This window comes from Cupressus sempervirens, chromosome 6 (assembly GCF_028749045.1).
Source record: "Cupressus sempervirens isolate cs-2001-9-10 chromosome 6, ASM2874904v1, whole genome shotgun sequence".
NCBI classification, from domain to species: domain Eukaryota; kingdom Viridiplantae; phylum Streptophyta; class Pinopsida; order Cupressales; family Cupressaceae; genus Cupressus; species Cupressus sempervirens.
The window spans coordinates 289988084-290060172 of NC_143123.1; the positions used below are offsets into that span (position 1 = coordinate 289988084).

The 72089-nt window shown below is 34.9% G+C and overlaps 1 protein-coding gene and 1 long non-coding RNA gene across 4 annotated transcripts; both read right to left on the reverse strand.

The window, feature by feature from the left end:
• Positions 1-4250: 4250 nt before the first annotated feature.
• On the reverse strand, positions 4251-4989 carry LOC149552353 (uncharacterized). The gene is made up of 2 exons (XR_016352906.1): positions 4832-4989; positions 4251-4619 (listed from the first exon to the last, which is right to left on the reverse strand). It is a non-coding gene; the product is annotated as an uncharacterized LOC149552353 (long non-coding RNA).
• Positions 4990-5161: 172 nt separating this feature from the next.
• Positions 5162-34155, reverse strand: LOC149552354 (putative histidine kinase 6). 3 transcript variants are annotated; one of them, XM_089787899.1, is made up of 13 exons: positions 33742-34155; positions 33493-33629; positions 31695-32423; positions 30772-31008; positions 30443-30612; positions 9244-9456; positions 8897-9083; positions 8604-8655; positions 8261-8490; positions 8026-8124; positions 7139-7854; positions 6342-6848; positions 5162-6233 (listed from the first exon to the last, which is right to left on the reverse strand). In XM_089787899.1, the coding sequence occupies exons 3-13, from the start codon at positions 32118-32120 to the stop codon at positions 5969-5971; spliced, it is 3102 nt and encodes a 1033-aa protein (XP_089644025.1). In that variant the 5' UTR covers positions 32121-32423; positions 33493-33629; positions 33742-34155; the 3' UTR covers positions 5162-5968. The 3 variants fall into 3 exon arrangements, with proteins under 3 accessions (XP_089644025.1, XP_089644024.1, XP_089644023.1); XM_089787898.1 differs by having other exon boundaries at positions 31695-32426; positions 33742-33935; XM_089787897.1 differs by lacking the exons at positions 33493-33629; positions 33742-34155 and having other exon boundaries at positions 5568-5741; positions 5853-6233; positions 31695-32352.
• Between the last annotated feature and the right edge of the window lie 37934 nt (positions 34156-72089).

Here is a 72089-nt window from a genome sequence, read left to right on the forward strand (position 1 = left end):
TGCAAAATACTGAAGCATGTTAAACACTCATCCTAAGCCTAACCCTTATCATAAATGTTAAATCCTCACATTAGTCCTAAAAGTTAAAAATCTAATCTAAAATGTTAAACCTTAAACCCTAAATCTTAATCTACATATTAATGCTAAACCCTTATTTCAAATGCTAGACAATAATTCTAAATGTTAAATCTTTATCCTAACCATAATCATAAATGCCAAGCCCTTATCTTATCCTAAATAAAATTCTTAAGCTTAAATGTTAAATGTTAATCCTACACTAACCCTAAATATTAACCCTAATTATGATTTACATATAGGGTTATATTTAACATTTAAGATTAGGATTTAGGACTTTTAAGACTTACAATTTCTATTCAATTTTAGATTATAATTTAGGTTAGGATTAGAATTTATAATTTATAATTAAGGTTTAGCTTTAGCACATATAATTAGGTTTTAGATTTAGTATTTCTATTTAAAATCAGGGGTTATGATCATTATTAGGGTTAGGGTATGGGTTTTCTGATTATGGTATGGCTATGGTTTAGAATACTGTACATCAAGATTATTATTATAGTTGGGGCTAGGATTCAAGTATAAGGCTTAGGATTTATACTTATAATTTGGACTAGGGTATAACATTTAGGAGTAACTATAATAATAAATATAAATGAAACAATAATTCTATCTCTAAAAACCATAATTCAAACTCTAACCCTAACCCTTAAAATAATTCTAAACCTAATGCTAATTATTTATGTAACCTAAACATAGTGTTGAACTGAACTAATATCAGTAACCAAAACCCAACAATAGTACCTCAACACTAAAGTCTTACCTTGATCCTAACCCTCTCCTTAGTTTTACAACAAACCCTATCCTGAAGTGAATCCTAATTTTAACTATTTCTCTAACCTAATTATAAACCTAAATCTAATTATACCACAAACCCAAAATCTAATGCTGACCCTAACTAGGAAATAGATCATAAGCTCAATACTCAACCCTAATGATAATATTTATCCTAACTAGACCCTAATATGAACCCTCATCCAAATATCAATCATAAACATAACCCTAAATATAATATAAACCCTAACACTAACCATAAGTCTAAGCATTAAATCATAACACTAACTATAATGCTAAGTCAAATCCTAACCTTGACTATAATCCTAATCATAAACTTAACCCTAACCCTAATGCAAAGCACAATTATTTCTCTAACCTAGAATTGATGTTAAATCTAACTACATCACTAATCTAAAACCTAACACAAACCTTAATCATGATGTAAACCCCAATATTAACCTTAAACCTTAATCTTAATCTTAACCCTTACCCTAGCCATACCCAAACCCTAAACCTAAAGTTATATTGCTAACCCAAGACCTAATGCTAACCTCAATCATGACATAAAGAATAATCACACCATAGCTTGAACCTTAAATCCTAATTTTAAACTTTAACCATAATAAACCCTAACTAAAACCTAATGTAAACACATGGTGTGACTACTAATCATGATGCTAATCCTAATTATAAACTTTAACCATAATAAACCCCAACTAAAACCTAATGTAAACACATGGTGTGACTACTACTCATGATGCTAATCCTAACTGTAAACCCTCACTCTAATCATGATCCTAACCTTAACCCTAACCCTAAAGCCAAATTTAGAACACTAATTCCATAAATAATCCTAACCCTAACCCTAACCATATTCATGATGTAAATCCTAACATTAAACATGATCTAAACTTTAACCCAAACCCTAACCCTAACCACATCTATTATACAACCATTAAATAATTGAACTACAATAATTATTCTAAACCTAAACATAATTCTAGCCATAACCATAACCCTAGGTAATCCCTAATCATAATCATGATCCTAACATTAAGCATAATAATTATAATAACCTTGAGCTAAAACATAATAAAAATCCTAAACCTAACAAAATATGCAAAATTTTAGACCCAATTATTATATAAACCCTAACAATAGCCAAATTCTCAATCCTAACAAGAAACATTAACAATAATCCTAATTATAATTATTATTCTCATCCTAACACTAACTTGCACCCTATTTGAAGCCATCAATCCTAAACTTTAACACTATTCTTAATCCTACTAAGGATAATTCATACTTTAAATCATAATCCAAACAAATACTCTAAACCCGATCATGATGTAAACTCCAACAAATAATATCTAAGCTACATTCCTACATTATAACCATGCCCATAATATTTACCATTACCTTAACCCTAATCATAAACCTCTTCATAGTTGTATGCCAAACCATACATGGACCCAACTATTATGTAATAAACCCTAACTATAAACATAATCCTAATCCTAATTTTAAAGGTCTTAACTATATATATATATATATATATATATATATATATATATATATATATATATATATATATATATATATATATATATATATATATATATATATATATATATAACCCTATGTAAGCCTAAAACTAACCATTATATTAACTCCGCTCCAAACCCTAGCCCTAATCTAAGCTATAGCTCTAGCCCTAACATAAACTATAACCTTAAACTTAGCCCTAGACCTATCTATTTCTCTAGATTAAGAATGGCCCTAAACTTAATTCATCATTGACCTATAACCTAAACCATACCCTAAACCCTAATTATATTTGTTACCCTTACCCTAACACTAATAAACTTAACCATAACCAAATCCCAATCATTTATGAACCCAAACTAAACTCTAATTTGAGCAATAACCCTAAATGTTAATTCTCTAATCCCAACCCTAACCATACCCTAAATCCTAATAATAATCCACATCTAACTATAGCACTTTATCATATACTTGATCAAAACCCTCAACATAACCATAAAACTAATTCTCATGTAATAAAATATCCCAACCATGATCCTAACTATAATATTTTAACTCTACCCTAATCCTAACCCCAACCCTAAATTAATGCTATCCCTAACCATGATATATATTCAACCCTAAATCTCTCTATATTAATTTATTCAACATATAACACTACACAACTGCTACTAGCTAGTATATGCTCTATATGTAAAATAAGTCTCAAGCATAGAGACATTGAATCTTTTCATTATTCACCTATGCATTAAAAAAATTCAAAGCCTCAACGTTGAATTTTTTTCATTATTCACCTATGCATCTCGACATATTTTACATATAGAGCATATATTAGCTAGTTATACACCTCAATCACAACTCAAAGAATTTCATTGACAATATCAAAAAAAATATCAAAACACTACGCCGGGAGCCTCATAAAGGATGAGCAACAAGAAGATAGTTGTCCGGAGAAGGGAAGCATGCAGCCACTCAAATTTGAAAAGTAACCAACATTGGACCAAGTCGTGAGAATCTCCAAATCTGAACAAGCATCTACAGAGTATTATATCTAATGAAGCACGGTGTACATACCATTCAAAAAGATCAACTTACAGTGTTATTAATGGATCCAAGTATATTGAACACTTGTTAACATAAACGAATGCATTTACTAAAGTCACCTACAGGAAAGATGCCTCCAATAACCAATAATTTTGATGATGCAACTTCCTAAAAGGGAAATTGCCAATGAATCTTCAATGGCATAAGGTAATTGCATTCGAGAAAAAAAAGACTCCGAAGAATGGTTTCTTGAAAAAGGATTTCCCTTCCCAAAAATACCCAAAAGAATCTAGCTTAAGCATTTAGGCCCTCAACTTGAATCAAGGGAAACGTGTGTCTTTGTAAAACCATCCAATCCTCCAAAAGGCTCCTGAACCAAGGCAAGGGTCTTGCTCTGCGAATTGACATCCAAGAATGACCTGAGAAAATAGGCAGTGGTTCTCACATCAATCTCAAGTGTTTCAAACACAAAGTGAAGAACCTCTTGGAAAGAAGTAAGCCACCACAATTCCATATTATGACCACGTAAATGCTCAAAATTTCATAGCTTGGCATTAAGAGGGGTATGACAAAATTGGACATGACAGACCATGAATTGCCGCTCTTCCTCTTTCTTTATTCCTCATTATCATCTTAAATCACAGCACTCACAATATGTGGTGGTTAGGGATTGCAGTTGTTTTTATCATGGGGCCATGTAGTACCAATGAATTTACTTTTCGAGATCAGCACTTCTAATAATTTTCTATGCTAGCTGAGATGTCTGCTTTAAGAGTTTCAATTTTTCCAACACATTTTGTAGATTGAAATTTGCCAAGAAATGGCTATAGAGTTGCACTTTTACTTTATTCGGGATTCCAATTTCCATGTTGCTCCAAAATTGTTTTTATTGATATCTGACATGTTCTACTTGTGCATCATTTGTCGTCAGTTATCCCCTAACTGCTTGAAGTAAAGGTTTGAAAGGCATCCTTCGGCAGACCAGCTTGTTTGATTGCTCCTCCAGTGCTTTTGATTGGTGACAATTTCTTTCATGCAATGGAATTGTATATCAGGTTCCACCAACTCAATCTTATTTAGTTGCAATCCTCTGTGCTGTGCATCACATATGGTGGAGCTATAGGATTCCCTTGCAGAGGTTTTGTGGATGCTCTGCTCTTTTAGGTCGTTTGCCAAACCTATCAAAAGAAAGCTTTTAAAACGAAAATTCTGAAAAAAACACTACGAATTTTGAAAAAGATGTTGCATAACTTGCATGCAATCCGTCCCATGGATTGTGAAATCTTCCAGGCCTCTGCTTACTATTTGCAAAGATCTGTCTTTTTCCACCTATCAATAACATGAGGAACTTAACAAATCATGTAAGAAGGCAAGAGGTTGTATTTCTTACCATGCTCTGCCAACATCCCATGCCGCCTGTTGTACCTGTATATGCTGCATTTTCTCTGTTCTTGCCCATTAAATTCTGGGCTAAGCTAGCTGCTTTATTCTCGAACAATACGCTTATCAGCAAAAAAAGGTCCTCATTTTAGAAAATAGTTACGGGTCAGAAAGAGCTCCATTGGATTGATGTTTTTGACATTGATGGTTAAATTAAAATAGAATAAAGTTATAAAAAAGTTTTCAATAAGAGGATCAAGATGGGCTATTAATATATTTAATGACATATGTCTTCGAGGTAGTGCGACAGGCCATCTGGAAAACTGCTTAACTACAATCCTTAAAAATATATACTACAGAAACAATTGTATTAAAAAATATATACTGCTATAGAGAGAGAGGATTATGGCGGTCTCTTATTACACATAATGCCTTTAAAGGCTCTTGGATACACTAAGAAGCCTGCTCAAAGACCCTTCAATTTGATATGAGTGATCATCACGCAGCCATGCTGATTAACCACTGTGTTTTTTTTACATCTGCGTGCATAAATAGACTTCTCCACATTGTAATGCATATATGCAAAGTTCGATGATTAAAGGATTTCCATTTGAACATTCAATTCGTCTTTTTTCTGCTATGTATAATGAGCAATTCCACTGCCAAAGGAGAATGTAGTTTACCCTCTTTTTTGCCTCCCTTTTTGACAATAAATTAATAATAAGGTTGGTACACAATGCTCTCCATAAAAGAACTAGTATCATCACTTACTTTTATACAAGAGAAAAATCAACAGATTAGCATTAAAGTAGAATCCCCCACACCTGAACATACCAACGACAGTGGCAGCTGAAAGACATCTTTCATGAACTTTCAGTCAGTGGTGGCTTGAGAAAATTCCTAAAAATACAATGATAAGCCTGCAAGTACATCAATCATGGTGTGTCATTGACAACTTCTCTTGCCAATTACACAGGCAACAGAACAATTCAATAACACCACTGCAAAAGGATGTTTCCAAAGAACTGTACCCTGCAGCTCGTAAGGATTATTGATATATGAATTTCCGGCTATTTTCATCGTCATTCATACACTTTTGGTTTGTGGCGATCCCGGTTTTTGCATCCATCCATGATTATTAAATAAACTAGGAAGTAAGTGTGGAGTCGGGCTTCAAATAACAGGCCACTGCTGTATACATTTGATCCTCTTCAAATGGTTTTGAAACATAACCATCCATCCCACATCTTAAGCACTCCTCATGAGTTGCCTGGATTACATCAGCTGTCATTGCCAGTATGGGAACATGCCATTTATCAATATTCTGATATTCTTCTCCAGAGGTGGCTCTACATTCTATCTGCTCGTTGACTAGGCGTTCCAGATTTCGCACTTGTCGTGTAGCCTCAAACCTAGGAGTGAAAATAAAAGGAAAGTCAAATTTCATAACAAACTCTTATGTGCAATCCTGTCAAGAAACAGCATAATAGTACCAAAATAGCAAGGCAACAAATCAATACCCATCCATTTCTGGCATTTGAACATCCATGAAACATGCATCAAACTTGTGAGGGGGCTTGAGCTTTGCTATTGCAACCTTCCCACTTTCAGCACTCTCCACATTAGCCCCATACTTTTTCAGGGCACCAGCTGCAACTCTCCTATTCACTCTATTGTCATCAACTACCAATATGTTCTTCCCCACCAGAAGACTTTGCAAAGATGGAGTTCCATCTCCCTTCCCTTGCCTGTCATTTGCTATTCCCAAAGCTTGTTGCAGACATGCTGCCACCATGCTTGCTCTAAGAGGCTTCATGATTACCGTTTCCATAAAACCAGCAATCTTAGCACTCTCAGAATCTGTACCATTAATAGAAGTTGCAAGAAGAAGAATTTTTGGTAATGCAGGAGACCTTTGAGCATTAAATCCCAGTCTTGAATCCATCAAATACTTTGGGAAGGTAAGCCCTGTTCCTGGGCCCCAGGCGTCTTTGTCAACAATTATCATATCTGTATTTAGTGTTGCACTGAAATGCACAGTTTACCAGAAAAAAAAAAATGTAAGTACATTCATCAATAAAAATTAGACTGTTTGTGCACAAATTACAATTATATTCTAAATAGTACTAATGAAGAATCCATGACAAAATATAACACCTAATTATGTACAGAAACTCTTGATCATATCTGGTATACACAATCAAACACGAAATGTAGATTATATTGTTTTCAAACATAAGAAAGCACAATTAGTATTCATCTATTACATTGATAAAGTACAATAACATACTTCATAATGGGGCTCGCAACTATTTACCTGCCTTTGACATCACCATTTTGTCTTGCTGGCAATATTGCTGACGCTGATGTTTTATCATTAACTATTTCAACTTGTACACCAAGTCTCTGTAAATGATATTTTGTAACCTCAGCTCGTACGGATCTTCCATCCACCACCACAGCTCTCATACCCTTGAAAGTAGTAGGTAAAGGTTCAGGGTGATATCTTTTTATGTCTTGAGAAATTGCATCTGCTCTTTTAAGTAGAGCAGTGAAAGTGAATGTGCTTCCAACACCTGGCTTACTAACAAAACTCATCTCACCATTCATGAGCTCCACCAAACATCTGCTGATACTTAAACCTATCCCTGTTCCTCCATATGTGCGTGATGTAGAACTATCTGCTTGCATAAACGGTGTAAAGACACGTCCCTGAGCATGTAATGGAATTCCAACCCCTGTGTCCTCCACGCTTACAATTAAATTTATAATATCTGATGCTTCAGAAGAGTTTGAATTGACTGGTACAGCAGGCTGATGATGTGTGTCATCTGACAAGAGTAGCCTAAATGTCTCCCAGCTATTCCTCCTATCCGCTGCCTCAAAACCACTCAAACTGCCACATGCTGTAGTTGAACAATGCTTATTATCTTCAGTTAAATGCTTTGAGCATGCCTCAGCATTGGCTTCCATTACAGCCTTTACTTTTTCTGCTAGGTGCACACATACATAAATGTGACCCCTTTCTGTGAACTGTAAATTTAAAGACAGTAAATTAGGTCAGCTTAACAAGCCCTAGAATTAATGATTTGGAGGCTCAACATTTATTCACCTTTCTTTTAATATGTACAAATTTCAAATTGCTTCCATGTAAAACATGCATTACTGGTCTATGAAAAAGAAAAGGAAGGATGAGAGACTAACTTTAACAGAATTTCCCACAAGGTTTGTAATTATTTGTCGAAATCGCCCAGGATCACCAATAAGAAAATCAGGCACCAGGTTTGAGACGAATACTGCAAGCTTCTCTCCATCAAAGGTAGGCAGACATGTGAATGCATTCATTGTTGAACTGGTTAGATAATATTAAATATGAAAGGACGCAACAATTAACTATAATTTATTAATTGGACAATGAATCCAAGGAAGCAGGATATACCTCAATCCCCTTGTCTCTAGACTTCCCCGAAAATAAAGATAGGACATCATCCAAAATGGATCGCAAATCAAAGGGAACTGCCTCGAGCTCTAGTCTGCCTGACTCAATCTTTGCCTGATCAAGAACTTCATTAATCAATGTTATCAGAGCCTTTCCACTTGCTTGAGCAGTTCGAGCAAAGTCTTGTTGAGTTGCATCAAGGTCTGTATCCATAAGCATCTGCAGCATTCCTGGAATATGATCCAGGGAACATGTTATACATGATGTCAAGGAAAGGATTTGATGGTGATAACCAGTCCAATTTAAAGATATAAATGAAGCTTAATATACTCTTGAGGCTTACCTAGAACACCATTCATGGGAGTCCTTATTTCATGGGAAACAGTAGCAAGAAACTACAACCACAAACCAAAAAAGTAAAGAAAGTAAGAACATACTCAAGGTCAAATCCAATCATCTGCATATAATTTGACACACCAGAAAAAACCATTCAAAAGGGCAAAGACTGTATAATTCAATCCTTTGAACTCTTCAAAATGTTCAAATGACAATGTTGAAACTGTCCAGTTTCACTCGTCTATTTCACATATAAGCATGAAATTTACTAATCTTATGCATAATGTCTAGATAAACAACCTGAGACTTGGCAATATCTGCAGCTTCGGCTTGCTTTTTCAACTCTTCCATTTTACGGAAGTCCTCCTCAACTTTAGCAATACGATTCTTTGCTGCATGGATTATATGACCAACCAACACAGCAATCACAAAGATTCCAACCGAAGTGGTTATTGCTGACCATGGGGTAGCAGGGTTCTCATTAAATCTGCATCCAAGATACTTCAGCCCTTATAAATAGCTTAACATATACGTAATAACATTTGTCGATAAAATTCTACTGGCCAATCAAAAACATCATACAAAGACAAAGACTTCTGAATGATTTATTTGGCAGATAAATTCAGTTTGTGAAAAACACCACATACCTACAATGCATTACATGCCTCCGTAATGGATCTCCAAAATCAAGACTACTGACATGAGGCATGCTGTTGTCTGTAACTTGCGGACCATACATTATCAATGGATTTGAACTGTTGGTAATATCATATACATTTACCACAATTGCCTGATTACCGGCAAGTTGGCGTAGTAAGTTCTCAACTAATGACTCTACATCAAATGCTCCTCCCAAGTACCTGGTCAAGATTTGTCACCCCAACATTCCATGTTTAGTAAAACATCCTGGGCTCACAACTTCAGCTCAAAATTTGAGCCTTGATATCCAAAAACAAAATGATTGAAATCTTGGACACTAAAACAATACATTAGTCCTTACGATTATACATCCAATTTGCACACTACCACATCTCACAGTTCCAAAAAGCAATATTAACTAGATTAACATGTGCTTTAAAATCATGTTGTACTGAAAAGTATTTACACTGCTGACTTAAAAGAGCCAATCTGTTTGAACACATTTTTCTCAACCATGAGAAGTAACTTTTCTTAAAAATCGTGAGAGAAAATTACATGAAAACATATCTTGAAAAATCATTCGTTTTTAACCTCCCTGCAAGAAGATCAGAATATTTGTTTCAATCTTTCAATTATATCTGAGTCATCTTTAATTCATAATTAATACTCTTAACCCATGTTTATCCATCTATCTATCTATCTGTATATGGGGCAATTAATCTCTGATTACACCTAGACATTTTGATGAATAATGCAAGCAAAATCTGGATAAAGTTGCTTTGTAGCTTATTATATCCAATGAGCTACATGTAGGTGAAAAAACTATTAATTTTCATTTGCAACATCATAAACTTCTTGAAAAATACATTCTAGTTATGCTGATAGGCGTTCCCTTGGTGAGGAGTATTACATGAAATGCACAAATCAATGGAAAAGAGTAAAAGGACTACCATTAAAGAAATCCCACAAACAATGTATATATATGAAGAGACAGGCAGATATCATATAACCATATAGCCTACTCATTCAATTTATGATAGAGAAATTACAAGCATGTTGCATATGGGTTTTCTTGCATAGATTACTTCATTTTTAAGGGTAGTGTGTGCTCAAAATGGTTCTTAAGAATATTTTTCTTTTTTTGAGAAAAGCTTGGTAGAAGCCAGTAATGAGTCTTTATGCTTTTTACAGAAACCTAGTTTTATTATTCTATAAAATAAATTGTAAGATATTCTATTTGATTTTCATATCAAAACATCTATGATTTGATTGGATTCTGAGAACTTTCTATTTTCCTTTTATCAAATTCTACAAATTTTGGAGAAAGCTTCACCATCTTTGATACCAATGGAGATCTCATCTTTTGAGCAAACCTCACCTTCACTTGGAACTACCTTAAGGCTTATTCCCATGGATACATACCTAAGGCAAACTAATTCTCACACTACACCACAAGGAATGAACATCATTTCTACATTTGCTCTACATAAATATAAGTCTTTAATTTTTCCAACAAGAGTATCTCATTGGTTTTTTCTATCTTTGCCATTGTAATGTCCCCATTTTAGCAGTTGACCAAGTGTGTGTGCGTTAGCCTTGTTCTACATGGTCCCGAAGGCTAACGAAGGGTTTAATGGGATCCTGGTGTGTTTTGGCCTAGTCATTTCCAGTTTGGGCCAAAACGAAGTTGATTTACTCAGTTTCAGGCATACTTACTATTTTTAGTAAGTCGGCAGGACACAGTGCAGGTCAATTTTGGTGATTGGATTCGATACTCCTCGGTGAGAGCTTTCCGATGAGCTATCACTCGCATTATTCGGAGTCCGATTGCTAATACATTTTAATACCTGAAGTTTTATTAAAATAACGTCTAATTTAATTGTAAAATATTAAAGTGTTACTTTAATATTTATTTTATGGTGATGTGTACCCAAGGGAGACATAAGGGGTATTTTAATATATGTTTTATATATTACACATCTTTTATCCCACATTGCCCATATGAGTTGAGCGGACCCTTGGAAATAGAATAAAAGGAAGCATTTGTGGCTTCATTAGGCAGGTTGAATATTAGAAGAAATTGGTGTGTGAGTTGCAGCTTCGTTCTTGGCATTTGAGGACGTCTATCCTCTCTTGTAACATTCTAGACGTCATTCCCTTGGGGTTTGGCCTTTGGAATTCTTTGTTATTGACTTCATTATCAGGCAGTTTAGTTGCATTTCTGGCTACAGGCAGATTTGGTATTTTGCTCATATCTTCTTCACTACTTGTCCGACGCTTATGCTGCTTTGAGCGAATGGTATTATGAAGGTAGTGGACTGATTGAAGGACAAAGTATTGTAGCAGCAAGTTCGAAAGCATGGGCTGGAGTATTATGTCAATGCTGCTGAAGTAATTAGTGAGTTGATAAATCTGCCATGTATTTGGTTTTATGAATTCTGAAAATAACATTTTATTAGCAGCAGTTCATTTCCACTTTGCATATCATTGTAGTTTCTCTCTTGTTTATGTTGTATGATACCAATTCCATGCACGAAACACAACAAACAAATAAACGTTTGATTTCCGGAGTTATAAGGGGTTTAAAACATTAAACGGAGAAATAAGAAGTTGAATGCAAACTGTTTGACATAATTCCTTTCAGCAATTTGGTTTAGTTTTTTTGGGACATCCAGGGGTGCCCATTTCAATGGTATCAGAGCTATAAGTCCTGCCATCCTGTGGAGGTCTTATAGGGAATTTGGAACAGCCTGATAGAGGGAAAAAGTGTTTGATGAAATGTCAAAACACTAAAATCAGAAATAAGTAAAAAACACAGGCTAAGCATTTATGTTTGAGCATGCGACAGGGGTTTTATAATTTCCGCGATACCAGAGCAAGACAAAATAGGATTTCAGACTTGCAAAGCAAACAGTCTAGTACGTCCGTGCAGGTGGACATTGAATCCAACCATACAGACACAGAGGAGATATTCTTTGATCAGGACAATAATATGGGTGATCGAGATGACAGGAATACAGGATTAGGCGGAGGCGGAAATGCTGGTCCAGATCAGGGGGAGGTACTGTTCAGACAGTTACTGGATACATTAGAGTAGGGGCAGCGTATGCAGCAGGAGCAGAATAGGCGAATGGACATGATGTTGCAGCTCATGGCTAAACAGATGGGTGTCAATATTAATCCAGGTGATGCCAACAACAGAAACAATAACAACGAGGGAAACAATAACAACAGGGGAAACAATAACCATGGAGGCCAAGGCAACAACAATGGTCCTGAGAATAACATTAATGGTAATAATGGACACGGCAACAATGGGAATGAGGCTGATAACTTTAGACACGTTGCACGCCCAACACGAACTGCGAGCTCGAGACCTCTTCTACCCACTTTCCCACCCAGAGATCTGGTCCAACCAGTAAACAAACTGCAAATTACCGAGTTACAGGATCAGTTCAAGAGGGACTGGGAGGCTAGTGGACCGGAGTTTCAGGCGGATATTTCTCTTAGAGATTATATGGATTTGAGGATGAGACACATGCCTAAAGCAGGAGGGAGGAATCAAAACTTTGAGTTGAGGAAGAAAGTTGGAAAACTTTATTTACCTTATTATGATGCTCCAGGGAAGATGACTGCACGAGCTTGGGTGCAGAAGGTAGATACATATTTGCAGCTAAATCCTATGCCTAAGGAGGAGGCTATCAAGTATGCGGCTATGCACTTGGATGGCATTGCACATGAATGGTGGCATCATGGCATGGTGACTTTGGAGCATAATCAGATTATATCCTATGAGGAATTCACCGAAACATTGATTGAGAGATTTGACACTAAGGATCCCGAGTTACATTTCAAGGCGCTAGCACAGTTAAAACAGTCAAGTTCTGTGGATGCTTACATTGCCGAGTTTCAGCGCTTGTCTGTACTTGTTACTGATATCTCTCCTAGGAGATTGGTGGAGTTATTTTGTGATGGTCTTGCTGATCCATTACGAGGTTGGGTGAAGGAACATGATCCACTCACCTTAGCTGAAGCAACTAAAAAGGCACGAGATTTAGCCCCTTCGGTATACAAAAGAAAAAACCATTCAACAGATTCTTCCTACCGCAAGGACAAAGACAAAAAACCGTTTCAGAAAGAGTATAGCAAACCCAAAGAAGGATCAAAAGGACTAGAAAATGAAACTTTGAATGAACTTCGAAAGAAGAAGTTGTGCTTCCATTGTAGAGAGCCTTGGGATTTATCTCACAAATGTTCTCTCAAGGCTAAGGCAAATCAAATGGAATATTTTTCAGCAGAAGAGTCAGAGTCAGAAGGGGAGGATCAGCACTCCGATTCAGATGAGGGTAACACTATAGAGGAGAGCAACATTCCGAAGGATGATAGATCGTTGGCACACTTGACAGGGGCCCAAAAGGCAATCACATTTAAGGTCAGGGGTACTATCCAGGGGCAGAAATTGATATCTCTTATTGACACTGGGGCTACACATAACTTCATAGATGCACAGTTGGTAGCCAAGAGAGGGTTACAGACAGAGGAGCATGATGGGTTTAGAGTCATGGTGGCTAACGGTGATAAGTTATTATGCACTCGGAAGATATCTAACCTTCACATCAGGTTTGGAGATGGCTACGAGTTGGAGGATGAGTTCTATGTTGTGGACATGGGAGATTATGATGTCATCCTCAGCATGACATGGATGGCTTCACTAGTTGAGTTCACACTCAATCTAGCGAAATTGGAGATGAGATTCCAGCATGAGGGTAGAACTATGGTACTTAGAGGACTTTCAGATGGAGGTTGCAAAGTAGTGTCCTTGAGGAGAATGCAAAGACTTTTTCGTCATGATGACATAGAGTGGGCGGCAGAGTGCTACATTATGCCAACTTCACTAGAGCCACAAAAAAAGAGTCATCCACCAGATATCCAAAAGATACTTGATAGACACGCTAAAGTATTTAGCGATATTCCTCATGGGGTTCCTCCTGACAGAGGGATGGAACATGTTATTGAGCTCGAGGAGGGAGCCAAACCAGTTATGATTACTCCCTATCGTCATCCTAAAAAACACAAGGATGAGATAGAGAAGGCGATTAAGGATTTGTTGGAGATGGGGCATATCAGGCCCAGTAAGAGCCCCTTTGCTTCAGCAGTAGTATTGGTAAAGAAGAAGGATGGGACGATGCGCATGTGCATCGATTACAGGGCACTGAATAAGAAAACAATTAAAAACAGGTATCCCATTCCTAGGATTGATGAGCTGATTGATGAGTTGCATGGGGCATGCTTCTTCACCAAAATTGATTTGCGATCCGGATACCATCAGATCAGGATGAGAGCAAAGGACATTGAGAAAACAGCCTTCCAATGTCACTATGGCCACTTTGAGTTCATGGTTATGCCATTTGGTCTTAACCAATGCACCTGCTACATTTCAAAGTTGTATGAACTAGGTATTCAGGAAGCAGCTGAGGAGATTTGTCTTGATCTTCTTTGATGACATCTTGGTCTTTAGTAAGACCTGGGAGGAGCACTTACATCATCTGGAGGAGGTGTTATCTATTTTGGAGAGAGAGTCATTGTATGCCAAGGAATCTAAATGTGAGTTTGGCATGACTGAGCTCCTTTACCTTGGGCATATCATTAGTGCAGATGGCGTTCGAGTTGATCCCGAAAAGATTAGAGCTATTGTAGAGTGGCCTACTCCCACAAACCTTACACAGCTTAAGGGATTCTTTGGTTTGTGGTTTTTATAGGAGGTTTGTTAAGGGATTCTCACAGATTGCTACACCCTTGACAGATCTTACCAGGAAAGGAGCCTTCGTGTGGACAGGGGCAGCACAGAGGTGTTTTGAGCATTTCAAGCAGGTAATGTCTTCATGTCCAGTTCTAGCTCTACCGGATTTCATGAAGCCTTTTGAGCTTCATTGTGATGCATCAGGTGATGGGATTGGAGCAGTATTGATGCAGGAGAAGCATCCCATTGCATTCGAGAGTAGGAAGCTCCGAGGAGTTGAGAAAAGTTATTCTATCTATGACCGGGAGATGTTGGCCATAATGCATGCATTGGCCAAATTTCGATCATATTTGGTAGGTGGACGTTTTGTGATCAAGACTGATCACAATAGTATTAAATACTTCATGAGCCAGCGTGATCGTAATGACCGGCAAAAAAAATGGGTGACTAAATTGCAGGCTTATGACTTTGACATAGAGTTTGTCAAAGGTAAGAAAAATGTGGTGGCTGATGCCTTATCTCGGAGACCTCACTTATGTGCTCTGGCAGAGATTTTAGGAGATTGGAGAGATCGGATTATAGCAGAGTATGTCGGAGATGCTTGGGCTTCTGGATTGATTTCAGGTACCATACAGGATGATCGCTATGAGGTGATAGATGGATTGATCAGAGTTCAGGACAAGGTTTATTTGATTCCGTCATCACATTTGAGAGAGGCGATACTGAAGGCATTTCATGATGCACCCACAGCTGGACATCCGGGGGTCTTCAAGACCTACAGGCAGATCCGAGAGCGGTTTTCATGGAGAGGGCTTAAGGATGATGTTCAGAGGTATGTCAGGGAGTGTGTGGTTTGTCAATAGAATAAGGGAGAGCACACATTTCCTGAAGGTTTATTACAGCCTTTGCCCATTCCTCATAGGAAATGGGAAATTATTTCGATGGACTTCATCACTGGTTTACCACGAGTGCAGGAAAGGGATTGCATCTATGTGGTGGTGGACTGCTTGACGAAGTTTGCTCACTTCTTTGCTATTCCGTCCACTTACACAGCAGCACAGGTGGCAGATCTTTCCTTTAGAGAGATATTCAAGTTACATGGGCTGCCCAGATTCATTGTCAGCGACCGGGATAGTAAGCTTATGAGTGTTTTTTGGCAAGAGTTTTTTAGGTTGTGTGGTACAGATCTTACACCTAGCACTAGTTATCATCCGCAAATAGATGGGCAAACAGAGATTGTGAATAAATGGGCGGAAGGATATTTGAGGAACTATGTAACTACACAACAAAAGGCTTGGATCAGATGGTTGCATATGGGAGAGTATTGTTATAACACCACTTATCATATGTCCATCAAGATGACTCCTTTCATGGCACTCTATGGTTATGAAGCACCTAGCTTCATGGATTTAGTTTTGGGGGACAGTAGAGTGCCCAAAGCCAAAAACTTATTGCAAGATAGTCAGGACATCCTGAAAGTGCTCAAAGAGAATATACAACAGGCCCAGAATCAACAGAAATTGTATGCTGATCAGCACCGAATAGAGCGTAGCTTTGAGGTAGGGGATATGGTTTACTTGAGGCTACAACCATATAAACAGTCATCGCTCAAGAAGAGCGGAGTTGAAAAGTTGAAACCTAGATTTTATGGTCCCTACAAGGTGATTCGTAAAGTGGGCAAAGTTGCCTATGAGCTTGAGCTTCCAGAGGGCAATCGAGTGCAAAATGTGTTTCATGTGTCTAGGCTTAAGAAAGCCATTGGTCAGAGTGTAGTGCCTTCTGCAGATTTAACCCCTTTGGATGAGGAGGGGAAGCTTGTGTTAGTACCTGAGGCTATTCTAGACACCAGAGAGAGGAAGCTTAGAAACAGGATAGTGAAGGAGTATTTGGTCAGATGGAAAGACCTGCCGGAGGAAGATTCTACATGGGAGAGTGAGCAGGTTATTCAACAGGCTGGACTGAGATTGCTTGAGGACAAGCAATTTCAAGGGGGGCGGACTGTAATGTCCCCATTTTAGCAGTTGACCAAGTGTGTGTGCGTTAGCCTTGTTCTACATGGTCCCGAAGGCTAACGAAGGGTTTAATGGGATCCTGGTGTGTTTTGGCCTAGTCATTTCCAGTTTGGGCCAAAACGAAGTTGATTTACTCAGTTTCAGGCATACTTACTATTTTTAGTAAGTCGGCAGGACACAGTGCAGGTCAATTTTGGTGATTGGATTCGATACTCCTCGGTGAGAGCTTTCCGATGAGCTATCACTCGCATTATTCGGAGTCCGATTGCTAATACATTTTAATGCCTGAAATTTTATTAAAGTAACGTCTAATTTAATTGTAAAATATTAAAGTGTTACTTTAATATTTATTTTATGGTGATGTGTACCCAAGGGAGACATAAGGGGTATTTTAATATATGTTTTATATATTACACATCTTTTATCCCACATTGCCCATATGAGTTGAGCGGACCCTTGGAAATAGAATAAAAGGAAGCATTTGTGGCTTCATTAGGCAAGTTGAATATTAGAAGAAATTGGTGTGTGAGTTGCAGCTCCGTTCTTGGCATTTGAGGACGTCTATCCTCTCTTGTAACATTCTAGACGTCATTCCCTTGGGGTTTGGCCTTTGGAATTCTTTGTTATTGACTTCATTATCAGGCAGTTTAGTTGCATTTTCGGCTACAGGCAAATTTGGTATTTTGCTCATATCTTCTTCACTACTTGTCCGACGCTTATGCCGCTTTGAGTGAATGGTATTATGAAGGTAGTGGACTGATTGAAGGACAAAGTATTGTAGCAGCAAGTTCGAAAGCATGGGCTGGAGTATTATGTCAATACTGCTGAAGTAATTAGTGAGTTGATAAATCTGCCATGTATTTGGTTTTATGAATTCTGAAAATAACATTTTATTAACAGCAGTTCATTTCCACTTTGCATATCATTGTAGTTTCTCTCTTGTTTATGTTGTATGATACCAATTCCATGCACGAAACACAACAAACAAATAAACGTTTGATTTCCGGAGTTATAAGGGGTTTAAAACATTAAACGGAGAAATAAGAAGTTGAATGCAAACTGTTTGACATAATTCCTTTCAGCAATTTGGTTTAGTTTTTTTGGGACATCCAGGGGTGCCCATTTCAGCCATTTTTGCAAGAACGAGTCTTTTTAATCATTTACTAAAGAGATTTTGTGCAAGAGAAATGTAAGTGTAGTGGCATGTGGATAATACTCAATAGAAATAATCTTAGTATATGGATTGAGCCCAACGTTAATCGAGATTTCAAGATGGCAATGATAATTATGCTCGAACAAATCTCCCTAGTAACATTAGGCTTCCTCGTGGAAGAGAGCCACATAAAAGACGAGATAATTGTACCAACCTCCTCTCTTTCCCAATGTCAAAAGAGTGAGGTACATTCTTTTTTTTCGTACTTGTGCCTAGCGTAAAATTTGCTGGATTGTGTAAATATTCACCAATTATTTGGCTGATGTCTTCTTAACTTCAATATTCTTTGATGTCGTACCACTTTTATTATAGACTTCAAAAGTGTTTCCTGATCCATAAGTTAGGCATAAAGAAGCCATACCTCATAAATTAATCAGAAATAAAAATAAATGAAGTGTGTGCCCTTTAAACAAGGGTGTCAAGTAGCAACTACTTTACTCAACAATCTATAGAACTCAAAAGATGCATCTTAAAATGGAGGCACAAGATCTCAGTGGCATCGGACACATGGATTTAACAAAAGAAGGCCTCTTCCTTTTAACTTAGTCCACTCTTGATGTTTCTATGTGTTTTGCTCAATCTTTGACAAATTTCTATGGTGTCTGGACATGGCACTAGCAGGCTGAGGCACAGTTCCCAAGGGATTGGCAGAATTATCTAGTTGTTTCAAATCTACTTTCTCTTGAGAAATTGACAAATCCTAAAAAAATAACCTTGTTAATATAAGTCCCAGGTGGATTGCCCAATATTGAATCTGAAGGATCAAGAGGCAAGAAAGTATTCTACTTTAGGTTGGCTGGCAAAGATACCAGGGATGGATCTCGCTCCTTTGAGCCCCCAAAGAAATAATGTTATGTTGTGGTTCAACCCCAATCCACGACAGATCTTTCCCCTGAAGGCAATTCTTTCATAGTCAAGGGTTGCCTTCAGAGTCTGTCACCAACTTTCAAATATGTTTCAGCAGGAAGACCTTTGGAAAGGTCCATTTCCACACACAAACGTGTACAAGTGGAGCTTCTGTAATTGACAGTTTCCTCTGGAGCACAATAATACTTACCTAGAGCAGTTCCAGTAGCTTGCCGACCCTCCAGTTCCCATAGTTGCAAGGGGAAGTAGGTTAGACGAATCCAGAGATATGCAGAGGCAAAAGTCTAGTGCAAGGATCAAAGGATGGAACCCCAATCCACCACAGATCTTTCCCCTGAAGGCAATTCTTTCATAGTCAAGGGTTGCCTTCAGAGTCTGTCACCAACTTTCAAATATGTTTCAGCAGGAAGACCTTTGGAAAGATCCATTTCCACACACAAATGTGCACAAGTGGAGCTTCTGTAATTGACAGTTTCTTCTGAAGCGCAATAATACTTACCTATACCAGTTCCAGCAGCTTGCCAACCCTCCAGTTCCCATAGTTGCAAGGGGAAGTAGGTTAGACGAATCCAGAGATATGCAGAGGCAGAAGTCTAGTACTAGGATCAAAGGATGGAAACCAAGATTTCAGGAACAGGAAATCTGAAAACCCAGGGCCAATATTTTAGCACCTTTTTTTTGTCTTTTGTAGAGTGAAATTTGAGAACAGAGAAGCCCCTTGTGCAGGGGGTAAATACAGACCTCCTACTCCATGCTGTCTTTCCAAATTGTAGACATCCAATTATAGAGAGGTTCACAAAGGTGTCACGAAGAGGTTGCATGCCAAGCCATCTTTGGGCATTTCATCGCAGATAAACTCGCCCTTGGTCAAAAGAACACCCTCCCGAACCGGTGAGGGTGGTATATGAGGTAATGTTCCCTAAAGAAAAAATCCTTGTCATGACAGCCAAAAGGATCAAAGCCCTGTACCACAGAAAAGAGGGGAGACACTGTCTATTGTAGAAAAGCATGATAAAGGCGTCCACAAGATGAATTCGCAAAGAGGGACTAGAGAAAGAATTTGCCAGATTGAAGGCTGGAAGCCTAGATCCTTATCCTGGACGCCCATCCAAGTGTTCCCCGAAAATCAAACTGGTCATTCACCTTGGAATATCTTGCAAAGGAGACAAGACATTACAGGTTAGGTTTCGAAGGCCTGTAGAAGTCATGTCTGAAGCAGAGCGAGCAGTGATTTATTACATTAACTAAATGGATATTATCAACTTTAATATTATTTAAAAAATTTGAAGGATATTATTTTATTTTTTGTTGTCATTTTATGACCTCAAGATCAAAATGCTACTTTTTTGGATATTTCTTTTTAGTCATTTCATATTATTGTGTCAATTGTTTTGCATACATACTAGTCTGTGTAGAGAAGTTCCGTGCACAATGTGATCAATTTCTCTACACATTGTACTTAAACTTCAGACACTGCAATAGTCAAATAGTCAATAACAATCTTAAACTTAATCCCAACAAAAAGAGGCACTTAATGAAGTTATTTCTTTCCTAAATATTGAATGAACCAATGTCAAATAAAGCAGCTCAATCTTCTGAACTATGTAAATGCGTAGATTCACTGCCAAGAGCATGAAGTCTATGCACACAAGCATATACAAGAGTGATTTCACTGATTTCTGTTCTATACCATAAACAATGCATCATTTAAATTTTATACATTGTTTCCTGGTGTCCTGATAATATGTAGAATTCTCTGAGATGCTAGATTGGAGTTTGATATCTGAAATGTTACATGTAACTCTCATACAATAGGATCAATTGTAAACAGAGTAACCTTACTCTATTATGGCAGTGTCATTCTAGAGCAAAACTGACAAGCAAATTCCTCAACCAAGTTTCCTACTTTCTTTTAAATGGTATAAATACATTAGTTCTATTATTATGAAATGTCACCATTTACAAAATATAGTGCATGACACGTAGCTTATCAAGCCTTCAGATTAATGTACAAACCAACAAAGAGTATCAGAACAATGAATTCAGATGGACCACATGACATTCTCATTTTAATCAATATTCAACCCTTTATGAGAATCAATATCCCAGACATGCAACAGAAAGCCAGATCCTTAAAATAAAATTGTAAAATGAAGAGACCCAGCAACTAATGAAATAACTTTTTTGAGATAGAGAGATTAGTAATAAACAAAGAGCTTAGCAAAAACCAATAAATTGTAATTAGAACCACTATCATATTAAAATATAGAGAGCAAACATCATCTCACAATCAACAGATTCATGAAATTTGAAGTGCAAAGGAGCCTACATACTTTGATTGATTTAATTGAACCTAGCATGTGTAAATGAAAACTTCAATAGCAAGGAGGAGCACCAATTCTTCACTGCACTCCTTGTGGAATATATTGTCAACTAGTTTAGTAATGGGTATGTTAATGAAAAGGCACCTCTCAAAGTAAGTCATAGCAAAGAATTAGTAACAAAATGGAATTACTCCCATGAAAAATATCCCATAGTAGTGTTCATTGTCTCCAATGATAAATTCGGTAAGATCCCATACAGAAAACATTACAGCTCTCATATACGAAAGATATCCTAACGAAAAACATATAGGCTGGATCTTAGAAAATATAATGAGCTTTTGCAGCAGTTCTGTTATCAAAGCTATTTGAGGGAAGCACAGAAAATAAAGGGCGTGTGATTAAATCAAAGAGGGCTTAGGGATCTTTGAAGGCCTCCAAACTCAAAGTTGTCAATATTCAGCAAGCAACCAGATGTTGTCTGGACTTTTTGGCAATTTCCCTAGCTGTCCAGGCATTTCTTACCATATCCCAGGCTATTTTCCATTTTTAAAATGCATTTGGGATGCATTGAGCCATGTTTTGTACATTTTCTATTTCAGGCTGTTAATTTTCCTTGAAGCCTTCAGCACATTATGGGCTTCAGTTTACAACATAAATATCATTTTCTTTATAGTATTTATAATATAGATGCATCCCTACAAAATTCTGTTGTCTTTCACGAACAAAAACTATAAACATTAAACTATTGTACTATCATATGCTTGTACAATGTAAAAGAGTGAAAAATGTCCTCAACTGACTTGAGATATCAATGTGTGCATCCCAACTAAGGCCATTATGTTAAAGGAGGATTTCACAAGATAATAATAAATATAGTCATTCATGTCTTTTGCTGAGTTTTAAAATTTATTTGGTAGCAGTCTTCTTTTTTTAATAAATATAGGAATCGTTCTGGTTAAGTCTCCTGAATAAAAAGAAGATAATTTTCAAAAAAAAGTATCAGTGTGAATCATAATGAATTCAGATAAATCACATTGCATTCTCATTTTAGTCAATACTAAACCCCTAAGAAAATCAACGTTCAACATTTTCAACAGAAGGCCAAACCCTTAAAATTGTAAATCAGAGCAACTTAAAAGTGAAGAATCGAGAATTTACTAATAAATATCTTTTTCAAGAGACTAGTAGACAAGAGCTTGGTAATAACTAATAAAGACAAATCATTTTCAAGAAAATGCTAATAACAGTTTGACTTATCAAGAATACTGTTTTCCCTATCATCTAAAGCACTTTTGAGGACATAGTTTGCATCCATTTATTTCATGTAAACATGCAGAATCTAAACAACCAGCACAACATTTTAATGAAAAGGCACCTCTCAAAGTAAGTCATAGCAAAGAATTAGTAACAAAATGGAATTACTCCCATGAAAAATATCCCATAGTAGTGTTCATTGTCTCCAATGATAAATTCGGTAAGATCCCATACAGAAAACATTACAGCTCTCATATACGAAAGATATCCTAACGAAAAACATATAGGCTGGATCTTAGAAAATATAATGAGCTTTTGCAGCAGTTCTGTTATCAAAGCTATTTGAGGGAAGCACAGAAAATAAAGGGCGTGTGATTAAATCAAAGAGGGCTTAGGGATCTTTGAAGGCCTCCAAACTCAAAGTTGTCAATATTCAGCAAGCAACCAGATGTTGTCTGGACTTTTTGGCAATTTCCCTAGCTGTCCAGGCATTTCTTACCATATCCCAGGCTATTTTCCATTTTTAAAATGCATTTGGGATGCATTGAGCCATGTTTTGTACATTTTCTATTTCAGGCTGTTAATTTTCCTTGAAGCCTTCAGCACATTATGGGCTTCAGTTTACAACATAAATATCATTTTCTTTATAGTATTTATAATATAGATGCATCCCTACAAAATTCTGTTGTCTTTCACGAACAAAAACTATAAACATTAAACTATTGTACTATCCTATGCTTGTACAATGTAAAAGAGTGAAAAATGTCCTCAACTGACTTGAGATATCAATGTGTGCATCCCAACTAAGGCCATTATGTTAAAGGAGGATTTCACAAGATAATAATAAATATAGTCATTCATGTCTTTTGCTGAGTTTTAAAATTTATTTGGTAGCAGTCTTCTTTTTTTAATAAATATAGGAATCGTTCTGGTTAAGTCTCCTGAATAAAAAGAAGATAATTTTCAAAAAAAAGTATCAGTGTGAATCATAATGAATTCAGATAAATCACATTGCATTCTCATTTTAGTCAATACTAAACCCCTAAGAAAATCAACGTTCAACATTTTCAACAGAAGGCCAAACCCTTAAAATTGTAAATCAGAGCAACTTAAAAGTGAAGAATCGAGAATTTACTAATAAATATCTTTTTCAAGAGACTAGTAGACAAGAGCTTGGTAATAACTAATAAAGACAAATCATTTTCAAGAAAATGCTAATAACAGTTTGACTTATCAAGAATACTGTTTTCCCTATCATCTAAAGCACTTTTGAGGACATAGTTTGCATCCATTTATTTCATGTAAACATGCAGAATCTAAACAACCAGCACAACATTTTATGTGCATGCATCTTGTCCAAGCCTTTTTGGATATATGTAATTTAGCAAAAATGATAAATGCAGAGAAATGACCTATAGAATATAAGGTAGAAAAATATAATATGCATTTTTCATTCAGATGGGACAATGTGCTAAGCTGGGTAGCAGAGCACTCTGATAAGCTGTGCAGGTCTGACGTTCTTTGCAGTCAAAAAGTAAATAGATAATTGAATCCTTGTTTCATTTCTTACTTTTTCCCTCCTAGTTTTTTAATGTGTTATCCACAGATTTGCATTCTTGAAATTCTAGTGGTTGAGAAGGGATGGTGTGGATTCACTAGAAGCCAATTTTAAAATTCAGTGTACCAATTGTGATTTCATTTCCAAATGGAGAGCCTTATATTTGCATATTTGTTTTTAAGGCAGTCGAATATCTAGTCACTGAGGTCTACAAACTGTACATTTATTGCATAGTACTTGGAAGAGAAGGAGTGACTCCTTCAAAATAAAAATAAAAAATGGATCATGAGAAGTTGGGACTAGAAGTTGTACACTTTCATATTTTGTGTAACTCAGTGGTGCAGGAGCGCCTAGAAGATCAGTGGATCCTATAGAGGATTTTGGTGTCTTATGTTTCCAAAATGTAATCAGGTCTTGCAAGACCATTCATAACTTCTTGTGCATTGTAATAAGCCTTAGTACCAATATTGTGTTTGTAACCTATAAGGACCTACTTGGTCAACCATAGTCAAAGGTCACCCAAAGTGTGTAAAAACATATTCTCTAGTGATTTTGGAGCAAATGTGGTCTATTCATGAGGATTGTTAAGTGTTTTAATATGTTAGGAGAAAAATCATAAACATTTTGAGCAACCTTTGTCCCAACGGCCCTTCTTGTGCATTGTAATAAGCCTTAGTACCAATATTGTGTTTGTAACCTATAAGGACCTACTTGGTCAACCATAGTCAAAGGTCACCCAAAGTGTGAAACATATTCTCTAGTGTTTTTGGACCAAATGTGGTCTATTCATGAGGATTGTGAAGTGTTTTGATATGTTAGGATAAAAATCGTAAACATTTTGAGCAACTTTTGTCCCAATGGCCAACTAATTTTAAAACCAATTTGAATTGGTTGGGAGAGGTCTGAGGTGGCATTCTAAAGCTTTTTGGGACAATTTAGGATGTAACTTGAAGTTTTGATCAAATTTGAATGCAAATTGCTTATGATTTCTTGCCAAATACACAGTTTTTTATTAACAGTCATTCAATATGAATTGAGGAAAGCTTGAAACCTATTTGGAAATCTGGATAAGAATTAGCCTTTCGTTGGTTTTGGTCCCAGTGAATTTGGTTGTCTTAAGCAAGATCCATCCAAATTTGCAAACACAAGCCTGAAACACTAAGCACCTAGGGTTTTGACACACAATGGTGAATATCATCTCTTCATTGCACTGGTGAAAACTTCTCATTCTTGGCACAATGAAAGGTCTAAATGTACAATATGATTCTGAAGGTTTTGGATCAAGAGCAATTGGATACCAGTCAAATGTGTGAATTAGGGCTAGGCATCTATATGTGACTAGCCATGGAAGACAAAGGGTTTGAGTACAAAGATCCTAGTGAAGGTACTAGGCACAAACTAAAGGTGGAATTGGTGATTTTAAATGTGTAGACATATTCCAACCATTGGTAGTCAAAGACCAAACCTCTATACAGTACCCGCTTTGTAAATGTGACATATTAGGTCTATAAGGTCTATTTGAGACACAGTGTATTCACCCAGTCAATGAGTTGGACCTATTAACTACCAAAACTTGCACCCGAAACTGAACTGAAAGAGTTCAGCAATTCTGGTATTACATTGTAATCCCTTCGACCTGGGACATGCAGCTGAAGTGATCTCCAATTTCCAGGTCAGTTCCTTTAAGATGCTTAACTTAAAACTTACAAATTTTCTAAGGGAAGGAGATAGAAAGATGACAGAAACAAAACCTAAACCTACGGTGATGCACCTGAATTTCGAACCTATGATATTCAAAGAAACTTTTACACTTGAAAACCACAAAACAATGCTTAACTCACACAACTTGCCGTTACCATGCAAGCACATGACTATTTTCTAGAAAAGTCTAAATGCCTACTTGCTCAATAAAGGAGAAGAGAATTTCACAATAATGAACCTATGACATTTGCTCAACACAATCTGCAACCTGAACATTACATTTATCACATAATAGGTGCAAAATAGAGAAACAAAACTTAAGGAAAGAAGATTTTCACTAACAATTTGATCAAGTCACACTACACACAACTCCATAAATGACAAGAAGATGATAAACACTTATTTCAAAATAATCTCCAAGGCATCCTCTAAATATCATCATGAATGAATTACAAAAGAAAATGCAAAAAGGTGCCCAATGGATAGAGAAAAATCACTCAGCGCAAAATTTCTACATAACTAAGAACTCCCTAAAATGAGTTGCAAAACTCATTAAGTGCAATGCTAATTCAACCAGTTAGATCAAATTCAACAAAGAAGCCCAAAAATAGGCCCCCAAACACACCTCCAAAAAACATGTGCTTGATGATAAGGTCAAGCCACATCATATCCCACCATGAAAACTCTTTAAAAATGCACTAAAAGTCTTTAAACCGAATCAAAAGCAACCCCTATATAGACTCTACCATTCCCTAAATTCGCTCCACTTGTCTTCAAACAAATCAAACCTCCCCTTGATGCTTGGAAATTCATAAATACCAACTTATCCTTGTGGACTTAGCCATACGGACACATGCCGACCTTATTTTGCATTTGAAACTTAATATAATAAATTCATAGGCTGATAATAACCGTATCCTCTCAAGTTCCCCAATTTATTTCTCCAATGCCCTAGTCGGCTCACTTTGCTTTCAATTCCAAAAACTAGTATCAAAGGGAGCTTGGGCATTTCATTTTCACATCATCAATCACCTACACGCATGAGAAGAAACATAAGGTATTGATGAGACTTCTATGGTCAAGCATATTGGCATCTTCAAGCATTCAAAGCATTCAAGAATTCATTTGGAGAGTTTCCTCTTCAAGATCTAGCATCCATTCCTGGTCATCAAGGGAGGAGATCTACATTGTGTCTGCTACATTAATTCATTTCTTCTTCTTCCTTCAATCACATCTACATCCATGGCTCCATGATTTGGTATTGACAAGATCTATTCTGATGCATTGCAAGGCAGGAGAATCCCCAAAGGAGATGTCCTAGCCCCCAACAAGTAACCACATAGCGGAAGAATAAAAATAACACAAAGATTTAGATCCAAAATAATGTCAATTCTCATAATATTTACATCCAATATGCCCGGCTGTAAGGTCTTCCAAGTTATGGCCAAATACATACGAAAATACAGCAATCGCTCTACAAGATCTTGCAAGATCCAAACCCTAGCTAGCCCAGATCTGCAATCCGGTAGAAAACCAATAAGAATCTAAACTTGTGCTCGCAAGCCACCAAGCAACCTTCTTGTTTTTCAAGTTGCAACTACTAGCTAAATGAAATTTTATTTTGAAATCTTATGCTGACTTCCTCCATGTCTAACATAAGATTGCAAATACTAGCTGAATGAATGAATTCAGCAGAAGAAGTTAAACAAGAGATTTCAGTTCAAATCAGCTTGTCATCCACACGCAACCCAGTAGCCAAACAGAACCCTTGTAAATGTGCTGATGTTGTAGAAAACAAACCAAGAAGCTAGGATATAGTACTGGAACAAGCTGAATTTACAAACAACACTTCAGTTGACAAGAGCACTGAAAAGACACCCTTACACTTTGTTCATGGTTATACTCTTAAGAGGTGTTACTATGTTGCTGGACATGGCAGATATAAACATATGGCGCTGAAGCAAAATAGTTTGTAGAAAATATTAAAGGAGAGCACAATAAAGGGCATGAACAGCTGAAAAGTTCTGATTGGAAAGAGGGGAAGTAAAATTTCAGATTAGGTGACTCTGTTCTTGCCCATTTGAATAAGGAAAGGATTCCAAAGGGACCCACAATAAGCTCAAATGGATGAAAATAGTACCATGCAGGGTGTTGAAGTGATTGTCAATGAATTCTTAAAAGATAAGAGTTGTCAGATGGAATAGACATTTCATGATTTCTCCCATTTTCGATGTTAGAAACTTGGACCTTCACCAGCAGAGAATCCAATAAGGTTTGAGGTTACAAACTTTAAATTGGAGTAAGTGAATACGCAAGAAGGAAAGGCACGATACTGAAACCATGATCAATTTCAAAATTACCAAGCAAACATGAGGCAAAAGAGTACAATGAATAGCAGTCGAACTTGGAAGGATAAATATTTTTAAGATGCTACTTGTAAGAGCATGTCTGTGATTGTCATCAAAGGCAGTCATTTCCATCAAGTTTCATGAGCAGAAGCTCATGTTTTCTTTACCTATCCATGGTGTCTGATACAAAAGCATCTAGACAAATTAGGTACCTGCACCAACCAAAACAAAAGCTTGTGGTTTAAAAAACATAGAAGTCAATACTCCCTAAATGTGTGCCCTGAATTCACCTGTCTACAGTCTTTAATTTGTAACCTGAACTCACCTGTCTGAAGATCCTTGACTTTTGCCCTGAACTCAGCTGTCAGTGTGCCTGAAGGCTAAATTTATGCTACAACCACAGAAAATTTCTCCAATAGATGATTTTTTCTGTCACTTAATTTATGCCAAAAGTATTTCTTCCAATTTTTAGAAGAAAAATATTAAGCATGAGATCCAAATATTTTTTGGGGAGATAGTGCATTTTCTTTTTAAATCTAGCGTGTTTAGCAGATCGAAAAATCATATTCCCAAAAAACCTAGAATCCAGAGTTTAAGAAAGTTCTAAGGGAAACAGGCAAAAGATTTGATCTGGGTTTATCATCTTATTGAAGGATTCATAACAGCAATATATTTGTGGTCGTGACTTATATTTTAGTAGTCCAAGTTGAGCTAATTGTTTGATGAAATGCCCGATCAAAGTGTTTAGCGTTTTCTTAATAACTAAATGAGTGGATTGCGTTCCAACTGGAGTTTGGCATCTAAAGGTCTAAAGAACTGTCATAATCATCCTCCTGACTGAGTGTTTTTGAATCTTGATATAAAGAGAAGCCTGATTTCGGGGGGGGGGGGGGGGGGGGGGTGGGTGAAGGAGGGAGGGAGGGAGGTAGAGTACAGATAGCTAATTGATATTGAGATCTTCAAGATCTACCATTTAATCACACGGCTAGCATACCTAGAGCATGTATCAAGTTCAGGCAATCCTCATTTGAATCAATAAAAATTCAGTTTATTATATATGTCATTTTAGTTCCATTGTGAGTTGTATTTGTGTTTTACATTTAGCTGCAAGCAATCTTACTCCTCAATTGGACCCTCCAGCCTTGATTTACATTATTATTCTACCCATAGTTCAAAATCTCGTTCTCTGCCTCTTATCAGCAAAAAAAAAAAAAAGGTTCTCGGCAAATATCGGAGATAAATCAGCAACTTCTTGGGAAAATATCGAGAATTTTTAAAATGACGTAAATTTAATTAGAAATGCATTTTTTTGGCAAATTCAATAAGGATATGCATCTAATGAGTCCGTAAATGAGTAAACAAACCAAACAAGCTGACCTAGATATATATAAACGTAATATGTAAGAAAGTTGCATCCTCATGTGGAATGTTGATGGCTGGCAGCCATATTCAGAGACTCTTAACTCTAAAGCAAACTAGAAATAGAAAATTGCCTTTGTAAAAAGATAAGCAAATACAAATGTCAAGTAAAAATATGAAACTAATCTACATCTTCCCCTTCCCCTTCCCACTAAAAAGAAAAAGAATTTAGAAAACTTACTTGTGAATCCAGAATTTTGCCATGAATCCACTTGTGATCTATCTACAAGGCTTCCAAAAACTCTCTCTCTGTCAAAATCCTTCTCCTTTACTCCAAACACTCAAAATTGCAAAACAAACAACAAATGGGCAAGTCACTGGGTGTCCCAGTTTTACTGGTGTTGCCTAAGAGAAGTAGTTAAGTTATCATGAGAAGTTTGTGATTTATTGCAGATAAGTGGCCAACTTATCAGCGAGAATTTGAGGTTTTCACGACTTGAATTTCTCGTGAGAAAACCAAGTTTTCTTGAGGTTTTTTCGTTTTGGAAAAGTTCTCGCGAGAAGTAGAGATATCTGTCACTTCTCGGAGAGATTTTAATCTATGATTCTACCCAAAGAGGTATCAAAAGCCAGACACCTGTAAGTTGTACTCTCAAAAAGTTAAATATATTTGCCAGTTTAAGGTACAGTAAATGGGACAGGATTATCATCCCTTTCACCTGATATATAGGATAAATAGCAGATTATTTAACAAATACTTGTTTCAATCTTCCTTGAGCAACATGTGTTCAGAAGTATGCATAGTATGCGAACGAACTAAAAGTAACTAACCCTGCTGATGCTTGAATGCGTTCCTCTGGTGTAGCATCTAATGGAAGATCAGTATTATAAACAGCAAATGTCAAAACGACACCAAGGTGATTGGATTCTAACAGTCTAAAAGGACTTGTAAGAACACCCTTTCCAGTTGCTCTAGCTCGCAATATGTTTTCACGGTCCTCCTGTATGCACACAAATATTAGGATACCGGAGTCTAACAGATATGTAATGAGAGAAATTGAAAATCTTAGCAGTTTCTAAAAGAAGCAATAATAATTTCAGAAAGGGATGAATTGGATCAACTTTTGTAAACAAAGAAAATGTCAGATGGATAGTCAAACCTCTCCGGACATCATATCAAGAGATTCTAAATAAAAAATTGTCTCCTGTGAGAAGATTGCAGGGGCATATTCATCCTGTATAGGTGATGGCTCCTTGGTTTTCATCATCTTGATTTTCCAACCTTGCTGCTTTTCAAATTGTTCCCTCTCTGAATGAAGAACTTTTTGAGCATAAGCAACACCGCTCAAGAGAGGTCTCTCAAAAGCAGTTCTTGCAGTGTATTCAGCAAATGTTTTCTGCATGGACCAAAGTACGGGAATGAGAATGTAAACAAAATAATCAAATTGATTCTATTTTGGGCAAATCATAAATGCTGAAAGTCAGGGTTGCTTTGTAGTCTGCAATGTCAAGTGAGCATGGAAATCAAAGAAAGGGGTCTTTTTCATGGTGAAGACAAAATTGAAAGAATAATACAAGCAGAAAGCATTTAAGTTTGACTTTTTTGTAAAAGTGACTGCTTCAAGGCTTGACAACTTTGCTAGTGTATTTCCCTAGCATAAGTAGCTATATTTCACACAGTTTCACAAAAGCATCTAAGTCTGACATGTCATGTGAGCATGGAAATCAAAGAAAAGGATCTTTTCATAGTGAAGACAAAATTGAAAGAATAATACAAACTTAAAGCATTTAGGTTTGTGATTTTTTGTAAAAGTGACTGCTCCAAGGCTTGATGATTTTGCTTGCTTATCACCCTAGCACAAGGAGTTATATTTCACACAGTTCCACAAAGGCGTCTAAGTACAGAATCAAACTACTAAACTTAGGAATGATCATCTTTAACCAAACTCCTGCTTCAATACTTGGTCGAGAATTGCTCAAATTATCAAATTTTCATGTACTACAGATATTGTCATAAGTGACAAAATTTGAATTTTCAAAACGATGTACATTATGACACATAAACATAATGATTGATTGCAACCTGATCAATGGCTGACGGATTCTTCCTGTGATGGAATGTTGAAACTAGTATGGCCAATGCATGCACATGATTCATGCTTACAGAAAACTGGTCTTGCAGCATTCGTGCACGCTCATCACACATGCTTGCTAATGTTTCCTTGCGACGTTTAACTATATCATTATTCATTGAATAGAAGATGTGCATCGAAAGCATGGCTGCTCCAAGAACCCACAAAATAAACAGTTTTGTATGCCATGATCTGCCAATTGTCGGCCATTTGGATGGAATCTGCTTTTTGGTATTGCTGACCGTGGATTGCCCCCCCCTCCATTTCATTGCTAATTTTCTCAAACCACTAGTATGGTGGATATTCTTGGTCACTGCATCCCCAATATGAAAGCCACTTCCCTGAGTAAGCACTTGGGCTTCAAGAGAGCAAGTCATACTGTCAGGCAACCATAACCTATATGTCCGGGATAATCATGCAGATAGCTTGGTGAGCATACCAAAACTTACAGTAGAACTCATTCACCAATCATTTTGTCACAGATTGGAATGTGTCGCTTGACTGCTCATATTTAAATACAATAAATAGAACATGAACCGTCATATGACCAATCACTCTAATAATGCATCTACCAAGTCTTTTGTCAGCAACAAAAACTTAAGTTGTCAGCTTCCCTCGTCATCTCAATTACATTAGAAAGCAATGCCACATTGATAATTTCTCTCGAGAATATGCATCACCTGCTGAAGAAGAATTGCATGGAAAATATCAGATACAAGAACATTATATCATGAACCAACATTTGGTATACTTTAAATTTCTGCTTTAGGAAAAGATAAAATCAATTTAACAATTTCAATGAGAAGAATCGAAAACTAATGGCCTCCCCCTCCATGAATATTCAATTTCATTGCAGCCTTCACCTCAAAATTTCAAAACAATTCTAGAACGCTTTTGTGATTGTGATTTTTCTGGAACGCCACAATTTTATCGAGATTATTGTCGAGCCTACTTAGTTTTTCGCTTGCAAAATGAAAACGCAGTTTCTTAAGGTGCTAGTTATCGTTGTTAATAGCGGAATGATGGTAACAACCCAGTACACAGATATACCCATCGACAGCAAAGTTGCTAATTAGTTTACATATATCCGGACAGGGAATAAATTTGCGTATAGTCTTTATTAAAGCATTGGCACGCAGGCTATGTTAAGGTTAAATAAAAAGGTCAAACAACTTAATCAAGCAGTAGAGCATAGTAGACATGATATAGCCAGACTAAAGGCGAGAGCATGTGGTGTGCAACAAGCAAAGAGTGATTAATGCCTGCAGTTCAGTTGCTGGAACAACTACTAGTGGCCTAGATAATACTGGTCGTGGATTCTAATCACACGGTGGCTCTCCATTAAATCTGGCAATAACAAATAGCACGTTACAAAATAAAATCCAAACAACTTGCCAGTTGCCACAATACAAAAACCAAACACTCTTTTAGAATCCAAAAAGGATAAATAAAGGAAAGTTACAGTCCACTGGCAATACAACGTGGAAAAATTCAGTATCCATACAACACAAAGCCAAACAACTTGTCACAATACAAAAACCAAATACTTTTACAGAACCCAAAAATGCTAACTAAAGAGAAGTTACAGTCCAGTAGCACTATAAGGTGGAACAATTCAGGCTGAACTGTGGTTTGACTTGAAGTGAAATGGGTAGCCATTAAAAACAACTGATTCAAAGAATACAGTCACCCATCTCCGAAACACTAAAAACCCAGTAAATTCACGGTCATGAGTTTCGAGTTCCACACCTTTCAACAATGCCAGATGGAGATTATTGCTCTAGGTCTTGCGGAGTGAAAGGAAACTGCTCGTACAGCACGTTTCCGCGAGTGGGCCTTGATCTGAAGCCTCCGAGATCCTATGAAAGAAAAGAATCCCAACTCATCTGCTTCCAAAAATGAATATGCAATCAGAAACAAGGAGCCTAAACCCAAAAAATAACTCATTTGGTCTTTCGCCAAATGCATAAACGATCACAACCCAGAAGCATACCATACCATTTAGAACCAAGGAAAGCTGTTCGCCACGGCTGCTACAGACTCCACTGCAACAATGTCAACGGTAGTGCTCCCCCTTAAGAGCTTAGGGGCACCAAATCCTTCTCTCTTCAAAGAGGAGACTAATAAGATGAGGAATATTAATAATATTAACAATGGAGAGAATGAAAGCAACCAGCTGGATGTCTATTGACCCTTCTTGTGTTGGTGAGTAAAGCCATAAGAGCAAACAACAGCATCTCCCCACCTGCTCCTCACCCCCCTTTCTCCCTCCTGGTGCTTGTGACAGCTGCAGTTACAGCTGAGGGACCACCAACAAACAAACAGTACCGCTAGTTGTTGCAGGCAATGGCAATGGCAATGGCGATGAAGAACAAATGAAGCTGCACAACATTCAATACCTATGGCCGCTATGGTGAAGGGACGAAGGGGCAGAGTCTGAAAGGCCTAAAAAGGAGAAGTCTGTGTCAGGGAGTGTGAATGGAGAGAGGACAAAGGACAAGGCGCATTGGACAAAGCGCCGTTATCTCATCTTCTTACCACAAATTGCAATCATTATCATTAAATCATTCGTTTTTTTAATTTTTACATTCCATTAAAATGCTAGCTCCATATTGGTCAACAGCTGGTAACGATGTTTTGAGTTTCCCCGCGGGGGGACAGACGAACCATTTTACAATATTTTAGCCTTTTTAACGATAGACTACGCCCTCTCTCTCTTTACTAAAGAATAATTGTCGTCATTTCCGGGGTTTGCCCAAGGTCCCTCGTTTCAAAAGAAAGACTTAAAAACAGATTCTCTCTTACACGCTAAAATTGTCTTAATTGTACTTTCCACCTGTTTAGAAATCAAAAGTGCATTTCTGACAGTTTTCTATTTGGTGTTTTTTTGATGTGTTTACATCCATTCTTCTTACTAATAGTTTAAATATTCAAGATTTAGTTTTTTAATTCTTTAGTAGATTTTGTGTATCTAATATTAAACAAGAAAGACCTGAGGAAAAGAAATATTATTTTTATTTTTTATTTTTATTATTTTTTATAGTCAAATAATAAATATGTATAAGTAGTTGGCATTCGCATAGTGTGACAGTTATATTATAGTTTATTGTTTTTATTGTTGAAGTTCAATTCTTTTGTTTGGTAGTGTTATTGTCTTATAAGATTTTATTGATTTATTTGTTGATTTGATTCATGTCTTAATGTATATTCATTTTTTTAATTAAATTATGTGTAGTGAAAAGATTAGTTAGATCTAATTTATATGAATATTAATAAAATAACAGTTTTTAAAATTAATAATTTAATAAATATTTGAATGTTTATTGTTTAATATTTAATATTTTGTGGATAAATAGATTTATTTGGACTTATTTTAACATATGAATAGTTGTGTGACAATAGTTATATAAATTAGTAAAAAAACAATTATATTTTATTTATTTGTATATAAGAAGCTTTTTTTGTTAGTCTAAATTCAAAAAAAACAAAACAAACAAAAATGTGTTTGTGTTGTTTCTAATAGCTTTTTTGCATGCAGATGTTTGTTTGACTAAGTGGTTTCACACAAAACTCTCACTCATAAACTTTCATGTGTAGAGTTTGAGTTGTTAATGTAGGATTTGAGCAATACAAACTTGAAGAACACCTACATGCAAGAACCTGTCACAAAGAAGAAAAGACAAAGAAGAGGCAAGGGTTTTGCTCTAAGAATATGAAAAATATATTATCGGACTGAAAAGATAAGATGAATTTACAATTGATCAATCCTTATAAAGGAGATCGAAAATCTGAAAGAGAAACCCTAAGAGGTAAAATGACATTTAATAATTACTAATTAAATATTAAATGGAAATACAAGTGTATAAAGGAAAATATTAAGAAGGGAGTAAAAGTAAATTAATAAAATAAATTAAATTAACCTTTTACTCTAACACCCCTTTAAGATGAGCAACAATGCTTGCAAGCAAAACTTGGGTCTTAACAACAAGGCTTGATGAGGTACCCAATCACAAACAAATCTCTATGAAATGGAGCAATAGAGAGAACCCAATGGGAAAACCCCTACTCCAAAAAGAGATAAAAAATTATGCATAAATGAAATATCTTAAGAGACTCTCTCAAGACCATTAGTATAATCAAACCCCCCATGATAGAGGCTTGAGACTCCATAGCCCCCCCGAATGGTAGAACTCTAGTGTCAATGAACATACCAATGTGGCTCCAATCTAAAATAAACAAAGGCAGTGGATAAGGAGGGTGAGACACTTGAATATAAGGTGAAGTTGGAAGTCCTAGCTAATGCTCAAAGGAGAATGCATGAGAATCCTAAAATGGAATCTCTAATGGAGGTGGGATAACAGGTGTGTTGAATCTATCATCTAAGAGGAGATGTGTGTCCTCTAATATATCCTCAACAACTGCAGTAGGTGGCTTGATGATTGGAGCTACAATGGCAAGCAATGTTGACGAGTAATCATGTGCAATAGATGGAATCTAAGCAGAAGGTGGAGGTGTAGAAGTCACAACACTAGTCTTGGGAACAACAAATAAGTTCAAGTGGCCTGACTTCACCTCAGTAGTCTCTTGTGAAGGAGAGCGAGTCTCCAATAGCGAAGATGGTGGACAAAAATGAAAGAAAAAGTATAAGCAGGAAGAATGATCAACAGTCCATGTAGCAACAATATTGCATGTCTCACTATCTCTAATGTGCACTAAATCTTGTGCAAACTCAATTATCTTCCTTGTCCCACTATGTGTAATCTGATAAATAGAGAGAAGGTTAGAGGACAAAGATGGAGCACATAGTACATCATGAATTGTACCATTGTTAATGTCAATAGAACCTTTCCCACATGTTGTCATAACAGTGTTGTTCCCCATCAAAATGTGTGGAGTAGGAGAAGCCTCAAAAGAATAGAACAAATCTTGAGAAGATGCCATATGTTGTGAAGCACCTAAATCTAGTAACCATCTAGAAGAGTGTGGAGTAGTAGTTGCACATAGTGCATTACTCTTTCCTATATCTTTACCGGCTAACTAAAATGATGATGATGATGAAAAAGATCTATGAGAAGTAGAAGGAATATCAATGTTGCTCTTCTGAAGGAGAGCTGTCAAATTTCAAACTTGTTTGGCATAGCCATCTAACTTCTTCTCATAGCAACGTGACTCATCATGATTGGGCTTATTACAATAAGCACACTTTGGTCTTTCTAGCTTTGGTTTATCTCCCTTAGGAAGAGGTGGGTCTGATGTGATGTGAGGGCTAGAATCAATTTGAGACTCTATAGGATATTACTTATATTTCTTCTCCTTTATCCCAAAAGATGGCCAAGCTACCAATACATAAGTTGTGAGCCTGTGAGAGAATCCAACTAAGAGAGCTTAGCTTGCTTTTGAGTCAAACAATCACAAAAAACCTCAAAGGATGGCATGGTAAATCTAGTATCCAAAGCATCTTTGGTGGAATAGAAGGTAGAAGCAAGAATCTGAAAATTTCCATGAAGCTTAGAAATAATCAAGTATATGCACTCCATATCAATCTTGGTTTTTCACACAACCTTGTAATAAAGATCTTTATTGTTTGAACTTCATCAAGAAGTCCCCAATGGAAGGACAAAAAAATCTGGTATAAGAAAGGTAAGCTCTACCTCAATCTAAAGTGCCTTAGCTCATTCACAGTACCAAACAAGTCGTCAAACTTGGTCCACATAGCTAGAGGGGTATTGCACCCATCAAGATGAAATTGTAGACTATTAGATACCTATAAAGCAATCAACCCCATTGCCTCATTCATCTTGTTCCTATGTTGCATGACCTCGAACTACCTCTATAAAACTGGTTGCACTATGTCTAAACAAGAGCACAACCCTTTTGATCAGGGAAGTCATGTCATCATGACTTCCACATGTGATAGTTATGAGGGGTCAAAAATTGTAGAGAAAAAGAGGTCTTGACCATTGTTTTAGAAGGTGTTGGATTATTTTTTGAAAAAGTTACAGTTTTTTGATATAAATAACATAAATAACAACACAGAACATACCCCTACAATGCAAAAAATTGAACCCCAGCTATTAGAAGGATGCGTAAACAAGAAAAGAGGAAAAAAAGCTTTAGTTTGAGAATTACATATACTTTTTGAGAAATATTGATGAAAATAATAGATAAGTTGGATAGTTCTCAAGAAGAACTTTCTTGTGCTTCTTTCGAATCGAAAAATAGATCTATAATGAGCAAGTTACGCCCTTGGGAAGATAGAAGGCATCATCTGACTTCGAGCGGAAAAATAGGTACTGAACTTGAAAAAAAAATTCATAAAATACCTTCATCATCATGTCTGTCTTTGAATCATCTTTTCGACACTTCTTTCGAATCCAAAAAAATACCTTTGTATGCTCAAGTTAGAGTGAAAAGATTGTCAGGGCCCCTGTATAGCAAAAACAAATTTCAAACCCTTTAAAAAAATTGAAAGAGGGCTAAAAATTTAGCCCCCAACCTCCCATATGACTGTGAGCTAGGCAAGGAAGGCAGAGGTCGCCTGATGGCGGCATGTGGGCAGAGAACTAGTGGTGACATCGACAAAGGAGAGACGGCGAGTGACAGATGGCTAGTGGTGGGCGGGGTTGCAGCCACGAGAGCTGGTAGAGGCAGCTATGGTTAGGAAGCTAACTGCAAGCGGTGGCCTTAGGATGATTGGAGCGGTGTTTTTACACTATTTTTTAATTTTATTTATTTTTAATTGCATGTGTGTGCCTCGATATGTATGCCAAAGGTCATACAGTCCTAATATGCAAAACTAATTTGCCTCCCCAGTCAACATTGTCCAAATTTGACAAATTTTATATAAAAATAGGGGTTTTGACATCTTTTGATTCCAACTATAAGGTATGTTTGGCCTCAAAGTGCTCTAAATTTTAGAGACCCCCTATTTTCACAAAAAAAACTCAAAAAAAGTCATATATATTTTGTCAAACCTTTGTTCCTCTTTTCTCCAAATAAGAACAAGCTACAACAGGTTAGGCTTTGATGCCATGTAAGATTTGAGCAATACAAATCCACAAAACCCAAAGAACACCTAGATGCAAGAATATATCACAGAGAATAAAAGATAAAGAAGAGGCAAGGGTTTTGCTCTGAGAATATATAAAAATATATTATCAGACTGAAAAGATGAGATGAAATTTACAATTGATCAATCCTTATAGAAGGAGATTGAAAACCTAAAAGGGAAACCCTAAGAGGTAAAATGGCATTTGATAATTACTAATTAATTATTAAATGGAAATGCAAGCGTATAAAGGGAAATGTTAAGAAGGGAGTAAAGGCAATTTAATAAATTAAATTAAATTAACCCTTTACTTTAATAGATAAAATTAACTTATTTTTTATTTGACTAGAGTAGCAATAGTTTCTGGACTTCAATACATAGGCTCCTCCCTTACACATAAGTGTACTCGTAGGAATAAGAAATATTATTTCTTTCTTTTTAAAAGGCTAGAGGAAACTTAGGATTTCATCAATGCCCTATTATTAATAGTATGACTTCAACCCTTTTTTTTTGTATAGACAAATCAAGTCTTGATAATTAAGAGAGTTGCCTCAATGGAAGAAGTAGACATCAAAATTTGACCTTTTATATGTCATAAATTTTCTTCATTACTTACCAATCTTCCTAATAGTCAATAATCTTTTCTAATGATTTTATTTCCTCTTTCTGACATTAATTAGTTGGCTTTATTATTTAAGGAATTACCTTATATTAATTAGTCAAATTTGACTAATTAATTAAAATTGCTATCTCTAATTAAATAAGTTTTAATTTTTAATTATCTAATTTTTCTACTGTAAACTTGGAATAAATCATTTAAATTTTATTTTTTATTCACATAAAATAAATAATTTTTCATTTATTCATGCCTTTGCTAGAAAAAGTTAAATGCTAATATTATTTACTATTCCTCTCACATTTCTCCTCTAGTCAAAAGGTTTGTAACTATTCATTTACCCATCTTTTGATCGTATAAATAAATAATCTTTAATTGTTTGTTCTCATTTTGCACTCACATTCCCACTCCCTTATAGTCTTAGCCACTTGTTTGTGGATTCCTTTCAACCTCTTCCTCGCCATCCTCCTATCTTTGACCAATTTTTTGCCTACATAATCCTATTTATCCATCCATTATGGATTGAATTCAAACTCAAATGTCCATCTCCCTCCCTCCAAATCTATAATCTTGAAGCTCTCACTCCATATTTTCGTTAACCACACACTCAAGATCTTCTTTTATCCAATATTGTTGCTTACAAATTTGTGAGTAAGGAGACTCGAGACCAATGTATATTTCTATGTGAGTGTTTGCATTTTTCTTATCATCTTGGGGTTATCATATTTATGGTTCTAGAGTTATTTCATTTATGAACTCTTTGTTGGCATTTGATGTATATGATTTTTAAGTAGATCATAGATTTGTATTGATGTGTTGTCATTGTTGGCAACATGTTTTCTCTAAGGATTTAGAGCAGTTGCACTAATGAATTTGAAGGGTCATATTTGTAAATTATCTAAGTGTCTAAGATGTTGGTTCTCAAAACCACAAATTGGAAATCAAGGAGTTTTGCCACTTCTCTCAATGATTTCTTAATCAGCTTTGGCTAATGAACAAGAATGATATATTGATCAAGTTCCTCTACACGTCGGGCTTTGCTAAACCTAGGTGGGTAGACCTCTATCTCAAACCCAATTTGTTGGTTGAAGGCTCTTATATAGCAAATTTAAGACTTTAGTGATCTCTCAAGATGGCAATGTTTCTAGATTTAGATCTAATGTGATTCCCACAACACTTAGAAAACTCTGTGAATCAATTGCTTATATGAAATAATGATTTGTATGTTTTTAATAAAAGATAACTTAGTTGTGTTGAAAAATTGTGGATTGCAAATATAATTTATTAATTGAGATTATTCTAGAAATACCTTATTTATTTATTTTTAAATCAATGTTATGCTAGTACCTTCATTTCTATCTACTTTTTATAAATTCATTTGATTTATCCTACATATAACTCTATGATGCAATTTTAATAACTCGTTCTTGAATCAAGACCATCACCTAGTTTTCTTATTGCAGTTAGTCTTAATGAATTTAAATTTCCTTTTGAAAGACCAATGTGATAATATGAAGTTTGATGTCCAATCATTCAAACTAATATTCAAATAGAAGCTCAATCCCAACTAAAATAACATAAGATAGCACATTGAAGCAATATGAATAAATCAAATTTATCATAGAGCAATAATCAAGCAATTGAAAAGATAAATACTAGATCTAGGTATAAAGAACCATATTGAGGACTTAGAAAGAACCGTAATATAACATCTAGGTAGAAATAACCATATTGAGGACTTATGACCATGAGTTCATTAAATCTCTTCCCTAAGAGTATGATGTAGGTGCATTCTAGAGATTTCTAGATTATTACGTGTATAGAAAATTGTGTGTAACCTCGCAATAAAATTGTAGTGATTTGAATCCAATTATTTAGAAAATACATAGGGAGTTAGAGATATATGTTAGGGATCACTATTTTATGTTTGTTAAATCAATAGAAATATTATAGATTTATTATATCCTTTGATTAGTCCAATTGTACATGTATTTAAGAGGTAATGATTTACCGTTGAAATAGAAATATTTTAAGTATAATGAGAAATATAATAGAGTCTCTCTATTATATCTTAATTCTTCCTCATTGATCATTTATCTCATATTTTGTAATTATAAAAAAAATAAGTATTATCTTTATTGAATTAATTAATTGAGGATTCTATTAGAACCTTTACCTAATAAAAAATTATATAATACTTACATTAAAAACCTTTCCTAATAAAATACAATATAATACTTACATCATAATAGAATAATTTTTTATAATAGTAATTTATATAAGTAAAACATGAGAAGATATTAAATTAAACATATTTAAAAAGGGTGAAAATATGTATTTATAAATGTTGCTTCCTAATGCATTAATCTATAACTATGCCCTTCCATGAGACCATGTTTTTTTTGAGGCATCTGCCCCACCTGTTCATTTTCCTTATGTACTTCCATGTCTTGCAAACATGTATGTGGTGTCTAGTAGTTATTGCCCTTACATCTTGTTTTAGTGGACTTCATTACATCTACTTTGCTAGATGCCCATGTTGTTTTTCAAAGCTCCTATGTTGGCACACGTGGACAACATATTAACAAATAAAACTAACCGAGATAGAAATTTGTTTGTAGCATCGACCAGAGTGTGAGGATGCACATATCTTCTATATGGTGCATAAAACTGGAAAATTTTGAAAATATCATAGTTGCAATGTATTTTAGGACAACTGAAGGTAGATCAAAATACATAATGTCATCAATGGTCCATAATTCTCGTTCCAATTGATTGTAATTATTGGCATTGATTAGGTTGCATTGGGTTGGGAAATAAAGACACTTCTATACCTAGGGGACTAGGAAATAAAGATCCTTATTTAGTTTAGCGATTTTGTAATTTTAGTAATGGATTGTATGTTGCAGAATAAAATATTATGTCTTAATTTTTCCTAATTGATCATTTATCTCATTTTTTATAATTGTCAATAAAATAAGTATTATCTTTCTTGAATTAATCAATTAAAGATTCTATTAGAAATTTTTCATGATAAGAAATATTATAATACTTACATTAAAACCTTTTCCTAATAAAAAATAATGTAATACTTACATCATAATAGAATAAATTTGCAAAATAGTCAAATGTCAATAAAACATGAGAAACATTAAATTTATTTATTTTTAAAGGGTAAAATATATATTTATAAATGCTACTTTCTATTGTAGTAACCTATAACTATGTCCTTCCATGAGACCGCATTTATTTGAGGCATTCCACCAACCTATTCATGTTCCTTATCTATACTTCCACATCTTGCAAAATTGTATATGGTGTCTAGTACTAATTGCCTTCATGACCTATTTAATGGATACTACTTTGCTAGATACCCATGTCATTTTCTAAAGCTCCTATTTTGGCACACCTAGACAACATATTGACAAATAAAACTGATCTAGATGGGAATTTGTTAGTAACGTTGACTAGATTGTGAGGAGGCCATATCTTCTATCTGCTACATAAAATAGGAAAGTTTTGAAAATATCTCAGTGGTGAGGTATTCCAGGACAACTGGAGGTAGATCAAAGTACACAACATAATTAGTGATCCAAATTTATCTTTCTAATTGATTGTAATCATTAGCATAGATTAGGTTGCATTGGGGTTGGGAAATAAAGACACTTCTATAACTAGGGGTCTATGAACTAAAGATCCTTATATAGATATTTTGAGTACACATCATCATTAGCGGTCCACAATCCTCCTTCCAATTTATTGTTATTATCAACATAGATTGGGCTATGTTGGAGTTGGGAAAGAAAGATACTTCTATACCTAAGGGGTTGTTAAATAAATATCCTTATATAGAATTGTTTGTGCAACAAAAAAATATGTGATGTCTCTATCACATAATCTTATATAGGATTATTTACACATAATAAATAGATGTGATGTCTCTATCACAAAACCTTTTGTAGAATTATGCGTACATCGAAAAAAATATCAATGTCTTTATCACATAACCTTATATAGGATTATTTGCACATAAAAAAAACATGAGATATCTCTGTAGCAACATGTTATGTATCCTTGCAGACCAGGCAACGGATCTACTGAAGACCCTATAGGTGGTTTTGTGTTGTCTTTTTGCTTTCTTTTTGTTGTCTTTTCTAGCTCGTTGTTTTTAGCTACTTGTTTTAGCTTGTTTTGCTCTTGGTGCTGATGCACAGTTCTTCTAGGTTTCTCAACCTTTATTTTCATGCTACTTTGTAAAACGTTTTCGATCCTTTAAAACCTATTTTTACTTAATCAAAACATGTTATGCATGATTGTTTATATATAGAAAAACACATACAACATTATATATAATGGAAAAGGGTCACACCAGGGGTGAAGGAAAATATAACTCCACAATGGTTTCTTTGGTCTCTCCTGCCTTTACTTCTATTTTTAGTGAGGCTCAATCAATTGGATAGACTACTAGTTGCATTTGGTGAATTGGGTTTGTCTATTGACTACAATTCTTTAATAAATATGCCCCTCTATGGAAGGTGGTAGGCTATATATGCAGGTTGGGTGGGAAATTATGTTTATATGGATAAACACATATAGTCCAAAATAAATTATGATGTATATTTACAAACCTACTTTCACTATATAGATACTCCTAAAGGGACAACATTAACTAGAATGAAAATATATTCTGATGTATTTGTTACAACTCATGTAAGTGTAATTCACAACAGTCCTAAGGCATCAGTTGGAATGGGTGGTTTTGGTAAAATAAACATGAAAGGTAGAAATTTTTTTCCCTAATTTAAGGAATTTCATTTTCCATACATTTGTTTTTTATAGACATTCTTATATTGGGCCACACATTAGAAAAGATCCAATAAGTGCTCAGTGTTCCATATTTCTCATGAGGGATGGTTTTGTATCAACCACTACTCATGAAACATGGTTCAATGAGTTTGACTTTAAAAACTACATAGTTAAATGCTGAGAGCAATATCACAATTTGACTTGCTGTGGAAATTATCTCCTACTTATTAATTGATGAGCTTGAGGGGCTTCGTAATGAATGGTTCATAAGGCACAACACTTGGTGAAGATTTTGAAAATGGGGTTGCAAGTAGCGTGGGTTTAACCATGGAGAAAACTTTGTAGTTAAGTGTGTTCAAGATGGAGTAGTACTAGGATGGGTGACCTGCCAGGAAGTCATGGTGCTTCACCTATATGAGAATCACCTAGATCTAATGAGTGCTAAGTGCTCCATTATTTCTCATGAGAGATGGGTTTTTGTGAACTACTATTCATGAAACAAGGGTCAATGAGTTTGACTCAAAAAACTACATAGTTAAATCTTGATAGTATTATCACAAATATGATTTTATTCTATTTATTTATCATAGAGAAACTAACAAACTAAAACCATTTTCATAATTGTAGCCTTGTAACAACATTTGTTGCACTACCATATTGACAAGAGTGTATGTTAATGCTATAGAAAAATTACTAAGCATACAATGAAATACAAGGTTTGCTTTGTCAATATGGAGAGGAGCAGATGTAAAATTGCCCAGCTTTTGAAGCACATGTATGAAAACTAATTCTTGTATGGTGAAATAGCAAATTATTTAGACTAACTAGGTAAATTATACAATGTAGGCATGTTCTTTCTATTTCCATTTGAGGAATAATCAGTCACGCTTTGAATATTATGTCTGTAGTCATCAGTTGTTTCAATACCTACATTTTTAATATCAGGATCTACCTACGTAAGAAGTCTAGAAAAAAGATACAAGGGGTAAATATGAAGCTTTCTCATTTCTCTTCAAATAAGGCATACAAGCATATTGGGAGCATTTACAAAAATCCTTTCGGTACATTTCAAGGTTAATGATTGGATTTATTATTGATGATGAATCAATGACAATGATATTTTTGTTTGTCTAAATTTTGAAAAACTTATTAGTTTTTGTACAACACATTTGAAGGCGAAAGAGTTTGTTTTACAAAAAATATGCTATGATTGAAAGCATGTACCAAAGAAATGCGAAATTTATATTTCTCAATGCTACGATATCACTAAAAATGTTAATGGCATTGCATCTAAACACAAGCACAATGAGAGGGACAAATATATAAAGTTTCTTATCATTGTCCATCGCAAAATTTTGGCAGAATAAGCTTTTATTAATCTTAAAAACCATGGTCAAAGTTTTGGTGGACTACGAATGCTCTACATGAATTATAAGAAATTTGTTTATAATTTTAGGTTATCTTATAAACTAAAGAAATGAGAAATTGAATTTTCGTAATGCTATAGTAGCATTGAAAATGTCAATGGCAATGCCTCTGAACTAGAATTCTTCTACATGTAATATATATATATATATATATATATATATATATATATATATATATATATATATATATATATATATATATATATAAAATCTAATTTGAACTTTTTCATTGATTTTATTTTGACAACTTAGAACTATTCAATTTACAATATGTAGTGCATAGATTTTAAACATTTTTTATAGGAAACTTGTAGACTTTATAATGACAAGAACTCGTGATTATTTAACAAGTTAAATGTGTTATATAGTTTCATATTTTTACGAGTTCAAAAAACAAACATTTAAATCCTATTAGATATGGGAGAAAATAATGAGGACAAAATTGATTTTCAAATTTGAAAATTACAAAAATAAATACATTAACTATTATTTTTACACAGATATCAAAGATTATGATGTATTAATGATATAGTTTTCCTTGTTGCGATATCTATTTTTTTTCATACATGTACAATAAAAAATATGTAAGTTAGGCTTTTCTTTTATCTACCTTCGTTGTTGTAATCATATGCTTCTTTGTAGGGAGTTCCCCTTATATGGTATTTTAATATGTTTCACTATTATAGTTTACATGTTTACATTAATTTATATTATTTAAGTAAGTTTATAATTAACTAAGTATAGTTTAGTATAAACAATTAATGTTCTTTTACACTTAATAAATTAGAGAAACAAATTGTTATTTGAAGAAAATAAATATAATGGTTGTATTTTATGATTTTATGATCAAAGAGTGATAGGTACAATTTGATTTATCTTTAATAATTTAATGTTGTCATTCTTCAATCATTTTTTATGATTTTGTAAATCTAAGTTACTCAACGAAGTAAAAAATATATAAATTTTCTTGTCTATAATAATATCATTAGCTTAAGTCACACCTAAAATCTCTACAATGAAGATGTTGGTGGGTAAAATAATATAATAGTGACAATAAATAGTATAATGTGGTAAACAAATAAAAAAATATTGAATAATATGCAGGCATATAAATTACACAAGCACATAAAGTCATAAATTAAAAGGTACCCCTAAAATAGGCAAAGCACAAAGAAAGGTTGGCATGAGAGTCCAGGTAATGATCACAACTCATTAAAAAAGTAACCAAATTAAAAAAAGGAAATATAAATATGAATGAAAATATATTGAAATGGAAACATAAAATGAACTTATGTAAATATGTGCCTTGTTGCAATGCTAATTATCACCTTAGATTGAACTATAAGAAAATAAGAAAAAAGAAAAAAGATTGTAATGTCCCCTTTCACAACATATCCTCAACTCGCTTCTAACTCTCAATTTTGGGTTTGGTTTGCATTTATAAAAGGACAACTTATAATATTGCTCCTGATAATTCTCCAATATAATGATTACTCAATGGTCTTATACTATTTCTCATCTCATTTTTTATTCCCCCTACGAGAGTGTCACTTATAATATTTTGTAATTCTTACTCAAATATTATACTTAAAAGCTATCAACCAATACCTCACATTCTTTTATTAACTCTTCACATATAATTATTATATTTTGAATCCTTAACCTTTCTCTAAATTTACATTAAATATTTAACATTATTCACAAATGTGTTCATCCTTTTAAATCTATCCCCCTTAATGTTTGTGCTTTTTCTACTTTATATTCCCCTCTTTATTTTGGGTTCTTTTGGCCCTTAATACATTTCTAAAAGCTTCTACTTTATGCACAATTTTATGTTTTTTTTTTGGTTTTTTTTCCATCTTCTCTTTTTAAATTTCCTATATTCCACTTTATATTGTTGTTGCTCTTATTACACATATCCCTCCTTATATTAATTGTTGCTTCAAATTAAATTCTTCTTTTTCAATGCTCTCATCTACCTTATTACATGTTCCCTATCTAAATTTGTTGCTCTTTATGTTGGTATATACTAAGTCCATCTGAATTGCTTTTCTATATTATCCTTACTCGTGATGCCTTATACTTTTCTAGGGCTTCTTTTTGTACTTTGTATTTCTAATATATAGTGTTGCACTATATTTTCTTGGGAACTCTTTCTTATTTGAACTGTATATCCACTTAGGCATCAATGTTTCTTCTTATGTATAATGGTCAAGAGTCCAAGGGAACTACCACATCATTTTGTGTGAGACCCCCTCACCAAATAGGAGTTATATTATTTCAACTGCTATTAAACTAAAATGTGATTGATATTAGTTAGGGTGACTTTAATTTATCAATCACTATAAAATTGTATTAGGTTTGAATATAGTTAAGTAGATTAGTAGTTAGATTAATGTAAGATTGTTAGTTTATAGAGAATGATTAGGGGATTATCAATTGATTATAATTGGTTTATTACAATTGATAAAAAGGTCTAGGTATTAATAAATTAGTTATATGTATTTAATCTTAAGCAATATTCAATAATTATCTTATATATATCTATATCTATATGAAACATCATTTGATTATATTTTAATGTATTAGATTAAACTTTTCTAATTGTGTATAATTGTTGGGACTCATTTAGGGGGGTCATGACAATCTGATTTTCCTGAGATTGCTTGTTCTCAAGAAATTATACACGTCTTTTCATGAGGGGCTAGTATATGCAATATAACAGGAATAAATTCAAAGGTAAAAATATAAGTACATGAATCATGCCCCAAATTATAATATTCATGAAAACACAATGTAAACACACATTGTATACTTATCCTATTTTTTTAAAAAAAATATTATGCTTTTGATTTGTGAAACTTGCAACAACAAAGTGCACATCAGTACATACATATATATAATCTTTAAAGAAAAAAAAAAATACATTCACGATAAGTTTGTTAAGTCAATCTCATACTAAGCCCAAGAGTCATCCTTTGGCCCTCTTAGGCTAAAGAGTAATTTAGGGTTCCTAGTCAAGTTTTAGCTTATCGTGGTCTTAGCCAAACCAGTAGTGCAATAAGGGGGCTTGTTAGTCCTAGTGTGTGACCTATTCATTAGGAGGTCTAATTAGGTCTTTGGAAATAGGAAATGCTACTTGTTTGTTCAAAGTTGCTAGGTATTGTGCAAAAGTTGTTATTATTGTCAAACATGACATTTGTGCATTTAGAGGTGATGCAGAAGCATCCAGTGGTGTAAGGGCAATCCTATATCACCCAAAAAAAAAATGCTTAGAGATAGTTTATGTTTAATGTGTTTTCATTTATGGATACCCATTTGGATCAAATAAAGGTTCCAACTTTCACAGTTCCACTATTAGTTTTTTGGGTTAGAGTTTTTAAGCACCTTGGGATAAGTGTAAATGTAGAAAATGGGTTATTTTGTAATTGAGCCAAAATTATGATGAGTTAGAGGGTGGAATTTGGAGGGATTATTATACTTGTAATTTAAAGTGCTCCAAAAAAAGAATCAGGCCAAAAGGCTTTACGATTAGAAAGTTATTGCAGTTTTAAGTTTCTTAGAGATCTCCTAAGAGTGCTTCAAAGTTAGGTTTGAGGCACTAAACAGCCTTGTACGGGCCCAAAAAAATGGAGGATGAGAAAAGCTCCTCCATAGGGTTATAGATCACTTCGAAAGCTTTCTAAGAATGTAAATAATTCATCAATCAAAATCCTAGTTGAAAAGTTATGCCTCCCGAAAGTTGGGCTACCATTTCTGGATTCTTCTAACTTTACACTGACTTCTAGCGAGATTTCTGGAACCTTTTGTTTTGGCGGTGAATGCCAACTAGCATATTCTAGAATGTATTCCTAACCCTAAACCAATTGGGGTCTATTTTAGAATAGTTCTGGCATTGTAAAGGCAGTTCTTAGTGGAGTTTGAGAGAAGGTAGTGTGAGGAGGATTTTTTCTCTAGAATCATCCTATTGTAAGCCCATAGGGCATGTCATTGGGTTTGTTTTCCTTGTACTAAATGTAGTAGCAGATTTTGATTGATAATAATATTTCCCTTTTCCTGTTGTGTTCATTTTGGTTTTGTGTGGTGTCTCCATCAAGAGGACTAGATTGGACAAAGAAGGGGTCGAATAGTGGTTTCATTTCCTAAGGTTCATATTTAAGCATTTGGTGGATTTTTATGAGGTTTTGACCAAGTTTGGTCTAACTATGCAAAATATTGTCAAGTTGCATGACAAGTATGTAAAAATTATAAAAGTTGTCATGACAACTTTTGTTGTTTTGAGTGCATCTTCAAGCAAGGGGTTGAATACCTATCTCAAATGGTTGGGACATAGGTTTTGGAACTATATAATACCTCTTTTGACCTATGACAAGGGTTGGTGAACATTGGAAGTAAGTTTGATTAATGAGCAAATTGAATTACTAAGCAATTTTACCACAGTTAGAGCATTTTAGCTTGCATTTGTAAATTAATGGATTGAACTCTATGTTGTAACTTGTGCATGAGTTAGTAGTTGTAATTTCTTAATTTTTTTGTGGTTTGATAGAATTTTTAGTTTTATTTCATTGCATTTTGTAAATTCTTTTGTTTTGGCATTGTCGCTGGTCTAAACCAGGTAGTTTTTGGTTATGGTGTCATAGCTCACATTCCCACTGTGGCATCTTTACAATTCCTTGGGATCTTTGAGATGAATCCCTATACATTAAGTGTACAAAATTTGGGCCCTAGAAAGCAAGCTTGTTAGTTTTACAGTGATGCCCTAGGCAAGCCAAAGCAACATAGTTAGGGATCACAAAGGTTGCAAGAGCAATTTGGTGGATTGAGTGCATTCATTTCTTCAATCTGAGCCTCTAGAGAGGTGGTTGTATGTGTGATGAAACCTTTTGCCCAAGGAAAAGTCTTGGTGATAATTTTTTATAGGTGTTTGAACAAACTCTTGAGGATGTTGTCAACATGTTGGTGAAACCCTTGTTTTAGGGCTTAATTTGAGCAAGCAACCCACTGTACGAATAGGTTGGTAAAGTGAGACCAAGTAAATTTGAAAGGTCTTCCAAAAGGGTGTTAGAATATGGAGTTTTTTTTCTCACCTTGTTAAGAAATTTTTTGAGTTATAATCGAAAAGGTGTGTTTGGAGGCCTAATTCCTTGTAGCCCTATTAGGCCTAGTTTGGAGCAAATTCTTGAAATCAATAGGGATTTATTTGTATTTTCAGTTGATGAGAATTGAAATAGATCCAATGCCCTAGGAAAAAACCTTCATCTCCATTGTTGGGTAGTTTTTATCATGTTTGAGTACTTGACGTGAATGATCCAAGAAGACATCCATGGAGCATTGGTTGGGTTGAGTGGAATTCATTGTTGGTGTGGACAAGTTGAAGAAGGGGAGGATTGGGAATATGATCCTCTTGAGCTAGCATTAGTAGAAGAATCCTAATAGACTAGAGAAGTGGCCTAGAGAAGACCCTAAGAGAAGGTAGGGTTAGAGAGCAAGATTTTCCCTTACATCAAAGTGGTATCAGAGCACCAAAAAATTGGGCTTGTGGTTAGTTGTATTAGACTGAAGAATCAATAGGTGGGACAATAATGACAACTAGTGAAGAGTTAGCTAAAGAAATGGGTGAGCAAAAGGAGAGAAATAAGATCCTTGAAGAAGCCCTGGAGGAAATGAAAATAAAACTAGAAGAAGTTGTTGAGGCTGCTAAGAATAAAGACAAAGAAAGTGAAATTAGTGACATAGGTAAGGGAAAGATTGAGGGGGAAGATATCATTCCTAAACTAGAACCTCCAGTGAATGAGGAACCATTCTTGAAAACTATTAAGGCACTAGGTGGAAAAGCTCTAGAAGGAATCCTATGATTTAGTGGAAAGATGGACATTGGTACAATGATGGAATGGATAGAGGGGATGTAAAAAAAAATTGAGTGTGAAGGTGTTACAAAGGCGCAAAAAGTAAAGGTTGCAAAATCAAGACTAAGAGTTTCAACATTGATATGGTGGAAATACATGCAAGACAAATGGTTAAAAAGCCTATAGCTAACTAGAATGCTATGGTGACTAAAGTGAAGGAGAATCATCTACCAGAAGATTATGAAGTGCAATTGCATAGAAAGAGGCAAGGCCTGAAGCAAGGAAGAGGGCATAGAGGTGGATACCAAGGTAGAGGTAATGATCAAAGAAACCAAGGTGACTCTAAACTTGTTATGCAGGGTAGTGAAACTACTCCATAAGGAGGTTATACAAGAGTAAGAGGTACTAAAGGAGGCTCTAATAGAGAGAGAATTTTAGGTAGAATCCATTCATACTTTGCAAATACGAAGTGTTATACTTATGAACAGTTGGGTCACCCTGCCTATATATGCCCTGAAAAACCTACTTCTTTAAACAATGAAAAGAGGGTTGCATATTCTCATGAAGACACAATGAATACCAAGACATCTAAGGTAGATCATCTTGAATTAGAGAGGGGAGAGAAATTAATGTTCAAAAGAGGTTTATTAGGCAACCAATCAAGGATGAACCCAAGCATAAGAGAGCCTTGTTCAAAATTAGGTGCAAGATTTCAGGCAAAGTGTGTAAAGTTATTGTGGATTTAGGCTCCATGGATAACATCATATCAAAAGAGCTAATGGACAAACTCAAGCTGGCAAAGGTACCTCATGTTAACCCATACAAGGTGACATGGTTGAACAAAGGGTAGAGTGTGTTGGTACAAATTACTTTGTGATGTTTTTCCTATGAATGCATGCCATTTTCTATTGGGAAGGCCTTGAAAATATGATAGGGGTGTTGTTTATGATGGAAAAGATAATTCCATTTCTTTCAAGAAAGATGGAATAACTTTCAAGATCTAGTCCTTATTGGAGGAAGATGAGTCACAATCCAAGACCCCTAGTGTATTGTTAAGTAGTAGGAAGGAGTTCATCGATGCCCTTAAGCATGAAGGAAGTTAAGGGTATGCATTCTTCTTAAGCCTAAGGAAGAAGAGAAATCCAAACAAGAACCTTTGCCAACTGAAATCCAAGAGATGCTTGTGAATTATAAGGATATAGTTAGTGATGCAAACTTACCTCCTAGAAGAGTGATAAGTCATCAGATTGACTTTGTACTTGGTGCATCATTTCCAAATGAAGCAACTTATAAGCTTAGTCCAAATCAAAATAGAGAGGTAGCTAGACAAGTGCAAGAAATCCTAGATCAAGGTGTATCATCTTAAAATGGAAGCACTTATATGTTAAGAGTGTTTATCCCTCCGAGTAAGTAGTATGGGGTCATGTCAAGTACCTTGAATGGGTCTTTGCATGGATCTAGTTTTTTCCCCCTATTCAGCTTCTCTATCTCTATTTTCAGCCTATTTCTAACAACTTTCTCTATGAAACTAAGGACTTTTACTTTTTGTGTTAGGACTAAACCACATACATAAATAAAAATTACATGCAAATATAAGCAATATCATAAAATAATAGATCACACAGAAGAGAACACAAGACACCAAGATTTAATGTGGTACACCCAAATCTTGGGCTATGTCCACCAAACAACAAGTCCAATATTATTATGATCTAGTGATTACAACCTAATTATAATTTTTAATCCCTTATAGCTCAATACCATTGCAAGAAGCAATTTTTGCATCACACATTATGAAAACCCCTAACCATGAGCTCTATTTATACAAGAATTCTTACCACTTTAGGGTTATAATTAATAATTACATGTTGGCCCCAAAGAATTATCAAGTATGTACAATACTTTCCTGATTAGTCACCACAAACTAACAATCTCCCACTTGGGGATTGATCAAACTCCATGCTAGATAACAATCTCCCACTTGGAGACTAATTGTGTAGCAATATCGCTACCACATGGGGCTCCCACTAGATCAAACCACCCTGGACTTGTATGCCTAAAATGTGAACACACTTCTATGAATCATTATATTCAAGATTACTCAAGAATGAGGTCTCAAATGGCGACTCATAGCTCTCTAGTCATGGAGTGTAAGGGTTTTGCAATGGAGGCCCTCAGTTTGACCTAGTTCATGCCCATGCAAGTACACCATGAAATGAGAGATTCAAAGATCCAAAATGCATGCAAATGGAGATGAAAACTAATCTATATGATAACAATGCAAGAACAATGCAAAATCTAATCTATGAAAGCAAGATCTAATCTTATGAAAGCAAATATGACTCTGAACTAACATGCAAATGCAATGATAAAAGCCCATGATGAAAGCCATGGGTGCAAGAGAGAATGAGACAAGAAGATAGAAGTTCTCCACAAAAAGCTTTAGCATTCAAAAACTCCTTCTTCAAAAATTGCTCTCCAAACCTGCAACATAACAATAACATCCTTCGTCTCTAAAATGAGGAGAGGGCTCTCCCTTATAAAGGAAATTATGGAGGTGAGAGGGTTCTCACAACCAATATGGGATAATAGAGTTTGATCCATGTGAGACGAAATTCCACCAATGAGAAAAGAGGAGTGGTTGAGAAGAAAGTGAAAAGATAAGTCCCACTTAGAAATATGTGCATTTAAGTGTAGAAATTAAATAAAAGAATTTATTTTATTTCCCTTTCATCAACAAGAGATATTTAAGTGGGATTTTTATTTAATTAAAAGGGAGCAAGTTTTTTTAATTAAATAGGAGATATTTAATTAAATTAAAAGAGGGGTTTTTCTCTTAATTAATTAAATGTGGATGAATTATTTAATTAAAAGAGAGGTTTCCTTTTAATTAAATGGGGACTTATTTTATTTAATTAAAAAAGGAGATTTTCTTTTTAATTAAATAAGACTTAGGATAAAATGATCAACCTTAGAAATAAAATAATCAAATTTGATCAAGAAAATTGATTTGAATTGATTTAATAAAATATTGCAAACCATTGATTCAAGAAATTTGATAAATTGATAAATTGAATAATGGGGGCCCATAGTCTAGGCGACCATTTTAGGGTGTATACAGGACTCTGTTGTTCTTTTATTCTTGTTTGGTTTAGAAGATCAACCAAAGCTAAAGAGGAGTTCAACTTCTCCCTTGTCACTACCTTTGTAAACATATTCATTGGATTGTCATCTGTATGTATCTTGTCTAATTTTAACTATCCATCATCCAAAATTGACTAAATAAAATGGTATCGCAACTATATGTGTTTTGTCTTTGAATGCAAATCATGATTCTTTGCAAGATGAATGACACTCTGACTATTTGTAAACAAATAATTATCCCTCTGAGGGTGTCCCAATTCTTCCAGGAAGAGATCAAGCTATATCATCTCCTTGGCTACCTTTGTAGCAACAACATACTTTGCCTTTGTAGTGGATAAAGCATTAACCTTATGCAAACGAGACACCCAGCTCACTGCTGGCCCACCAACAGTAAATACATAACCTATAGTATTCTACCTATTATCAATATCCCCTACCAAATCTGAGTCAACATATCCTTGTAAATAAGTAGTACTGGATATACCTCTCAAATATCTGAGAATCTACAATACTACATTCCAATGCTCAATTCCTGGATGATTCATATACTTGTTGACGACTCCCACTGCATGTACAATATCTAGCCTTATACATACCATAACATACATCAAGCTTCCTACAGTTGAATCATAAGGTACCTTAGACATCTTATCCTCCTCTTCTTGTGTCTTGGGACACATCTCCTTAGTCAACTTCAAATGACCAGGTAAAGGTGTGCTGACAGCTTTAACATTCTCCATAGAGAAATGTCACAACACCTTGGCAATATAATTAGCCTGAGATAATGTCAATTTCCTATTCTTCCTATCTTTGCAAATCTTCATACCAAGGATTTGTTTTCTTGCCTCCAAATCCTTCATAGCAAATGCATGTACTAACTAGTGTTTCAACCCCTTAATATGATCCATGTTAGACCCAGCTACAAGCATATCATCGACATATAAACATAAAATAATTGATGCAGGAGCATCTAGAGTGTTCTAAGATAGAGTATTTGAACACCTTGGGATACGTGTAAATGCCAAAAAAAATAGGAGTATGTAATTGAGCCATCATTTTGGTGAACTAGGAGGTGTAAATTGGCCAAATTAATGTAATTGCAATTTAGAGCATTCCAGAAAAAGAATTAGGTAAAAAGGCCACACGGTTTGAAAGTTATCACAGTTTTTCAATTTTTGGAGACCTCCTAAGAATGCTTCAAAGTCAGGTTAGGGGCATTAGATGACCTCAAAAAGGGCCAAAAAATGGGGGATGAGTGAAGCTAGTCCATAGGGCTATATAGTGCTTTTTGGAAATGTAAACGGTTCGTCAATCAGAGCTACGGTTCAAAAGTTATGCCTCCCGAAAGTTCGGTTACCGTTTTTGGATTCTTCTAGATTTGTACAAACTTCTAATGCGGCTTCTGGAGCCTTCTACTTGGTCGGTGGATGCCTACTAGCACTTTCTAGAATTTACTCCTAGTCCTTAACCCTCCGGGGTCTATTTAAGGACATTTTTGGCATTGTAAAAGGCAGTTCAGAGTGGAAATTGAGAGGAGGTACCAAAAGGAGAAATTATCTCCAGTTTTGTGCTATTGTAAGCCCTTAGGGCATGTTTTGAAGTCTATTTTCTCTGTACTGAATGTACTAGCTTATTTTCACAGTTAATACAATTTCCCTTTTCCTGTTGTGTCCATTCTGTGCTTGGGTTGTGTCCTCATCAATAATGTAGCTATCATCATCCGACCTCTTAAAGTAAACACAATGATCTAAATGACACCTACTATATCCATGCTCATGCATAAAACTGTCAAATTTTAGATACCATTGCTGAGGTCCTTACTTCAAGCCATATAAACTTTTCTTCAATTTGCACACTAAGGTCTCCTTACCTTTGACCTCAAATCCCTATGGTTGAGCCATATATATCTCTTCATCCAAATCACCATGAAGAAAGGTTGTTTTAACGTCAAGCTACTCCAAATGCAAACCTTCAGTAGCCACAATACTTAAAACAATGCAATAGAAGTCATCTTAACTAGATGAGAGAATATATCATCAAAATTAATGTCTTTTTTCTATGCAAATCCTTTTATAACCAACCTGGCTTTAAATCTTTTCTTACCTCCATCCTCTTCTTTCAACTTGTAAACCCACTTATTATGTAAAGCCCTTTTTACCTACAAACAACTTGCATAAATCCCAAGTCTTATTTTTCAGCAAAGAGTCCATTTCATCTTTCATTGCAGATTCCCACTGAATCTTAGTGTCTACCTACACAACTTCATCATAACATTCAAATTCACCAGCATCTGTTAGTAAAATAGAGTTCAAAGAAGGATAAAATCTTTCTGGAGGTCTACTTAGCCTTGTGGACAATCTAACATTCATTGGGGTGTGTGGTATTTGTTTTTGCAGTTGTTGCACATCATGAGGAATTGCTAGAACATCATCTTTTGGAGTATCATCCAACACTACATAATCATCTTATTTCTTCTCATGTTGTTGCAACAGATCTTTGTACAACACTTTCCCATTTAATATGCCATCCCTGCTTCTTACAATTTTATGATTTTCAAAATCTCAAAGCCTATAACCAAATTCATCAATGTCATATCCAACAAATACACATTTCTTTGACTTAAATTCCAGCTTGGTTCTATTTTCAAAATCTATATGAGCAAATGCTTCACAACTGAAGGTTTTGAGAAAAGAATAACTCACCTTCTTACCACTCCATGTTTCCTCTGGAATACCACAACCTAAAGGAGTAGAGGGACCTTTATTAATCAAATATACAACAGTATTGACAACCTTTGCCTACATTTTTAAGGGCAACCCAACATGTAACCGCATGCTCCTTACATGCTCCATTATTGTCCTGTTCATGCGTTCAGCCACTCCATTTTCCTGTGGAGTCCTTGGAATAGTTTTCTATCTATGAATACCATTAGTGAAGCAATAATCTTCAAATTCATGACTGCAATACTCACCACCATTACCATATCTAAGATATTTTAATTTCCTACCAGTCTCATTTTCAATCAAGCATTTCCATTTCTTAAAAGTTTGAAATACGTCAGATTTCTATCTAAGGAAATAAACTCATACTTTTCTAGTTGCATCATCAATAAATGTAACATAATAATGAAAGTCATCAATGGGAAGATACCTGAGTCAGTCCCCATACATTTGTATGCACAAGCTCTAATCTCTCACTTTTCTTTTCTTTCCACTCTTCACAAAACTCACTCTCTTTTGTTTTCCATACACACAACTTTCACAGAAATCCATATTAACACATTTCAAACCTAGTAAAGCTTGCTTTAAATGAAGTACTTTTGTACCTTTCTCACTCATGTGCCCAAGTCTATTGTGCCACAGTGCTATATCAGAATATACAATAGCTATTTGTTCTCCTTGCTTAGTTGTAGCAATTTTTCCTAAACATTCATTTTTCTTTGAAATAATCGAAGTATAAGGAACAATATGACTTGTACAAAGATATAAGGTGCCTACTTTCACACTTTTTTCTACTAAAAGGGAACATTTTGAAACCTTCCAATTTTTATCATTAAAAGTAACTACACAACCCTCATCACCAAGTTGCCCTGCTAAAATTAAATTCCTACTCAGCCTTGGAACATGTCTTACCTTATGTAGTAGCCAACGATTCTCATTCTACAACTCAATCTTAACTTTTCCCTTTCCAACAATCTAACAGGGTTCATTATCCCCAAAATAAACAAGCCCAAAATCTCCTTGGACATAATCAATGAAATAATCTCTATGAGGTGTAGCATGAAATGAAGCACTAGAATCTAAAACCCATGAATCATCAATAATTTCTAAAGATGAAAGCAAAGCATCCTCTTCAGATTTGTTACTTACCACATTTTCCTCCTTGTTCCCTTCTGGTTTATCTCCTTCAATGTTCTTTCGAGTCCAACAATCTTTCTTATTATGTCCACGTTTCCCATAGTATCAACAATCTCTTGGTCCTCTGGATTGAGACCTCTTCCCCTTTGACTTTCCTCTTGATTTCTCACAAATTTTGAAACTATTTCCTCTCTCAGTCATTCTACCTTTTCTTTGTGCATTTAAAGCACTTCTTGATGTAGATCCACCTGAGGTTTTCCTATGAGTTTCCTCACTCAAAATAACATTGATCACATCGTCATATTTTAGGGTATTCGATCCAGAAATAGAATTACTCATAGCCATTACCAAGCTATTCCAACTTTCTAGAAACAAACATAAAATCAAGAGAGCCCTAATTTTTTCATCAAAATTAATACCCACAGAAGATAACTGACTAGTAATAGTATTAAACTCATTTAAATGATATACAATAGATCCACCTTTTGGCATCTTCATAGTAAATAAACACTTCATGAGAAATACCTTATTAGAGGCAGAGGGCTTTTCATGCAATTTCACTAGGGTTTGCATCAACTCTTTCATCGTCTTCACTTTTGTAATGTTAAATGTCACCGATGGTGACAGACATAATCAAATTCTTCCAAGTAACTTTTTGTCTAAAATCTCCCTATCCTCATTTGTCATAGTTCCCTAGTTCTTTGTTTTTCCTTCCAATAGCTGCCATAAATCCTTCTGATAAAGATAGTCCTCCATTTGCATATTCCATAACTAAAAGTTTTGCCCATTAAACTTGTCAACCCTCAAGTTACCCTCGTCTGCCATTGCTCCCACTCAACCATGAGACTTTCCTATAGACGATAACTGAAAAAAACTTGCTCTAATACCACTTGTTAGGATTAAACCATAGACATAAATAACAATTACATGCAAATATAAACAATATCAAAAAATAATAGATCACATAGAAGAGAACACAAGACACCAAGATTTAATGTGGTTCACCCAAACCCTTGGCTACATCCACCAAAAAACAAGATCAATATTATTATGATCCAATGATTACAACCTGATTACAATTCGTAATCTCTTACAGTTCAATATCACTGCAAGAAGCAATTTTCAAATCACACATTATGAAAACCCCTAACCCTAAGCTCTTTTTATACAATAATTTCTACTACTTTAGGGTTATAATTAATAATTATACATTGGCCCAAAATCGTAATAAAATAGGGCCCAATTTTTTATATGAAGTATGTACAGTACTTCCTTGATCAGTCACCACAAACTAACATTCTAGGTCAAGGATGAACTTTTCAAGGTCAACCTCGACCCTAACCTAGGGCAAGGTTGACCTCATCCCTGACCCTAAGTCCATTTTTCAATTTATGAGAGTTTTGGGACATCGGGCTTCAAAAAGTTTCATTTTCTCACTTTTAAGTCGTGTTTTGGGTTTCGAAATGGTAGACTTTTAAAATACATTAATATAGGTCCATTTTAGGGGTTAAGGTTAATTGAGATCAATGCTCCCATGTCGGCCTTCTCTAGAGTTTGTTCCCTATATCTCTATATAAGGAAGCTTTCTTCCCTCATTTTGACATCTACTGATTATCCACTATTCATGAGCGCATCCACCTACTATGAAGTGAAGATCTACTAGCATTCAAGTGTTCAAGTGTTCAAGCATCCAATTCATCAAGGAGGTCCATTATTAGCTATTGAAGGATTCAATCTTTATGGAGCCCTCTGGTTGAAGATTTCTCCATCCATATTCAACCAATCCTTTTTCCTATGCAAATATACATTCAAGATTGGTGTTGAAGATCTAATGCCATTGATTTGAGACATCCCACATTCATTTGGAGCATCCATAATTGTAGATTCAAGGATTTGAATCCTCCACAAGGACTTCAATAAAAGCAAGGTGAATAGTTCCATTTACTTTGTTTATATATATTGTAATTTCAATTACATTTCAAGGTTGATTCCAAACTAGGGTTTGACTAAGGAAAACCCCCCATCCAAATAAACAAACCATTTTTATTGGAGATACAGGTGTGGAACAACGAATTAAAGAGAAGATTTGGATACCCTTTTCATCAAACTTGTGGAATCCACGAACATAAATTTCATTGGAGCAGTACAGGTAAAGGTTAGCTTTTCATGCTACAATTGTGCCCTGGGGTAAGATTATGCCCCTCTATCTAGGTCAAGGTCGACCTCCCTTCAAAAGGATAAAAGTTTTCTAGGTTTTCTCTGTCTTGACATTTCTAGTCCATAATAGGTTGCGAAATTCCTCAAAAATGTACACACACATCAAAAATCAACATTTTCTAGATTTATCCTACTTCAAGGTTAGTATTTGTCTTTTATCTATTCAAGATTTAAGCACATACTTGTAAAATAGTAAGATCATAGGACCTCCTTTCTCCCTATTCTCCATTGCTTGATCCATTTGTGCATTGATCACTTTCTTGTGCTTAATCAATTTGGATCATTCCTTTTGGGAATTTGGGTTAAGGATAGGCCCTATTTTCTTCCTATTCATTTTGGTGAACTCGACAAGCTTATCCTAATTTCTTTTGTGGATTTAGATTCCCTATTTTTTGTGCAATGTTATATCTCATTTTATATTTGTTAGGTCTTTTCATGCATTAATATTAGATTTCATTTATGATCTTGTATTTTAATTTAAAATAAAATAAAATTACAAAATCTCTTTCAAAATTCAAAAATATTTATGCTTTATATTTTATTAGTTTAGTTTATTTACATTGCATTGGTTTATGAGCTTTATTACTTTTAGTCCTACTTTCAATCTTAGGGTTAGATGTAGTCATAGACTTATCAATATCTTTGAGCCTAATTCTTCTTCTCCTCTCCTTGGGATTCTAGATGAGACTTTGATTCTTCCTGATTCTAATCCTCTTACAGAGCAAAAATCTTCTCACTCATCTCATGATGGGGATGATGCTTTAAGAGTTCCTCCTGAACAAGTCCAAAAACTTTCAAATGAACTTGATAAAATGGGTAATTGGCTTCTTCAAGAAAACCATAATCAAGATTCTATTCAAGCTATTGAGGCTCTTAAGAAAGTTCTTCATGATAGTGACCAAGGTGTTAATCTCTTGCGTGGTATTACTCACCTTGTGCATTCCAATATTAAACCTTTAGCTCAAGAAGCTCAAGATTTAGGGTTGTTTCCTCCTATCACTAGTGTAGAACCTTCTTCTATTCCTTTCCCTTGTGTTCCTACTTATACTCCTTCTTTGGTGACTGTGACGGTTCCCTCTATCCCTACGAGTGTTCCTCTTGTATCCCTTCCTATATCACAACCCTCTTAGTATAATGTTCCTTTTACTTATTCCAATCCTCTACCAATTGTAGTTCCTTGTGCTCCTCCAATTATATCTTCTATTCCTGTAGCTTTGTACACTTTACCTAGTGTTTCTAGTGTTGCTAGTTCTCCTATTTCTTCTAATGATTCAACAATTATCAGTTTGGCTCAAACTATGTAATCCTTACAACAACAACTTGCATCCTTAACTCAAAACAAGTTTAGTATTCCTACTTGTGACATGGGAAGTCCTTTGTCTCAAGATATCATTCGTACTCTTGTTCCTTCGCAAGCCAATATGCCTCGTCTTGAGAATTACAATGGTAAGGGAGACCATGTTCATCATGTTAAAAGATTTCAAATCCTTTTTTGTGATTATGCTCGTGATCATAGGATTTTAGATAAGTTGTTTGCTCAAACTTTTTGTGACAAGGCATTACAATGGTTTTGTTCCTTGACTCCTTACTCTATTAATTCATTTCCTCAATTTGCTAATTCTTTTATTCAACAATTTCAAAACAACATTGACCCACAAGTGTCTTTGACTGATTTGATGCATTGTAAACAAAATTACAAAGAAAAATTAAGTGAATTTATTGGTATATTTAAGCATTTTCATGCTCAAATTTCCTATCTTGTTCCCGATATTGACATTCAATGTATGCTTATTTCAAATTTTCAAAAGGATAGTAGAGATTAGATTCTGCTTATTGAATTTACTTCTTTTCAACAACTTTGTGCAACGCTTCATCATTATCACTTAAAAGTGAGTCAATTTGAGAGCACCACTCCAATGGCTCCTATTCATGTTGATAAAAGTCATGCTGCTCCTAATCCAAATAAAGTTAAAAAATTCAACAACTATGTCAAGTTAAATAAACAAGCAAATGTAGTTGTTGATCAAGTTGTTGTTGCATCTCATAATGCCACTTTTTCATCCACTATTTTTTGATTAAATCAAACATTTTCTCTTCTTTCTAAATCTTTACATTCTATTATGAATAGTTTGTTAACTATTAATATGATTACTTTACCTCTTCTTTGACCTCTTTTACCTACTACAATGGCATCTAAATCTCTTGATCCAAAAGCATTTTTCAATATCATCGTCAAAATGGTCATGATATTGAGATATGCTATTCTTTAAAACATAAGGTTCAAGACTTAATTGATTCCAAGACTTTATTTGTTGATAATTTTGATGGTAGTGGGAATAAATGTCTTTCTCCTCCTAATCAAAATCTACAAATCTATACAAATCCTTTACCTACACATGACACTAATACTATTGCTCAACCATCTTCTATGGATATTGTGTATAACTCAAGATAGATTATCTTAATCATGTTGTTAATCAAGTGGAGCATGTGGTTCAATCTATATCTCCACCTTAATCTCAACCTCCACTTCAATCTCAAGTTTCAGCTTTACCTCAACTAAAACCTAAGCCTACATTGAAGCCTTAACCTAAACATTGACAACAACCTAAGAAAAAATGACCTTGGGGAAATTTTGATTTCTTTTGATGATTCTGAGACTATTAAAGCTCCTAATGATCCCCTTTATATTTATGCTAAGATTGCTGAAATACCCACTCGTGGTTGTCTTATTGATTCTACCTCCTTAGTTAATGTGATTACAAAATAAAATATTTTTATGAAAAGGTTTGTAAAGTGATTTTTGTGATATATCAGATGTATGGATTCAAACTTGTAATGGTTTTCTTTATCCAACATTTGGTTCTATTGATTTACCTGTTGAACTTTGTGGAAAAATTGTGAACACTACCTTTGTTGTTGTTCCTACTTCTGATTAGTTTCAAGTTAAGCTTGGTTTACCGTGGTTAAATGTCATGCATGTTATTGCTTCACCTATTCATAAATGTCTTAAGTTTTTCTGTGATGACAAAGTGAAGATGGTTAATCATATTTTATGTCATATTTCTAGGCCCAGGGATTCTACTATCGTTGACTTCTTTTGGCCTTCATTACCTAATTCATGTCCTTCTCAACCTGATAATCTTTTCCACTCATATCAGGCCTATAAGCATCATAATATTCTTGAGTTAAGTTTACCTCCTATGTATTTTAAGTGTGGTCTTTTTCCTATGTCTTCCATACCTCCTTTATTTATGGCTTCTACATCTATTAATCAAGCTCCTCCTACTTCTTGTTAGTTTCTTGATAATCTTATTAATCCTCCTATAGAACCTATGAAGGATCTTGCAGTTGTTCCTCCTAGTTCTCAACATATTTTAAGTAAGGTATCTCAACATATTTTAAGTAAGGTAGAACATAATCAATCTACTAAAAAATGATGTAAAAAGCATCATGCTCAAGCTAAAGCTTGTAATTCTGTTCTTCAAAAATCTTTACCTTATTTGGATACAACTATGCATGATGTGTTAGAAGAAGTTGTTGCTAATAATAATGTTAAGATGCATGATTATGAGGATTCCATTCGTATGTTAGATCCTATTTTGATTAATCTAGATGAAGAAGATACTCTTAATGATACTGATGATGTTAGTGATGAATATGAAACCATTGACATTGACATTGATTTACCTAATATACTTTCCTCATAGTTGACACTTACACCTAATATCGAGCATTGTAATTCTCAAGAGGATCCTTGTTTGGAATCGGCTATCATTCCTACTATGTTGGATATAATCCCTCTCGCAAGTTACCTACCTTCCCTAAATGATAGACAATGAGATGGGGAGAGTAGGTAATGCGCTTGACTGGCTAGTCCTTCATGGTAGCCTTTTTATGTGTTTGTCTGTTGTATTGTGCTTCTCCCATGATAAGTTTTATAAATGTTGTTAGATTCTTCTATACAATCTTTATTGCTTTGTTGGTGCAAGGTGATAAAAGAATTGAAACTATTGTATTATGCCTCTATATGTATCTCTACTCTTCCATATGTTATTTCATGTCATGTTGTACTTGTGTTATTGTTCATACATGTTTCCTTGTGTAATCTGCTTGGATTTGTGACTTCGTAGTACTGATTCTTTTTGGTCTCCAAGTCATGGTCCGAAAAGATTCTCCTTTATATTTCTTATGTGATCTTTTCTCCTTTGTGATTGTAGTTCTACTTTCTTTGGGGAATGATGTCAATTCATTTGCAATAATATCATATATATTATCTTATGAGCATACTTACCCTATAGTAGGTAGATCCCTTATGTGTTCTCTATATGTTTATGTACTATTTCCCTTGATTTGTCTTTGTTTGGAGGCATCTCATAGTGGAAACGTAATCAGTGGAGTTGTTTATGTTTCCATTAAAGCCATTGCTCCTGTTATAGTGTTAGCAATGACTTTAAAGTGGGGGAATTCCTTTTGCTCACCTATTGCACACACACACACACTTTTAAAAACATATATATTATTTTTCAAGATACATTTTCTTCCTTTTTGTAGCAGTCACTAATCCTTAAAGCATGGATTTATATTTTAGGATCTCTTGATCCCTCCAGTTTCAAATATTTTTGATCCCTTAACATCGAAGGTGTCCTTAAGATTGGATCTCTTTTTGTTTTTTGGTTTTACTCTTATAGAATAGAATATTCTTAAGGGTAAATCCTTGATGGGTTGACTAGTGAGTAGCCACGTTCACTAGGTAGTTCAATTCCATCTTTCTAGTTGCACAGTTTCCTTGTGTGGTTCACAATGGGACATAAGTTCTCATTGGGGGAGATAATCACACTCTTTTCTCTTTTTCTCTTTTTCTAGAGATGTCTCTCTTATTATGATCTTAGAGTTGATGAAGAATTGAGTCTTTGAGGCTTGAGGATTTCTTTGTCTATTTGATTTCGATAAGATTATCTTTTCATTATGATCTACTTTACCAAGAGTTTGCATCAAGTCCATACTCTTGCTAAAGTGGGGGCTAAATGTATCATCTTAAAATGGAAGCACTTCCATGTTAAGAGCATTTAACCCTCCGAGTAAGTGGTATGGGGTCATGTCAAGTACCTTGAATGGGTCTTTGCATGGATCTGGTTATTTTCCCCCTGTTCTACTTCTCTCTCTCTCTCTCTCTCTCTCTCTCTCTCTCTCTCTCTCTCTCTCTCTCTCTCTCTCTCTCTCTCTCTCTCTCTATTTCCAATCTATTATTGACAACTTTCTTTATGAAACTGAGGACTTTGACTTTCTAGGTCAACAATGACCTTTTAGGTCAAGCATGATCTTGACCCTGACCTAGGGCAGGGTTGATCTCGTCCCTAACCCTAGGTCCATTTTTCAATGTCTAGGAGTTTTGTGACATTGAGCTTCAAAAAGTTGTATTTTCCTGCTTCTAGGTCGGTTGTTTTGGGTTTCAGAATGGTAGACTCTTAAATTACATTTAATCTAGGTCCATTTCTAGGGGTTAATGTTAATTGGGATTTAATGCTCCCATGTCATCCTTCTCTAGGAGTTTGTGCCCTAGATCTCTATATAAGGAAGCCTTCTTCCCTCATTTTGACATCTACTAACTATCCACTATGTATGAGCGCATCCACATACTATGAAGTGAAGATCTACTAGCATTCAAGCATTTAAGTGTTCAAGCATCCAATTCATCAAGGAGGCCCATTGTTAGCTATTGAAGGATTCAATCTCTATGGAGCCCTCTTGTTGAAGATTTCTCCATTCATATTCATCCAATCCTTTTTCCTATGCAAAAATACATTCAAGATTGGTGTTGAAGATCTAGTGCCATTGATTTGAGACATCCTACATTCATTTCGAGCATCTGTAATTGTGGATTCAAGGATTTGAATCCTCGACAAGGATTTCAATATAAGAAAGGTGAATAGTTCCATTTATTTTGTTTATATATATTACAATTTGAATTACATTTCAAGGTTGATTCCAAACTGGGGTTTGACCAAGGCAAATCCCCCATCCAAAAAAAAAACCATTTTCCTTGCAGATACAGGTGTGGAACAATGAATTAAAGAGAAGATTTGGATACCCTTTTTGTTGAACTTGCGGGATCCATGAACAAAATTTTTGTTGGAGTAGTGCAGGTCAAGGTTGACTTTTCAAGGTACAATTGTGCCCCGGGGTAAGATTGTGCTCAAACCCCCCATCCAAACAAACAAACTATTTTTATTGTAGATAAAGGTGTGTAACAATGAGTTAAAGAGAAGATTTGATTACCCTTTTCGTTGAACTTGCGAGATCCATGAACAAAAATTTTGTCGCAGCAATGCAGGTCAAGATTGAGTTTTCGGGGTACAATTGTGCCTTGGGGTAAGATTGTGCCCCTCTATCTAGGTCAAGGTCAACCTCCCTTCAAAATGATAAAAAAAAATTGGGTTTTCTCCTTCTCAACATTTCTAGTTCAAAATAGGTTGCAAAATTCCCCAAAACTGTACAGACATCAAAGATCAACATTTTCCAAATTTATCCTACTTCAAGGTTAGTATTTATCTTTTATCTATTCAAGATTTAAGCACATACTTTTTAATTAGTAAGATCATAGGATCTCCTTTCTCCCTATTCTTCATTGCTTGATCCATTTGTGCATTGATCACTTTCTTGTGCTTAATCAATTTGGATCATTCCTTTTGGAAATTCAGGTTGAGGATAGGCCCTATTTTCTTCCTATTCACAAGGGTTGATAAAGAAGAGCATTAGCCTTGTGTAGTGCTAGTAGTTTTGGCATCCAAGAAGGGTGGAAAATGGAGACTTTGTACATATTCAAGGGCCATTAGTAGGATCACCATTAGGTACATGTTTCCCATACCTAGAATTGAAGACTTGATGGATTGTCTTTGAGGGGCTTAATATTTCACAAAATTTGATCTCAAAAGTGGTTATTATCATATAAGGATAAAGGAAGGTGATGAGTGAAAGACAACTTTGAAGACCACAGATGGGTTGTATGAATGGTTTGCTATGTCTTTTGTGCTCTCAAATTCTCCTAGCACATTCATGAGTCCCATGAATGAAGTATTGAAAGACTAGACAGGAAGATTTGTGGTAGTATATCTGGATGACATACTCATCTTTAGTAAGACAAGAAAGGAACATCTCAAACATGTGGAGATGGTGCTAAATAAGTTTCATGAAGAGAAGTTGGCAATCAATTTGGAAAAATGTGAGTTTTTGAAGAAAGAACTTGTATATTTGGGATTTGTGGTATCCAAGGGATCTTTGAAGATGGATCAAGATAAAGTTCTAGCTATCCTAAATTGGTCACCACCTACCATAGCAATAGAGGTAAGAAGTTTCCATGGGTTAGCTCAATTTTATAGAAAATTTATTAGGAACTTTAGTGGTATTTGTGCACCATTGCTAGACACCATCAAAGGTGGGATGGAGACTAAGTTTAGGTGGACCTCTAAAGGAGAGAAGTGGGATAGCAATAGTAAGTGGGATAATAATAGGAGGTGTATTAAGCCAAGAAGGTCGGACAATATCCTTCTTTAGTGAGGAGTTAAATGAAACCAAGAAGAAATACTCTTCTCATGACTTGGAGTTGTATGCTTTGGTTCAGTCCCTTAGGAAGTGGGGACATTACCTTCTACCCAAAGAATTTGTAGTGTTTACTAACAATCAAGCCCTTAGCTATATCAATACACAAGAAACATTGAGTAATAGACATTTGAAGTGGATGTAATACCTTCAAGTATTCACATTCACCATCAAGCACAAGAAGAGGAAGTTGAACAAGGTAGTAGATGCACTGAGTAGGAGAATGTTGACCATTCAAGAGGTTCAGCTATATAGCATTGGCATATATATTTTCAATGACCTTTGCAAGGATGATGAAGATTTTGTTGAAGCTTATAAGGTATGCTCTAAATTTTAGAATCATTTTTATAGTACTTTTTATTATTATACTTTACAAAGTGGGCTATTGTTCAAAGGAAACCAATTATGTGTTCCCAAGGGTTCCATTAGAGAGAACCTTATCCAAGAAAACACAATGGAAGTCTAAGTGGTCATTTTGGTGTTAAAGAGATCATATTTTTGGAACATATATATATATATATATATATATATATATATATATATATATATATATATATATATATATATATATATATATATATATATATATATATATATATATATATATATATATATATATATATGGGAAACAAGATACTTAGGGGGGGGGGGAATCGAGATCTTAGACTTTTGAACTCAATATCAATTTCATTAAATCATACCTGATTCATTATTAAAATTTTAATGTTGAAACATTAAATAAGTTCATGGCACCCATAATAGTTCAACACATAACACACTAATTTGGTTACCCAAAAATACTTCAAGATGAAGGTAAAACTAGGGTGGGGATGAAACCCACAAATCTTCACCATTGCAACAATAAAGTTAACCTATTAAGGTTACAATGTTTGACCATAAGATATGATCTACTTCGTGAAAGGTATGTCTTGTTAAAGAGTTGAAAGACTATTAGGTCTTGCCTTATTGGAGGGGTTTCCACTTACAATAAAGCAAGGACTATGTTAGGAGATTTACATAGACCTATTAAGACCACTCTGTTAATAGATTTTTCCTATCTCAATTAGAACATAATCGATTCAATACTTGACCCTCGGTATGCTCTGTAAGTTGATCTTGGGTCTCCTCTTTCCTCTATCTTTGATCTAATTCTCCAAATCTGATAAATTTGTTCATTCCTCCACTTATTTGATTGCTCTCTCTGTTGGATCTATCTCTTCAACTCCTTCACATGCATGTATTCTTTCTGCATTTAATCCTTTCATTTTCCTCTCTCTCCCTTGTGTATCGATATGATTCTAGAGTTAGAATCCTTCTTAAATAGACTTCAAGTAAATCTTCTAGATCTTTATTAATAGTTTAAACTTCATCATCTTTTGTTGTTTATATCCCTTTTTTTTTGATTTGTTGAATTATTTTCCTAGGGATCATTACCTTCTACTAATGACGCGTAAATCAAAATCTGAACTAGCTGTATAGATATTAAATCTCATATAAATGTTGGCCAAAATGATTCACATATGTATTTGTGCCATTAAAAACTCATATATCTAAACTACATTGCTCAACACTTGAGTGCTCTGACGCTCGGTCATGTATGTTGTTGCTCAGTTTCTATAAGTTTGTGTGCTCGACACTTAATAACTTCTTAATATGGTTGGTCATCATTATATTACTCATCTCATACTATATTCCTTGGATCACATATTTTCTTAGTCTCTGTTGGATGCTCGACAATCATTTTTCTGCTTGACATTTACTAGATAACTTGGTCGCAGTAACAACTTTGTAATCTTGCTTAGTAAATGACTTGCAAATGACTAAGTGTTTGGTCACTAATTGACAATATAGGCTTAGAGATCAAAAATCTTGCCCTTTGACATTAGTGGAAAAATACTTTGTCATGGAATCAATATAGAAATGTATTCTCCCTTGAGAAAAAAATTTGATTTTGTGATTGATACCTTCTTCTTCATAACTCTAACTCTAATTCTAACTCCCCCTTTCTTATTAGTTCTTTTTTCTTATCATTTATCCCCCTTATTTTTGTCATTGATGGTAGCTAGGGCTCTTGGGGTGAGTTGGAACTTCTCAAAAAAGTTGATGACTTACCACAATATTGGCATAGCCTGTGTTCCATCTTTCTTGTACCTTATCCAAAATTTGTAACTGAACCTCTAGCTTGGTAGCTAGGTCAATGAATCTTGCAATATGTGAAAGAAATAACCTTCTAAATTATATTTATGTATGGAAATAATTGTATTTGAATTAGTGCCAACTTGTTTTGTATTTCTGCATCTTTAGCTGTGAGCTCAGCTAACCTTGCTTGACTAAATGTAAGTTCACTGAATGGAAATGAACTTGCATTCTTTCTCAATGAGTGAACATTAGTCCTCATGCTTGCATGTAATGACTCTAATGATCATTTAGTATCTATTGTAAAGAAATATATATCACATAATTTTAAGTATAAAGAATTTATTGTTTTCAAAACTATTTCTAGTTGTGTAATAGTTGTAGAAAGCTCAACTTGGCATTGTACAAGTTCATGTGAGACTTTCTACAATACTTTATGCTCCCTCCTCCTTTCAAACCATTGTAACAACTTCTCATTTGTTTCTATGTCCTTTGTCTAAATTCCATCTACTATAGATACTAGTTGATCCAAAATTGTATGATGGTGATTTACATCTGTAATACCAAAAGCATTTGTAAAAATATTTATGACAGTATGCAATACCTATCTTCTCTTCTGTTATCTCTTTAGATGTTCTTGTTTGGCTTTTCAACTAAACAATTATTGTAGTTCATGCATTTTCTCTACGGTAAGACTATTCAAATCACGTGCAATTAATGTAATTACCTCATTAAGGTCTACTGACTCAACATCATCCTCTTCTACATAAGTCATATCCCAAGATCTTGAGGGTGTATCACTTGATAGTAATAGTTGTATTTTCTTTCATTTCTCACTTGATCTCTCCTTTGGTTGTAGCACAGGTGTAGATATCACCTATTATATAGGCGTCCTTGGTGTAGGTTCCACAACCTTTGCACTCAACATTTAAATGAGAGCTTGAGTAGCCTCTTGCTCTTTTTGTGTAATTTCTTCATCTACGAACTTTGTGCTTGAAATTTTCTCAAAATTTACTTCCATTTTAAAAATTTGCATACAAGTAATTGGTGGTGAATATATAATCAATGCCTTACCAAGTTTCTCATCCCTTGTAGCCTCTATAACTGGTGTGACTATTGCATAACCATTCTTCTTAACTTTAAGCTTTGGATATTCAATTGCCTATAATAGAATTGGATTTGTATAGAGTTTTCTTAAGTCCATCAATCCTTAGATTTCCTCTTTAGTGAGTACATTTGGATTAGGTGGAGGGATGTCAGTATCATCTTCAATTGTGATAGTATCCTTAAATTTAATTCTGCTGATAAGTTCTTCCATTTCTGCTACTAGCTTGGCTACTTCCTACTCGTCTTCATGCTCAAGTTTTGTAGCATCTTAACCATCCTCACCTCTACAATTAGAGTTAGTACTCCAAATAATTCTTTCCAAAATTTAATAGCAGCTTCCTCAACTTCAAGAACTTTATTCTTTAAAACTTTGTATGCCATGTCCCTTGGCACAAGCTTCTTGAAAAAATATTTAAGGGCTATAGACATATGTGTCTTTCCCAAATTTGGCATGACATGTGCCAATGTTGTTTCTCTTATTTACTTCTCTATGGTAAATGCACATTTTCATTTGGCATCCACTCTTCTATACAATCCCACTAG

Excerpts from the sequence above, each read along its gene's own strand:
- LOC149552354 (XM_089787899.1), bottom strand. The coding sequence starts at position 32,120 with ATGACTTGCTCTCTTGAAGCCCAAGTGCTTACTCAGGGAAGTGGCTTT. Across the intron at positions 30,613-30,771 it reads TTGATATGATGTCCGGAGAG|GAGGACCGTGAAAACATATT; the intron begins GTTTGACTATCC and ends GTGTGCATACAG. Across the intron at positions 6,234-6,341 it reads CAAATGCCAGAAATGGATGG|GTTTGAGGCTACACGACAAG; the intron begins GTATTGATTTGT and ends TTTCACTCCTAG.